The 71547-nt window shown below is 43.3% G+C and overlaps 2 protein-coding genes across 5 annotated transcripts; one reads left to right on the forward strand and one right to left on the reverse strand.

The window, feature by feature from the left end:
• The first annotated feature begins 4832 nt into the window (after positions 1-4832).
• Positions 4833-32052, forward strand: RAB1A (RAB1A, member RAS oncogene family). Its single transcript, XM_004280622.3, has 6 exons — positions 4833-5072; positions 19113-19185; positions 23626-23721; positions 28418-28513; positions 29872-30003; positions 30260-32052. Exons 1-6 carry the CDS (start codon positions 5050-5052, stop codon positions 30455-30457), a joined length of 618 nt encoding a protein of 205 aa, XP_004280670.1. The 5' UTR covers positions 4833-5049; the 3' UTR covers positions 30458-32052.
• Positions 19212-56715, reverse strand: CEP68 (centrosomal protein 68). 4 transcript variants are annotated; one of them, XM_049696408.1, is made up of 7 exons: positions 56282-56422; positions 51901-51992; positions 44160-45689; positions 42577-42699; positions 40058-40154; positions 36334-36506; positions 19212-19235 (listed from the first exon to the last, which is right to left on the reverse strand). In XM_049696408.1, the coding sequence occupies exons 3-7, from the start codon at positions 45687-45689 to the stop codon at positions 19227-19229; spliced, it is 1932 nt and encodes a 643-aa protein (XP_049552365.1). In that variant the 5' UTR covers positions 51901-51992; positions 56282-56422; the 3' UTR covers positions 19212-19226. The 4 variants fall into 4 exon arrangements, 3 of the variants coding, with proteins under 3 accessions (XP_049552365.1, XP_033263090.1, XP_049552364.1); XM_033407199.2 differs by lacking the exon at positions 19212-19235 and adding an exon at positions 30756-35388 and having other exon boundaries at positions 56282-56420; XR_007471079.1 differs by lacking the exon at positions 19212-19235 and adding an exon at positions 38848-39056 and having other exon boundaries at positions 36377-36506; positions 56282-56715.
• Positions 56716-71547: the final 14832 nt, after the last annotated feature.

Here is a 71547-nt window from a genome sequence, read left to right on the forward strand (position 1 = left end):
AGTAAATATTCTCCAAGGTTCTCTCCCGTACCAGTGTTCCCTGATACCCACCACATTTTAGTGAAACAGGATGGTTCAGCCAATGCCATCCAGCTTCAAGTCTTGTGCAAGGTTGAGAAGACTCAATGGGGGGGATGTAGGGAAGCAAGAGTCTACATCCTCTCCACCTTCCTGTTTCGGAGGGAGAAAGCAGAGGTGAAGTGGTAACCTCGCCTTGAAACTCTCTCTCAGCCCTAAGGCAAGAGGAGATGTTCTGTATGTTGGGAGAGGTGAGGAAAAGTAGAGGAGGAGTGGAAAACCCCTTAAACTGAATTGGGGATGACCTGAATGTGTGTTGTGGGTATACTTTTAGGGTAAAGTTGGGTATGGGGAGGGGGTATCTGGAGGAAGGGGCAGGTGATGACAGAAATTCAAGTCCTGGAAACCTTTTCCAACTTTACTAAGATTTTTCACCATTGCTGCCTACTTTCTGTATCAGATGTGGTACTTTAGAGTCACTGAAATAAAGGGATGGTTCTCACACAATTGTTGGACATCTTAAAGCCAGAGTTCTGTCTTGACAAAAACTCTCTCTTTGGCCAAAATCTGGTCAACTTCCTTTGAGCCCTCTTCTCAACTAGGTCTCAACCTTGGCCTATAAATATTATGGACTTTCAGCACAAATGATTTTGTCTACACCACCCACCCCACCCACTCACCCCTACACACCAAGAGATTTGAACAAACACCAGGATAGTTTCTAACAGCTCGAGGCCACATTCTTAGGATGACCCCAGCCCGCCTTAAAATGCCTGCCTGAGAAAGCGCAATACTGCCTGGAGAATTTACTGTTTATTCCAGCCAAAACTTGGTGACAGCCAGACAGGCCACAGGACCCCCTCTTAGAGCAGTTACTTTAGAAAGCTTGCAATGATAAATCCTTTTCTGCTTCCTATATCTTTGTAATGCAAACATTCAAAGAGATAACTCTTACTCCCAGCTCAGTGGACAACTTGCTCTAACTTGCTCCACGGCCTCTTGTGATAAAGATGCAAAAAGTCTGTCTTCTGCAAAATTCAACATCCATTCATCATAAAAACTCTCATCAAAGTGGGTAAAGGGAACATATCTTAACATAATAAAGACCATTTACAACAAGCCCACAGCCAACTTAATGCTCAACAGTAAAAAGCTAAAAGCCTTCCCACTAAATTCAGGAACAAGACAAGGATGCACACTCTTGCTGCTTCTATTTAACATAGTATTGGAAATCCTAGTCACAGCAATCAGACAAGAAAAAGAAATAAAAGGTATCCAAATTGGAAGGGAAGAAGTAAAACTGTCACTATTTGCAGATGACATGATACTTTATATAGAGAACCCTGAAGTCTCCACCCCAAAACAATTAGAACTAATCAATGAATTCAGCAAGGTTGCAAGATTAATATACAGAAATGCATTGTGTTTCTATATACTAATACTGAAATATCAGAAAGAGAAAGTTAAAAAAAAATCCCATTTAAAACTTCATCAAAAAAATCCCCACAGGGCTTCCCTGGTGGCATAGTGGTTGAGAATCTGCCTGCTAATGCAGGGGACACGGGTTGGAGCCCTGGTCTGGGAAGATCCCACATGCCGCGGAGCAACTAGGCCTGTGAGCCACAACTACTGAGCCTGCACATCTGGAGCTTGTGCTCTGCAACAAGAGAGGCCACGACAGTGAGAGGCCTGCGTACCGCAAAAAAAAAAAAAAAAAAAAAAGAGCATTTCCATCAAACCCAAAAGTTCCCTTGTGTCTGTTTGTGGACAATTCCCTCCCCCCATTCTTAGGTCCTAGCAGTCACTGATCTGATTTCTGTCTCTATACACATTATATTATTTAAATTTATTTTTGCATTTTCCCCTCTAAGCCTTATTTGTATACACATCTTTCTCTCTATAGGTTGTTATCTTGCAGCTAGAGAGCTGTAATCATTCCCCTTTGTATTCCTCATCGTTCCAAGCACAAGTTCCAAGCACATTTATTACATGCCAGGTCATAAATATTTAATAAAAGAAAAAGGGAAGAAAAGGAAAAGAAGGAACGAAGAAAGAAAGAAAGAAAAGAATGAGCCAGAGAACAAAGAGCCAAATGGCCTTAGGAGAGTTCTGATTTAACAATAGGGCAGTCAACAGGGCTCGTGCTAGTTTAATGAATTATAGAGTTATTAATCGGAACTATAAAAGTAGCTAATCAAACACCTAATATGAAATATATTAAAGTTTGAATCAGCAAAACTGTCACTTTTTTGGGGAAGGAAGTTAATGTAAATGACATATAAGGTGTAGTACGGGGTGGGAAACACCCACCCACCACTGCCTCTGATCTCCTTGCATACTACAACATCACAACTATGATATGAGGCATTCTGTCTTTGGTATACAGCAGGTACACTTAAAACTTTCAGGAAGGGGGCTTCCCTGGTGGCGCAGTGGTTGAGAATCCGCCTGCCATTACAGGGGACACGGAGCAACTAAGTCTGTGCGCCACAACTACTGAGCCTGCACTCTAGAGCCCAGGAGCCGCAACTACTGAAGCCCGCGCGCCTAGAGCCCGTGCTCCACAGTGAGAAAAGCCGCCACAATGAGAAGCCCGCGCACTGCAACGAAGAGTAGCCCCCGCTCGCGCAACTAGAGAAAGCGCGTGCGCAGCAACGAAGACGCAACACAGCCAAAAAAAAACTTTCAGGAAGGTAATTACCATTTACTAAGTGCTCCCAAAGTCATTGTACTACATGCTTTTTCATGTTTCATTTAAATCTAACAACTACTCTCGCTTAGGTTAAAGTTACTAGTTATTTCTTGGGAAAGGAAATAAGTAATTAAAGGAAGTATAGGGTTATACCTCCAAGGGAAGTAACAGGTTAGAATTTTTATCTTTGGCTCAAGATGAATTCTTTTTTTTTTTTAAATAAATAAATAAATTTATTTATGGCTGCGTTGGGTCTTCATTGCTGCATGCGGGCTTTCTCTAGTTGTGGCTAGCAGGGGCTACTCTTCGTTGAGGTGCGCGGGCTTCCCATTGCAGTGGCTTCTCTTGCTGCTGAGCACGGGCTCTAGGTGCACGGGCTTCAGTAGTTGTGGCATGCGGGGTCTAGAGAGCAGGCTCAGTAGTTGTGGCGCACAGGCTTAGGTGCTGCGTGGCAGGATCAAACCCGTGTCCCCTGCATTGGCAGGCGGATTCTTAACCACTGCACCACCAGGGAAGTCCCTCAAGATGAATTCTTTAGAGATTTTCTGAGTTTTTCTTCTGTGAAATCACAATAAGCAGGAAGGGACGAGAGTCTAGGGTAATAAACACTTTTTGACGTCTATCATTGATCCATTCAGGGTACTTCTGACGTGTTGACCAACGTTCGTTTCAGAAGCCAACATGATGAGAAGGAATTCTAGTGTACTGTTTGATGAGGTGGTCAACTAAAGCGCATGCGTTAAATTTGTGAGTTAAAGGGGTGTAGTTAGTAAATGGGTAGAAGTAAGAACTGCCTTCTTTCCATATTTTGATGTCATGGGAATTTAAAGTGATCATGCAACCACACTTTTGAGATAATTTTCTCGGTTCTTAGAACAAGTTGGAAGATAAACTTTGGCCAATGTATTACACTATGCCCTGTGTAATTAAGTAACCCGAGATAATGTGTTAAAGTTTAGTGGAGATTTAAATTCCTGAGCTGATTAAAGAGAGCTGTTAAGACAATAAGCTTTTTAAAAAATGTAGTGTTAATATTACTCCTGAAGTTTCCAGATATTGTATAGTGATGATCTGCGTTATTGCTTATTACTTGTCAATCTTGTAGAATGGCTCAGAATTAAATAACAACTAAAAATAAGTATAACTCAACCCGAAGGCTGGAACCAGGGCAGGAAGATCACGATTTTTGTCTGGCTCCAGGTTGTGCTCCATCCACGCAACGTGGAGGCACTGAAAGATGTGGGGTTAGGGATGGAAATGTTTCAGGAAGATACGTCTAGATATGGGTGCAAATGGCATGGGGCAGAGAAGAGACTGAGGCAGATAGTCCACTTGGAGGCTGCTGCAATATCCAGGCTGACGTGATCAGAGAGGGGCTGGAAAGGGAATGGTAAGAGATCAAAAAAGAAAATGGTAGTGCTTGCGGCCAACACTGGTCGATGACCAGACCCAGTGGGGTTGGGTGAGTGAGGAAGAGAACTGAAAGAACGGCTTCGTGTTTTCCAAAGACCCAAAGTTTTCCGCAGAGGCCCCTGGACTCTTCTTCCATCCTTAGAGCGGAGGTCCTGGGACCAGCCGGGAAGCTCAAGCCTCAAGCTGGTCAGGCCAGCAAAAGGCGCACAGGAGGCAAACCTTCCCCCCGCCTAGGCACTCAGGCGGTCCCTCGGGTTCCAACCCCTCTCTCCCCGCCGCTCAGGGCCCCCTGATCCCCACCCCCTTCTTCCGCCAGCGGCCGGCACAGCCCTCAGTCCCTCCCCTCCCCCGTGGGGCGCTGACTCGCCTGGCTGCCACGTCTCACTGATGACATCACCAGGGCCGCTCGGCCTTAGCCAATCCGCTAGGGGGAGTCCTAGCGAAGTCCTAGCCAGCGAGTCCGAGGGGAGGGGAGCAGGGAGGGGCGGAGCGGGGGGTGTTGGGAGAGGGGGGGAATAGGGCGGGCGACAACCTCTCAAGTACGCGTGCGCCAGAAACGCGGGGCTTGGCGGGAAGCTGAGTCCGGGTCGCGGCGCCGTACCGTCGTTCCCCAGCGCCCGCAGCGACGCTCGCAACTCTCTTTCCCGGCATGCCACGCGGTGCGGCCGCCCTTTGGGCTGTGTAAAGGCCCCTTGGTCTAAGGCTTTCCTATTTCCTGGTTCGCCGGCGGCCATTTTGGGTGGAAGCGATAGCTGAGTGGTGGCTGCTGCTGATTGTGTTCTAAGGGGACGGAGTGGAGGGAAGACGATTGCTCTCTCGGAACAGCGTATCTCATTCCTCTCCCTTCGACTACCCGTGGCGCGGAGAGTCAGGGCGGCGGCTGCAGCAGCAAGGGCGGCGGTGGCGGCGGCGGCAGCTGCAGTGACATGTCCAGCATGAATCCCGAATAGTGAGTGCAGGAGAGCGCCGGTCGGCTGGGTCCGTGGGCCAGCCTGGGAAAGCTTAGAGGGGGCGAGGAGGGCGGAGGCGGGGGCCTCGGCCGGGGTGAGGTGGGGGTGATGGGGCAGGAGAGATTGGCGGCGGGGAGTCGGGCCCCATTGTCTGACGGAGGAGGGGCGGTCGGGGGGAGGGATCGGGTCGGAGGGGTGAGCCGTCCGGGCCTGGACCCGGTCTGGTTGGAGTCCTGGCCTGAGTGCCAGGCCGGTGCGGAGGAGCAGTCTGGTAAGGGGGTTGGGGTGTCGGGGAGTCAGTGGTGGGGTCGTGGGAAGGGGTAGCTTCTCTTGGAGGCAGTGACTTTTGAAGGAGGGCCTGTTTTTAAGGGGAGGGAGAGGATGGGGTGGGAGAACTCTCCTAGAGGACACTGTTAGACCCTGCGCCCGCGGTCTGCGGAGCTGTCAGAGCCGTCGGGGTGGAAACCAGCGTTACTTGCAAATCTTGAGCTTGTTGGCTCTCTCTCCCACCCTCCGCGCCAGGTTGTAGGTAATATGGATGCTTTTCAGGATTGCGTGGGATTTAGGGGAATGGGTAGATGGTGAGAAGAGATTTAAAATTTTTAGTTCTCTTTTAGTTTTTTCCTGGAGCTCTTTACGAACTCAGCGGTCCCATTGCCTTCCCAAAAACCTGGGCATTTGTGAGAATTTTTTATTTTTTTGAGGACACTACAGTCATTTTGCCATGTGTAGGTCAAGGGAAAAACAAAACACCAGCACTAAAACCTAGGGACATCTTTGTGATATTACCAACTAAAAGGAAGACTTTGCTTTCAAGTTGAAAGAGAAACGAATGGGCCCTATGATAGATCTGTAGGGTTTGGATTACCTACTTGAATGCTTGCAGATAGGGAATGAGGTTCCATGACGTGTCATGAAAAGTTAATGCATTTCTTTTTCTTGCTTACTCAGTAAGTCACCACAGCAGATGTGACACACCTGGCACCTTTCCTGGGAACTGGTGTTGACTTTCCTTGGGAAGACTTTCTTGGGTTCTCCTTAATGGCCCTTAAAAACATCCTTCTACAGTTTGCATATTGAAATTAAGGAATAATTGAAGGAGATTTAATTGGTATTCTTCTATAGTGTCAGAAGGCTTTGAGGAATTTTTTAAAGCAAAGATCAGTATTTGACCTAAATGTTGAATTTATTTGCTGCTTTGGTCAGTTACTGCCGAACATTTCCCCTAAAAGGTCCGCCCATGGGTTTAGCTGACTGTCATGTGTGTGTCACATGGCTCTTGCAAAATGCATTCTGACTTCAAGTTTTGTAATACTGTGGTTTGATGCTGAAATGTCCCTTTTTTTTTGTTCTAAATAGAAGTCATAGTATTTTATTAAAATTTTATATACCTTAAGAAGTTGAAGAAAGTGTTCTAATAGTGTCGTATTTGCTGTGTTGGCAGTTTTTTATCAAGGGCTCCAAGGACAAAGTTGGTTATGCATAGTTGGGCAGAGTTGAACTTGAGGTCCCTAATTTAGTAGTTCCTGGCAACAGTAAAGCACATGGATTTTCCATTTTATGGAGGTTTGTCTTCTGTTCAGGAGTTTCTTAAATTTGCTACATACATTTAGTACTGTAAATAGATCTTGAAGATTAGTTGGACAGAACCATGACAAATGATTTAGACTCTGAATTTGTTTCTCCTTTTGTAAAATAGAGTCATCTTTATTCCTCTCCGGGTAGCTGTGAGGCTCAAGTATATATAGAACAATTTGGTAAACTGTAAGAGCACTGTAGATGGTGTACATCATTATGTGAGGCATTCCAGTAGTGCTGGGATTTAGGAATATAATCCTTACTTGCAAGGAACTTATAATGGAATATAAAAAATAGATTTTATATATGTTGAATACCAGTACGTATGGCAAGTTCCAGATGTGTGGCATGGATTGGAGCCACAAGATTTTAAAAGAAGGTATGGGATTGTGGTTGGCTAGTAGGGTTTAGAAAGACTTTATAGAAAACAAACCAGTAAGGGAGTTACTAGCATTAGATTTGGAGAAGCAGTGGGAGTGAGAAGGATTGTTCAAGAGAGAAGAAGAAAGAAGAATGGTTAATAAATGGCAAGGGTAGTAATTCTTAAGTAAATAGAGTGCCAAACCATTCTTTCTTTTGAGGACTCTAGATTAATGACCTCAACAGAATCAGTCCCAGAAATCATTTGTATATTTTTATGGCCTTGAGTGTGCCTGTACCTGGGTTACTGTATTTATATTCTAGACTGTCTCTTAAGTAAAATAACCTAGAAGTTTGGAAAAATGTTTGGAAAAGCACTAGTGAAAAGTACTAAGGTGAGAGGAGGTGGTATTTTATTACAGAAGGTCACAAAGGCAACCAGCAAGCAGATTTTTAGAAATCTGAGTTCAGCGGTTTCTTCTTTTTATCTTTAATAAAGTTTGTTGCCATCATAAAAGTAGAGAAAAATTGGAAAATAGAGAAAAGAAGGAAATTCTTACAGTTTAATCACCCAAACAAGTCCATTTGCTTTAAAACCTTGTTCTAAACTTTAAAGTCGCATGTTTTTTTCTTAAGTTAAAACTTTTAATGGATGAATGCCTTTCATGATTCCACAGTGTTATCCTAATAGCTAACATTTATGGCCACTTATTATATGCCAGGTACAATATTGTACATTATAATACATGTATATTATAGCATACACTTTATATACTAATTTGAAATAATAGTATACTAGGTAATGTTTACAGGTGCACCCCCAAATGTTCCTTGTTTTGGTTTATCATCTACTATTTATCTTAATCCTTTTAGAAACTTTCAAAATCTGCTTTATGGGTGCTGCTGAATTTGGTACTGAAGATGTGTTCTTGACAAAAGAAAAAGTTTGGTTCTCAGAATGAACAGGATTTTAGATTTATATAGGTTGACATACGATTACCTGTTGGTAGCTTTATTACGGAATGCTTTTACTTTATGATCTTTAAGTTGTAAGCTTTTGGTTTGGGAGTGAGGAGAATAAGAAATATGTCAATCAATGATTAAATTTTAAGCTTTTTCTTTTACTACTTTTTATGTTATTTGGCTGATTTGGGAGCAATGATGGCCCTGGGTTATCTTTATGGTAGAAATTAAGGGTAATGACTGACTCACTTGAATTACAAATGCTACAAACAAAAACAAAATGCAACTGAAGTGGAATGTGAGCGGTGGAAAAAGTAGATGGAAAGGATCAGAGCTTTCTTTTTTTTTCTGGAGATTTGAGGAAAGATTTTGATTTTCCTGAGCTAGGTGGTAAAGCAGGCAGTGATTATTTCAGCACACTGCTTAAGAAGTACTTAACATTATTCTCATATCAGAAGCATTTTTCGTAATCCATTAGCTTCTAGCAGATTTTTTTTTTTTAGTGTCAAGAAAATAAGTTTGGCTGTTTCATCAAGGAGTGTGTTAAGAATAAAGTAGGTGTACCTATCATGAATATACCAGTTAACTGCGGTAGGAAGAACTATATGTAGTAGTCTCTTTGGATCGGCTAGATCCATCGGTTAATGCAGAAAAAATTTGTTTAAAAAAAAAACTTACCTTGTTATTAACTTTTTAAAATATCATGGCTTAAGTTTTAGTCAGTCTCTTAAACTTTGTTTTCTGTTATGGTAGACTCAAGGAACATCTGACTTTTTTTTTTTTGTCAGCACTCTGCTTTGAATAAATCTGTCTTTTAACTTAAGGGTTTAAAGGTAAAAACAAGTTAATCAGTTCTGTTATCTGTCTGACAGAGTGTAATTTCATTAATAAGTATATCATTACTGCCTTTTACATAATTTTTAGTTAGAATTTTTTTATTAGAAAAGAAGCAGAAATCAACTAAAAATAGATTTTCTTTTTGTAGGTTGCCTTGATGACTTTTTCGTAGTGTTGGTAATGATTTGAGAAATTCAAAGAAGTTTAAAGAAGAGGTATTCTCACTATTCAGAATATGATTATTTAATGTCCGTAGAGAATCAATGTATGTAATTCTTTGGGTAATGTAAGTTACCAGTAGCTATATAGACTTTCCATCTTAAGAGTTTTGTGTGAATGGATGATCTTGAAGGATCATTGAAAGAAACTGAAATTTTGCATTTAAAATTTTCTTCTTCCTTTTCATCATAATTAGGTTAAAGTATAAGATGTTGACAGTTTCTTACATATTCAAGGTTTTTTTTTTTTTGTTTTTTTTGTTTTGTCTTAAAGATGAAAGAGCTTCAGAATCAAGTGTTCTCTTGCCGACTGTTTAGTTGACTTTTAAAGAGAATTTTGCTTTCTGAGCAATTTCTTTAATATTTCAGTTTTTATTCTAGAAGCAATCTTAGTGATTTATCTGAGTGATTATGATTAACAAATGCTAAGCATCTTGCTGGATTCATATCCTATCAGCAGTCCTTTGGCCGTGTGTGTTTTCTCTCCTTAGCAACTTTTGATTGTACATATATGATGGTTTTACTATTTGTAGTTGTAATAGTTAAGTTTCATTTTTGATAGTTAAGAATAGCTTCCTTTTGCTAATGTTACCTACTCTTGTCTCTTTCCTAATATATAAAAACAGGGTTAAATAAAATGCTTTTTAAGATTTTGAGATTTTTAAAGATTTGCTAAAAAATACTTTGAGTGTTTTAAGATGAAGAGAAACCAAAAATGTCCCCCCTACTTTTGTTTTTTAATCTTACAGGGAGAGGGGAACAGTCAGACTATTCCACTGTTTTCTTGTAGAAGGTGGGGCTGAGAAGAGATTGCTTCTTTGATATCTGGAATAGAATTTAGGGAAAAAAACCAAAGTCTTGGCTTTTCTTTGGAACCACCCTGTGATGTTTCAGATTATAAAAGGATAATGGTGTAATGATATTTTGGGGAAAAAAATAATCCTGAGGCCTTAGGAAACAAGAGAACAAGTGTTTGTTGGTTTGTTTACTGACTTAAACATGTGAAGAAATAGGGTACAAAGGAGAGGTAGGAAATGAAATATTCCTTGGTACTTTTGTGACTGATGGCTCAGTTGGTCAGAACACCCCACTTTATTAAATCCAAGATTGTTGATAGGTTCCAGTTGTTTACTCTGTTCCATGTTTATAGATTCCCAATTCTGACAGGTAGTGTTACCTTTGCTTACAAAGGTGACCACTCTTTGGAAACATTGTTTTTAATAATAATAGCTACTATTTAACAAGTGCTTACTCTTTGTGCCAGCTACTTGGCTAGGGTCTTTACCCAGGATATTTTATGCAGTCTGCATCTCAAACTAGTGATCTTTACAAAGGAAATTGAGTGAATTATATAATTGAAGTTTTCTAGGAACAGTGATGGATTTAACTTGTCTGAATGTATTTTCTTTGAATAACAATAGTACTTAAGTGGAATTGTTCTTTGTCCTTGCTACTCTGCCCATAGATATTTTCCAGTAACTTGATTTAGGGCATTTATTCCTTTTTTTTTTTTTTTTTTTTTGCGGTACGCGGGCCTCTCACTGTTGTGGCCTCTCCCGTTGCGGAGCACAGGCTCTGGATGCGCAGGCTCAGCGGCCATGGCTCACGGGCCCAGCTGCTCCGCGGCATGTGGGATCTTCCCGGACCGGGCCACGAACCCGTGTTCCCTGCATCGGCAGGCGGACTCTCAACCACTGCGCCACCATGGAAGCCCTGAGCCTGTTTCTTTATAACGTGATTAGTACCACCTCAGTTCTGAGTCTCAAGAGTAGACTGTACAGTGCTATGCAGGAGTTGACACGTGTATTCCAGTAAGGGATGTTAGAATATATGTAAGAATATATGTAATATATATATATGCAGGTGGTTTCAATTTTAATGTTTTTCTAACACATTTAATCATTACACATTGATCTCTGACCTTGTCTATTTGAAAAATGTTTTCAATACAGATACTTAAAATCTTCCAGTGAATGTACACACGCACACACACATGCACACACAATCTGATTTCCCTGGAAAAAAAAGCTTGGTAAAGAAAATAGCCAACCCTTTCTTTCTCTTTTATCAGTTAGACTGTGCTAGGAGTTGAGGGGTTTTTATGTTTTAATTATAAAACACAGACTTTGCTCCCAGGTGCTTACCAGTTAAGATGACTCAGGCTCAAACAAGCATAATCAATTTAACAGTATTAGCAGAAATTAAATCTTGTGATATTTTTAAAGAATAAGATGGCATAATAGTGCAAAAGATTTGAAGAAGGGGCCTAGGATTTCTATTATTAACACAAAGTTTTAGTTATATTGCTTTAGCTGGAGAGGAACAGAGCACTGAGGAGGACTTTCCAGAAGCCCTGACACTAGTCTTGGGATAAGGTCAACAAATAACAATTTGAGTTCCCACCACTACTCAGAAATTTTATGTATGTCCATTATTTCCCCTAATAGTATGAAGAAATAGTGTCCTAATTTTATAGCAATCAGAGCCAGAGAAGAGTTAAATGGCTTGCCCAGGGGCATTCAGAGGAAGCAGCAGAATTGGAATTTTAACTCAAGGGCCTGTGATTTTACAGTCCAAGTATGCTGTTTCCAGTTTAGTGTGTGTGGTTAACTTCTAGGAATTTAAAATTAAGCCAGTTAATTAGGCGACTAGCATTTTTGTGGTCAATTATGTCTAAAATTCGTGATTGGAGAGGCCTTTTTAAAAATGTTAAGAAGGGCTTGTGAGGTATGTATTGTGAATGGCCCTTTGACTTTCTTCACATCTTGTGTTGGGTTGATATTTAAAGCTTCTCTAGGCTTGAAGTTAATTATCTTATCCATTCTCAGTTTTTCTACCCTCATGACTATTCTTGAATACTTATACTTGGGGCCTTAAAGTCATGGATGTCTTTCTGTGAGAAAAGCAAGTAAAGCAGAGAATGCCTGTCTCTTCCTGGAGAGGCAGGCACATTTGCTGCAGACCGTGTTACTGTTTCATGTGTTGCTAGACTTTGGGAGTTGTGATCATAGTACTTATAACTGTTAGCTGGTAATTTTTACACTTTTACTTTAGATTATACTGGTAAACTCCTGTGATACTTTGTCACCCATCATCTGTACTGAAACTTTGGATAAATAGCTTCAAAGTTTTTGTCTGTAGCTCTTGAGATTTTTCATTAGGTTGCATCCTGATTTGGAGGGAGGAAGGAAAAATAATAATAATTGCCACTTATTGTGCCCCTGTACCAGACACTGTGCTAAATGCTTTAGAGGCAATATTTATAATCTTGATAAGAGCCTAATTGGGTGGTAGAGAGTGCTAACTGAACCTTTTTACAGATGAGGAAATAGAGCCTCATGGTGATAGATTAAGTACCTTACCTCAAGATCTTGTAGCTAGTATGTGATGAAGCCTGAATTCAAATACAGTTCTTTCCAGGTCTCAAACCCATGCAGGCTTTGAAAGGTAAGGAGGTATGGACACTTACAGCCCCTCCTTGGTGCGTTTTTCACTAAATATTTGCTGTTGTCTACATGGTAAGACCGTTTACTCTCTTGTCCTCTTGTATGGCTTACTACTTCTTCAGAACAACCAAAGTTTCCCTCATTTTCAGAATTCCAGCTTTGGATTTTTGGAACACTGTTTTAAACAGAGATAAAGTGGAACATGGAAAATTAATCTATTGTCTCTAAATATTTTTTTTAATGTAGTTTTATGGGTCAGTTATGGGGAGAGTTTTTTAAAAATTGCTTGGCTATTTTCTTAAATATGGAGGAAAGACTGTTGCCCTCTCAGATTCTTGGTAATTGTTTATTTGACTAACAGGCTGCTTTTGTCCATAGCTGAAGGTTTATTTAGTTTTTTTTATTAATTTAATCACAAAAGTAGTATGTACTCTGTAAAATTCAAACGATATAGAAGCATATGAAGTAACTAAAAGTTCTTACCTCTTTTATCCAGCCTGATGGGCAATTTTGTTGTTGTTGCCGCCACACCACATGGCATGTGGGATCTTAGTTCCCTGCCCAGAACCCACGGCCCCTGCAGTGAAAGTGCAGAATCTTAACCACTGGACCACCAGGGAAGTCCCCTGATGGTCAATTTTGAATTGTGTTCTGTGGAGCATACTTAAAGTGAGTGAAGAAGAAAAGTAGATGTCAAGCACAATTATTGCAGCTCAAGTTTTATTAATCATTTCATACCCCAAAGACTAATAGATTAGTGTATAGTTTAAAAGTGAATTCAAGTTTATTTGGCCACTATATCATAATATCATAACCATGATTTTGTTTTAAATTTGTTATGTGAGCTTAGTTTTAGGGTGTTTTCAAGTATGATTTTATAAAAAGATAAAAACTAAATGATTCCTATCATGCAGGTGAACTTGTTCTAGGTGAAAGAGAACAAATTTAGGTTTCATTGAACTTTTTAATATAGCAGGCCTTTTCTAAGGTATACTTATAGCTGACACTGTGAAATTTGTATTTTGGGGGTACTGTTTGGATAAAAACAATTATATAGTTCTCCACTGTTTACTTTTGTCTTCCTTGGTGTGTTTCCAAAGGGTAGTTGAAACTTGTGTTAATGTCAGTCAACTATCTCTTATATTCATTGACAGGTGAATTATGTCTGGTAATCCAAATTTTGTTTCATAAAAGAAGAAAAAAATGTTTATTCTTATTTAATCCAAAAAGTTGACTTCATATCTTTGTGGCTATATTGGGAATGTGCCAGTGCTGTCTGCTTACAACCTTGACCTACTCTACCTACTTAGATGTCATTTGTGTTTGGACAGGTATGCTGAAAGAACTTGTACGGTTGTTCAGTCATTGAATAAATCATTGATTAAAAGTTTTTCCTCCCCTCAAATGACTTTTTTTTTTCTGGTTAGAAAAGTAATACAGTCTGACTGCAGACTGTTTTTAAAAAATATAAAGAAAAGATTGAGTGTAATCGTACAATTTAGAAGTGTCCATTTTTTCCCCAAATCTTTTGTGTGTACAAATTTTTTTTAACAAAAATGGGTTATACTAGACAAACATAGTCTATAATCTTTTTACATAACGGTATCATGTAGTAGTCTCTTTTGAGATTATAGAATTCCGAGTAGTATTTTAGATTCAGCAACAAGCAGATTCATCTCCTACTTCATATTTTATAGATGTAGTTTGGTAACTTCATTAAAAAGGAAAACATTTTACCTAAATAGAATTTTGAGTCAAAATGGGTTTTGGTAACTTTTTAAAAATATTGTTTCATTCTCTCTCAATAGTGATGTTTTTTAAGGTATAGAAAATGTTAATGCTTTCATGCAAAAATGGCATGAGTATCACGATTATGTTCAGATCATAAATAATGGAAATAGAGGATCTAGAGTATTGCTGAAGTAGACCAGGAGTAGACTTAAGGAGAAACTGATAGCAAAAATAATTTTTCACTTGCTACCATATTTGACATTCCACCATCCAATTATTAAAAGGTTGAATCTGTCCCTTTCCATCGAGCCTTAATCTATGTCAGTCTTAACTGTCTTACTTTCTCACTGAATTATTTCCACTTTAATATTCTCAAAACATACTTGTGCCTCAAAAGCAAAGTTTTTATTTTACAGAATCCAGCATGATTTATGATTGTTGATTTAACTCGAGAAAACACAAAATATGTCTCTCATGTTTAAAAAATATCAGGGGCTGGCTTTTCAACGAGATTGTACCTATTTCACTAATGTCCTCAGAGTTTGTTTTTCTAAAACCTTTTTATTTTGAAATAAATATAGATTTACAGAAGAGTTGCAAAAGTAGTACAGAGAATTCCTGTATACCCTTCACCCAGCTTCCCCTAATATTAACATCTTATATACCATGGTACATTTATCAAAATTAAGATATTAACACTGGTAAACTATGAACTGAACTATAGACTTTTATTCCAATTTCTCCAGTTTTTCCACTAATGTCATTTTTCTGTTCCAGAACCTAATCCAAGATACCATATTGTATTTAATTGTTATGTCATGTTAGCCTCCTTCAGTCTGTGAGTTTCTCAGTCTTATTTTTCATGACCATGACAGTTTTGAAGAGTTTAGGTACTTTGTAAATTTCCCTCAGTATGTATTTGTCTGATGTTTTCTCATGATTAGACTGGGGTTATGGATTTGGAGAGAAATACCATAGAGGTGAAGCACTCTACTCATTACATCATATCAGAAGGTACATAATATCAATATGACTTATTGCTGGTGATGTTCACGTTGATCACTTAGTAAAGGTGGCATCTGTCAGGTTTCTCCAGTGTAAAATTACTATTTTTCCCTTTCTACACACTGTTAGAAACCAGTCGTTAAGAACCCACACTCAGGGGAAGGGAACTAAGCTCCACTTCCTGGAGGGAGGAGTGTTCAAAGAATTTGTGGGCATATGTTAAAACCACTGCAGTAATAAATATTTGGGGGGGACAAATTTTGAGGCCGTGCAAATATCCTAAGTCTCCTTGAAGTTTCACCCACTAATTTTAGCATTCATCAGTGGATCTTGCCTGTAGCAGTTAATCTACCAGTGATTTTCTATTTCTCTCATACCTTCTACATGCATTAGTTGGAATCCTCATGTAAGGAAGTGTCGTCTCTCCTCTCCTATTTATTTAGTTAATGATTTATACACTTATGGACTCATGGATATTTATTTTATTCTTTGGGTTATAATCCAGTACATGATTGTTTACTTTGTGGCTCAGATTGTTGCCTTGGCCATTGAGGTTGGTGTCTGTCCTTTTAACATGCCATGTCCCTGTAAATTTTTTTCTCTAGCATTTTGCCCAAAATGTTACTCAAGTATGGCTATAGATATTCTTTAGGTGTTTCTCACAATGAAAGAGACCTGATTAAAAATGCAAAATTAAAATGTTCTCTGATCTCTTAGCACAGTGCTTTGTAAAAGGCACAGTGTTATATTTTGGATGAATAAGTCAGTTTACCTTCACACAGATAGGTATGTTAAACATAAGAGTGGGGAAAACAGACTCCAGACTACTTACGGGGAGAAAATATGAAGTGTCGTTGTCATAGTAAATTAGACATGAAAAGGACCTGAGGAAATTCTGATTGGGAACAGTGGATAGGATTTACTAGAACTATCTGATTTAGGTGAGTGGTGATTACAGTTGTACATAAAGATTTCTCAACTGATATAATTCAGTTTTTTCACTTAAGTCAAAATGGTATTGCAGACTGAAAACTTAATCCAAATTCTTGAAAATAAAAGAAAAATACATTTAAAGTCTTACTATTTGCTAAATTATTCTTGACTCTTTGTACCAAAATTCTGATATTGAGCTTTCTAACTTTAGATTTGTATATTTCCTATCAACATTTTTACTGTGTTCTGTTTTATAAATATAGTTACAGAAATGTCTTTAAGTGATCTCAAATATGAATTCTCTTGTACATCCTGTGTATTAATAGTTTAGAAATAAGGTACTATAGGAGTAGGTAATTTAAAACGTTCCAGTGCCGGTAACATGCTGTTGATCACAGTCTCCTGGTGTGTGAACTCAATAAGGCAAGAAGTTTGTTAGTTGATTTTGTTTGCCATTCTCCTCCACGTCTCTTGTGGTGTTAGTGAAGCTGATGGTTTGGGAGAGAACAAAATAGCCTTCTTTGACAAGATTCATTTTGGAACAGAGTGCTCAACTCTTCATGTTATTTACAATGGCTCTGAGCCTTAAATTATCAGGAACTCATAAATAACGTTTCAAAATAATGCCGCTTGTAAAATTTAAAAAGAATGATAATTGAAAAGTAATTTTAAAAAAATTGACTACTGATTTCCTTGAAATCATAATGTAACTTGTAGCACAGTTAGGAAGCTTTCATGTTTTTTACAGCCTTATGGTTATTCTGAAAGAGAGAAATTGATCTTTAAGGTAATGAATGATACCACAGGCAGCATATGTGGGCCCAGTGCTGTCTTTTACTGTAAAGGGGTCCAGTACCACTGATTCAGAGGATGTTTACTGAGTGTTTACTGGATGCCTGACACTGTCCTGAGGGAAACTGGTAAATTCAGGGCATTTGTTGTATCAAAATTTTTGTTAAAAACTAAGTAATTGTAGTAGTATCGGTGGTGTGATTTTTTTTCTTGCTGACTGAAATGTAAATTCATTGCTAATGTTCAGTGTTCAGCATTCTTAAGAATTCATTTGGTCTAATTAAAGAGAAAGCTATCAGTAGTACTGAAGTGAGTCAGCACAGCAACTGTATTGACTAAAAGTTGTTTGGTATTAGGTACCAATAATTTATTAAGAGTAAATTTTTATAATCATTATCCCCACTACCCCCTTTTTTCCTTAGGATCTCAACTGGAAAGGATGTTAGTTGTTAAGTTCATCCTATGTTTCAATCAGCTCTTCCTAATGACTTATTTAAAAGCTTACTTCCTTCTGTGACCTTTATTTTGCTGCTGACTAGGGCACTTTGGATTTTCAAAAAAATTCTTTCCTTTAGGTATAATTAGGAACAATAAGTGTACTATGGTAATTCGGTAAAACCAGAAAGCTATGTTTTAAGTAATACATATCACTGTATAAACCTAGGTAACAGTTGATTAATATTCACAGAGATAATCACTTCTAAACATCTTGCTTACATGTAAATCTGATAATTGTAATCTACACTTCATTTGCAAGTGATACTTGGAGTTCACTTTAAGTACATAGCATTTTTTTTAAACTAAATCACAAGGAAGAAAATTAAGAATCATGTATATCTTCTGAAAAAAAAATCTGTAAATTCTGGATTTGTTGTCATTTTGACATTGCTTTAAAAGAACATACAGAGGGCTTCCCTGGTGGCGCAGTGGTTGAAAGTCCCCCTGCTCATGCAGGGGACACGGGTTCGTGCCCCGGTCCGGGAATATCCCACATGACGCAGAGCAGCTGGGCCCGTGAGCCATGGCCGCTGAGCCTGCGCGTCTGGAGTCTGTGCTCCGCCACAGGAGAGGCCACAGCAGTGAGAGGCCCGCATACCCCCCCCCCCCCCAAAAAAGAAGAACATACAGAATTGGTCAGAGTTGGGAACAATCTATGAGAGATTCCTTTGGAGACCGTTGGCTGACCGTCTGTTGTCTTCAGGTTCATGAAAGAATCCCTGGGAATGTTTTGTTTTATTTTTTAACATCTTTATTGGAGTATAATTGCTTTACAATGGTGTGTTAGTTTCTGCTGTATAACAAAGTGAATCAGCTATACATATACATATATCCCCATATCTCCTCCCTCTCGCATCTCCCTCCCACCCTCCCTATCCCACCCCTCTAGGTGGTCACAAAGCACCGAGCTGATCTCCCTGTGCTATGCAGCTGCTTCCCACTAGCTATCTATTTTACATTTGGTAGTGTGTATATGTCCGTGCCTGGGAATGGTTTTTTGTTAGGTTTGGCAGTGGTAAAGGTGCATAAACGTAGCCTAGCTTTCAGTGTTTTCCAAAGAATGCTTTAATACAAGCTTAGAATGTTGGGAAAGTTGTGCATTTACACAGCCTTTGATTTTACTGCATCTCCAGTTTAAGATATTTATAATACAGACTTTCAGAAGTTAAATGATCCATTTTAAAGGGAGAGAATTCCAGGTGGATGCTAGGGAAGGATCATAAAAGCCCTTCGTTGGAGGATTCTTACGAAATAATGACTTTAGATTGGAATTTGAAGGAGAGATACGTTTCATTGGCAAGAACAATGAAAAGTTAACTCCCAGTATTCTAATATTGCAGAAGAGTGGGATTTTTCTAGCATAGGTCTTCGGCCCTCCAAGAATGCATATCACTTATGTTTCCTTTCATTCATTGCTTGGCAGTGGAAGTTCAGCTGATATTAGAGATCATGGGTGGCATTGCCTATCTTATTTTTACATAATTCTGTCATGTTCAGTGATTCATCAAAAGGGCTCCTGCTGTTTGTTGCAGTTTGGTCTTCTGTTAGGCCGTTCATGGGCTTTTCAGGAGCTGTAGTCTTCCTCAGTGAGCTGTTATTCTTGGCTATATTTTTGTTGCTGTAGAACTTAAAATACAATATGCTTTTTATTAATGTGATTTTCTTTTTCTCTTTGCAGTGATTATTTATTCAAGTTACTTCTGATTGGCGACTCTGGAGTTGGAAAGTCTTGCCTCCTTCTTAGGTTTGCAGTAAGTTGAAATCAAAATGCTTTTAAAGAAATTAATGCTGTTCATGTTTTCTAGGGAGACAAAAGTTTAAACAGTTTTATTCAGAATATTAACTCTTCCAGAATTTATGTATTATATATAAAGCCTCCAAGTGTACATCCCCAGTGATATCTAGACTCTTAAATAGAAGAAATGCTGTTGCTCTTCAAAGAAATTCAAGCAAAGTGTAGTTATAAAGTCAGAGTGTCTAATTACTCTTCTTGGAGATCAGTGTTTCATTCCAACATAAGTAGTGAGGTAAGGGGAAAATAATAGGTCTGTGTTGAAAGTGACTTGATGGAAAACAAATCTTCAAGTAAAACTTCAGTAGAATAAAAAGAAAAAGCAGGGCCTGGTACAAAATTTTTTTGAAAATGGCATAGTGTTCTGTATGCTGAAATTTACAAACTGATAAGTAACTTTCAACCTAATAAATAAAATCTACAGTCTTATTCATAGTCTTATCAGCTGCCTTTAAATTTAGCATGTTTTCCTTCTCACTGTCTAGATCATTGGTTCTTAAGAGTATGGACCAGTAGGGATTATCAAGACCATCTTGGGGTCCAGGAGATCAAAACTACTTTCCTAATAACACTAAACCATTAGTATATACTAAGTAAATAATTACTTAGTACTAAGGCAAAAGACATTTGCCTTTTTTCACTCTATTGATCTTTGCTCTGATGATGCAAAAGCAGTGGTGGGTAAAACTGCCGGTGCCTTATTAGCACCATGTTGAAGTAGTGCTAAGCCCCAAATTATACTCACAATCCTGGTGTTTACCTCTGTTCACTCACAGTGGGGAAAAACACCATTTTCATTTAAGAGTGTCTTTGATGAAACAGTAAAAATGATTAATTTTTTTCATATTTTTTTAAATTGAGGTATAGTTGATATACAATATTATATGTTTCAGGTGTACAACATAGTGATTCACAATTTTTAAAGGTTATATTCCATTTATAGTTACTATAAAATATTGGCTCTATTCCCTGTGTTGTACAGTATGTCCTTGTAGCTTTTTATTTTATATATAGTAGGTTGTACCTCTAAATCCCCTACCCCTATCTTGCTCCTCCCTCTTTCCCTCTCCCCAGTGGTAACCACCAGTTTGTTCTCTATGAACAAACTGTGAGTCTATTTCTTTTTTGTTATAGTCATTAGCTTATTTTTTTAGATTCCACATATAAGTGATATCATACAGTACTTGTCTTTGTCTGACTTATTTCAGTTACGATAATACCCTCCAAGTCCATCCATGTTGTTGCAAATGGCAAAATTTTGTTTTTTATGCCTGAGTAGTATTCCATTGTATGTATATGTATACACACTTTATTAATTCAATCTGTTGATGGACACTTACGTTGCTTCTAAAAATGATTAATTAATAAAATCTTGATCCTCGAGTATTCTTTTTTTAAATATTCTGTGTGAAGAAATGAGGAGGTTGCATAAAGTAGTTTTACTGAAGACTGGAGTATGTTGGTTGTCTCAAGGGAAAGAAAAGCACTTGTATAGTTGTTTCCATTTTGAGCTAAACTAGCTGCTTTTTTCATTGAACTTTTTTTTTTTTTTTTTTTTACTTGAAAGAACAACTAACAAACTATAATTATGTAGAATTGAGTATTGGGTACACATTTTATCAGATGAACAGACATTATCACTTCAAGGAAAATATCTAACAGCATTTGCTGCTGTAATAAATTCAAGCTTTTCAAAGGAAAATTAGAATTTTAGAAAACTTAAAATTCACCACTGCAAGCTTGACAGCATCTCAAATACTTAATATGACTTTTCTGATGATATAAGTGATATTAATGAATCCCATATATATATATATATATATATATGTATGTATGTATGTATGTATGTATAAAACTTCACTATATATAATAGTTAAAAAATGAGACCATGGAAGTACCAGAATAAAACCTAGGTGGCTCTTTAATCTTGTGTGAAAGTATTTTCTAACACAGGAAAAAAATCAGGAAAGAAAAGATTGTTAAATTTGATTGCATTAAGATTAATGCTGAGCACATAAAAATGTTGGAAAACAAATGGTACTAGGAAAAAAATATATATGAGGAAGGGGTGATACTCCCAATATATAAAGCACACTTACACATTAATAATAAAAGGATGTTTGCCCTGATGGAAATATGAGCAAATACATGAGCGGGCAGTTCACAAAAGGAGAAATACAAATTGCCAATAAATATGAAAAAAAATGTTCAATTTTATTTGTATTTAAAGGACTTTAAAGTTAGATATTACTTAACTTTTATTAAATTGGCAAATATTTAAAATTAATTAATTAAAATTAAGAATAATTCCTAGTATTAAATCAGCAATTCAAAAAAAAATCAGCAATTCTAGGTAGGTGGGAAGAAGCTGGCCTCTCTTGAGGAAAATGGCTATAGCCTGAGGTATTTTTGCTTCAAAGAAAATTCTTTCCAGGATGCCTATTGACCTAAGTCATAGGTTTTCATACTACCTACACAGTAGAATCACCTAGGATGCATTTTGAAAATACTGATTCTCACACCCCTGAAGTAGAGACAAGCTGCAAAAGGTGTGATAAATGTATAAGCTTTGGGAGTACAGGGGGAAGAATCTCTTAACTATTGGCTGAATAGTTGGGGAATGTTTGGACAGTCAGTATTGCCTGAGCTCAGAATTGAAAAATGAATTAAAATTCTCATGTGACCCAGGGACTGGGGAGTAGGGGGATAAAGCTTGGGAGTGGGGAGAAGGAGATACTGAGAATTTGGACAGTAGGAAGGGCATGTGCAGTGGTTCAGAGGCACGCAAGTGAGGGTCATTTAGGGGTTTATAAGAATTCTAACAGCATTTATAAGTATTTCTAACAAAGTAAGTGGCATGTACGAGTGCTGAATGAATGTTTATTGCATTCATTTTGTTCTCTATCCACTTTCTATAGTACCTGATGCTTATTAGACAAGTAAAAAATTTGAATTTAATGATGAGCATTTTGTCAAATTGCAGTCAATGCTTCAAGAGTATCCTTTTATCCAGTGATTCTATGTATGCATTAATGTGAATATATGTGGAGGATAAGTCAGCATAGCTACCTCTAGCCACTTGGAACTCTCTTTGATCACATTTTATTCTTTAGTGATCTTTGTTTCAGTCTCATGTACACATCAGGTTCAGCATTATCAAGACTTCCCCACACTGGCTTCATTTAATCCTTTTTCCCCTTCTCTTTGTTGGGAGTGCCACAAATGCAGATCCCAAATGTGTCATTTTCCCCTTATATACTTCAATATGTATTTCTAAGAACTGGACATTTTCCTATAAAATACATTTGTGGACTTAACAAAATAAATTTCCCTAGTTGTCTAAGAAGTGTGGTGTTATAGTTGGTTTGATTCACGATTCAAAACATGGTTCACACAGACTCATAGACATAAGACAGTTGTTGCCAAGGGGAGGGGAGGATGGGGTGGGATGGAGTGGGAGTTTGGGGTTAGCAAACGGAAACTATTATATATAGAATGGAAAAACAACAAGGTCCTACTGTATAGCACAGGGAACTATATTCAGTTTCCTGTGATAAACCATAATGGAGAAGAATAAAAAAAAAAGAATTTGTATATACGTATAATTGAATCACTTTGCTGAACAGCAGAAATTAACACATTGTAAATCAGCTATACTTCAATTTTAAAAAAAAGGTGTAATCTAAAAAGTTTAAAAGTTTATTGTTCACATAAAAACTTGTACACAAATGTTCACAGCAGCATTGTTCATAATAGCCAAAATGTAGAAACCACCCAAATGTCCACGAACTGATGAATGGATAAACAAAATGTGGTATATCCATACAGGGTACCATTTTTCAGCCATGAAAAGGAATGAAGCCATTAATTTTGGAATTAAATAGTGCTGATGGTTGCACGACCTTCTGAATATACTAAAAACCACTGAATTGTACATTTTAAAAGGGTGAATTTCATGTATGTGAGTTATATCTGTTTAAAAAAACTAAGAAATAAAATTGACTTCTAAAAAATTTCAGGAGAGTGACATGATCATAGCTTTGTGGTAAATAAGTGGATGGGGAGGAGCAAGAGTTCCACTGATTAGAAAATTAGAAAAATCTTTCATAATCATTGAAAATATAAAACCTTTCTCTGTGTGATGTATGTAAAGAATTTGCCAAGAGATGTTTGGAAAAATTAAAGAATAGCTATTGAAAAAAATGTTTTAAGAAGAAACCATTGTTAAATAGCACTTTGTCTTCAGAACATGAACAGAGTGCAGGAGAGGATGGAGTGGCTGTTCTCAACATGTTATGCCTTATAAACTTTATCAGCTTTGTAGATAAAAATTAACTTTATATTTTCTTATTTACTCTATTGAACATTCATTTTAATTGTTAGCTTTCTTTCCCTTCAGGATGATACATATACAGAAAGCTATATCAGCACAATTGGTGTGGATTTCAAAATAAGAACTATAGAGTTAGATGGGAAAACAATCAAACTTCAAATAGTAAGTAATTTTGGACTAGAAATTTTTGTGGAAATTATTTTGGTAAATTTAGAGTGTATTTGTTACTAATATGTTAACAAAATTAAAGTATCTTAAGAATCATTCATCTAATGACAGTGGTAGAATAAGAATTGTTTAGATTAAAAATGATATAAGATTACCTTCCTCATTGAATTTTCTATTCATAAAGCAGAGAAATACATGTTTTTAAGTCAAACTTGGTCCTAGTTCTTTTTCTTGTGCTTTTTTTTTTCTTGTGCTTTTATCAGTGTGGTGTAATGGGTCTAAGTTGAGGTTTACCTTGTCTTATAGCAGAAGTATATTGAGCAATTTTCGTATGTCTTTTATTGTGCTGAATACTATGGAACATTCGAAGAAACCTAGGAGAGGTTCTTCATATGTGGTTTAGTTGAAGAGTATTTATTAGATAGTATGTACCAACTTTGCAGAAAAGTAGAATTTTATTGGAAGGGAACTTAGCTTTTCTTACATATTTTACAGCTCAGAAGATGGATGCTAAGAGATTCAGTGACTTGCCTACAGTTACTAGCAGAACCAAGTAACCCATAGCTCTCTGTTTTCAATATTTTGTGTCCCTGTGCCGTCCTCACTCCCTTATCCATCCTTATATCCTCAACCCTGAATTAGAAGTAGGCAGTTGTAGTAGAAGCTTAATATGGGTCTGGCTACTACCAGTGTGGACATACCTATGGTCATAAAAAAAAAAATCTCTGGGTATCTTTTAGAGTTGGCTATTAGTATGAGGTAACATAGAAAACAAGTGACTGTTCTTTATATAGAATTGATAACACCCTGAACTGGAAGGAGTTCTGAATTTGGAGTCAGAAAACTTGGATTTGTTGTCTTCATTCTGCTATTTATTAGAGTCATGGGTTTAACTTACTTCAGTCTTTTTCCTGAGACTCAGTTTCTTACCTCTAAAATGAGTGTGATAATGCTTGATTTACTAATAAGGTAGTTGTGAGAACCAAATCTATAGCTCTGTGTATGTGTGTATGATAATGTATGTGAAAGCCCTTTGTAAACTTTTAGGCAATATACAATTGTTACTGATGATATGACACACCCAGACGAGTGGATATTTGATAGGTTATTTTTTTTCTTTGTTCTCTTATGTGACTCTGATAAGGAAAAGAAAGGTACATTACAAAAGAATTGTGGATTTTGATACAAGTGACCAACACCCTTGATGTCCCAAATTAGGACTTGCAAGGATGTAGTTATCAGAGATACCTTGAAATACTTTCAACCAGTGAACAGAGTATCTTCCATATTGATTTTTCCCATTATATGTAGAGTGCCAGCTTGGCACCATAAAGAATATTTCAGAAAGAAGCACCCAAGCCTGTAACTACTGATGTGAAATGATTGTGTTATGTGTGATCATTGGTCTTCATAACATTTGGGTATGTATTTGTGAAACACTTATATATTGCTACTTCCTCTGGCTGGAAGGGATCTTATAGGTCATCACTCAGTCGTCTTTCATCTTCAGTAGGAATTTCCTTTCCCTATCTGGTGCCTTTTTTGAACATTTCTGAGAAGCTCACCATTTTTCAAAGCAGCTAGTTCCATTTATAAATAACCTCTTAGTTATTAATTCTTTATTTTGAGCCAAAGCCAGTTAGTTTCCTTTAACTTCTGTCTCTTACTACTCAGCCTTTTGTAGCTGCCTGATAGAGATTAATTTCTTTTCTATTGGCAGCCTGCCATTTAGATTGATCTTACCACACCTTCTACCTCTGAAGTCAGTCATTCCTTTCTGGAAGCATGTTTTCAGAACCTTTTACAATTTGGGTTTGGGTTGCTCTTACACTTTATACGTGTCATTTATTAAAATATGATTCCTAAAATCAAATACAAAGATATAATCCAGCCTGTGTGACTACATGGGGTAAATTCTCTATTGATTCGGACTCTGAATTTCTTTTTTTCCTCTCACACTTCAGGGACTCATGCCATTTTCTCATCATTGGCCCATTCAAGGACATAAAAAGAAAACCTGCGTTTACTACATTTGCTGCCTCAATAACCATTTTACCTACTAGTTTGGATCTTAAAGTTTTTGATTGTTTTTTTTGGTTTGATTTTAAGTCTTATATTTTGTGACTAGGGCATTAAAAATCTAAATGCAGGATTTTACTTTTAACCCTGTTACATTTCATCTTGCCTGGTTTGAATTACCCTTCCAAGTTTTCTGGATCTTTCAAAATGATTGCGTTTATCTATATTTTAATTATCTTTTCTGCTTTTCCTGTTCAAGTGTGCCATCTGAGTCTTTATCAGAGTTGGTGATTACAGAACATTCAGCAGTGCGGGGCATGTACAGAGTGTAGTCCCATACCATGAAAGGCCTCTTTCTGTGATGGTTTATTCAATTTCGAAGCTTTATGGAAATGCATACATTACACAGACATTCAGGTAGATTCAAGGTTGCAGGGATGAATGAAACACAGCCCCATAGGAGGAGATCCCATTTCAGTGGGAGAGACAAACATGGGAAAATCAGTTACCCTGTGATTATGAGGGGTAATGAGGATTATGTACATAAAGGGTGACCAATTACAGAGGAAGGTACTGTTAGGATATAGAGTCAGCAGAGTTTTCAAGTGGCAAGGAGACCTCAGAAGTTTTGCTCTTTGGATGCCATTGCTTAGTCAGCTACAATTCTTTGTTAACATTTATTCAGAAACATTTTCTTCCTGTTGTTGTGCTATCTTTGTGAAAGGGGTTGGTGGGCAGAGAAGAGAAGGGAACTAACATTTTATTGAGCAGCATCTATAATCAGGCGTTGTGCTAGGCATTTTACAAGCATTAGTTCATTTAAACTTCGCAATTCTACAAAGTGAGCGGTATCTGCGATTTATAGACGACGAAACTGTTAGGTGACTCTCCCTAGAGTTAAATATCCAGGAAGCTAAAGATGTTTTGAAGTCACGTTGGCTTGGCTCCAGAGGTCATGCTTCTCCAAGGATATCCTGAAAGACTTGAGGCTCCTTACTGATACAGTAGATCTAGATAGTCTCCTGACTCTCATAGGCTAGTACTTTGGACGAAAAAGGTAATGAAGCTATGGTGGCTTTTGTTTGTTTTAAGTTAACAGTTGTTAACATACTACCTTATTTGCTTCATTATTACTTCTCCCCGCCCTCCCCCCTCAGTATGTTAAATTATAGATATGATACTTTACTCCAGAAATACTAATTATGCATCTCTATTTTACTATGTAGCCACCATTATTACATCTAACAAAACTGACACTAATGCCTTAATGTTATCTAATATCCAGTTTGTATTTAAATTCCCCCAAAATTAAAGCTTATTTTTAACAGCTCTATGTTGGCTGGGTCTTAGAAAAAGAAGTGATTTCACTGAGTGCTCCTGAACTTTTTTTTTTTTTTTTGCCATCTAGGACTAGTGGGGATCAATGTCAAGTTCACAGATATATTCCAAAACTTTACAATTCCTTCCCACTAAAGGCTGTTGCATCTTAATCGCCACTTGTCTTAGGCTTTAAGTCCACTTTTTGTTTTTGTTTCCTTAATGGTAACCATTAAGTAACTCATTCTGTTATTTCCCCATCAATCAAGATGTTATCTTTTACCGGTATTTTTTAGTGGGGCAGGTAGCTTTTCTAAACAATTTTTTTTAAGAAAAGGACATTGTCTAGGAGCAATTTAAACAAAATTCTCATTGCCCTGGTTAAAATTGTGGCTTTAAAAATCTGTTTCTTGATTTTTTTTTTTTTTTTTTTGGTTGCATTGGGTCTTCATTGCTGCGCGCGGGCTCTCTCTAGTTGTTGCGAGCGGAGGCTACTCTTCGTTGAGGTGCGGTGGCTTCTCTTACTGCGGAGCACAGGCTCTAGGCGCACGGGCTCAGTAGTTGTGGCACACGGGCTTAGTTGCTCTGTGGCATATGGGATCTTCCTGGACCAGGACTCGAATCTGTGTCCCCTGCATTGGCAGGTGGATTCTTAACCACTGTGCCACCAGGTTTTTAACCCAGAACTTTAATGTAGCAATGTTATTTGTTGCCAGTGTTGGAGCCTGAATGAAGTGTGGTAAAGTGCTCTTAAAATGAATTTTATAAAAGTATTTGGAATCATGTTACCTACATTGTTTTCCCTGGGATTAAAATAATTGTTCCAGAGATGGCTAAAGTGCTGTCTTGACGGGTGGTTATCTGCATTAGGTCCTGTCAGCGCTTTCCATGATGATAAATTGTGCTAGCAAGTAATTCTGTCTTATGTGTGAGAGTTGTACTGTGTTACAGGGGTGTTAGTAGACCAGTAGCTTTCCTAAAACCAAGTCAGCCTGTCTTTGCATTCATAGTAGCCTGGCACAATGCTAAAGGCTGTAGAGAATATAAAAAGTTTATAAAGGCTGTAGAGAATATAAAAAGTTTATATATCAGACAGTTTCTGATCTCAAAGAGCTTATAATTATAGTATTGGTAGCATTACTGCAAGCTAAATTAGATACTACCTTCTTTTCTGAACCTTCGGGTATTTGGCAGTTACCCTGCAATTTAGTAGTGTGAGCACAGAGAGCTAATGTTTCTATATCAAATCCTGGTAATCCACAACTATGTAAACTAAACTGTTCTCCCTCCTCCTTCCTTTTCCCCAACTCTGTTTTAATGGAATTGTTTGGATTTCTTGATTGTTTTATAACAGTGGGACACAGCAGGCCAAGAAAGATTTAGAACAATCACCTCCAGTTATTACAGAGGAGCCCATGGCATCATAGTTGTGTATGATGTTACAGATCAGGTAAGCTCCAGGAAAAATTGTGTTACACTGACAAAGTAGTAAGCTACTATTTGATAAATAGCAGACTATTTTACTTTACATATAAGCCATTAGTATCATTTATATGGCAGAAAACTTTGTCCACCCCTAAGGAAGTGAATGACATAAAAAACGTTTTAAACCAATGTTATCTTTTAAGGACAGGTACATTGTTATTTTTCTCCCCTACATCATTTGAACACCTAATGAATGGGTCAACCAAAATTTCCTAATATTTTCCTTTAGTAAATAGGAAATTTAGTAATTGGTTTTACATTTGCTTTCAAGGGACCCAAGTTATATTTATTATCAACTAAATAACTGATCATTTTGTCAAGAGTGTGTAGGGACTGGGATTGTTTGACTTATACTGTGTTTTTGGTGCCAAGTGTTAACAGGAATTTGCCTGGTAATTAGACCTGTCGGAATTGCCAAAAGTAAGATTAGAGGCTTCTGCCTGTGGAGTATGTGGTTCAGAAATAGGATGAGCTTTGAGGAAGATTTTAAGAGGAGAGTGAGTAGCTAAAGGTGAGCTGTTGAAAGAAGGTAGGGGGATGTGGAGGTAGTGTGAAGAATGTGGTCTGAGGGCCATAATTGTTCTTTTGATCAGAAAGTTAGAAAATGTCAGGGTCCTTTTATTTTGCCCATCAAAGAAAAGAATGAAAGATGAACTTTGAAAATTAGAATATATAATTCTTGTAGGAGATGTTAAATCTCACCTCAACTATGAAATCATAGCTAATTAGGAGACAGCTAGAATTAGACTAGATTCAGCACCATTAGGAGTATTGGGTGAGTGATATCAACATGAGGAAAAAAATGTTGCTAGTTTTAAAAATCTCAAGTAATGACTTGTAATATTTAAAAATGGAAAATTTCCTCCCTTAAATATGACTATGGAAAAGAAAACAAGCATCTTTACTTTGGACCCGTTTATTTAATTATTTTTGACATCTCTGGTAGTTCACATTTAGTAGGCTTATTCATAAACCAAAATTTTGTCACGTTTCAAAAACCAGGTTTTGTAGTGCATATAAATGGCATATTCCAAAACAATTCGATTTGCCTGAGCTGTAGTTTAATGCTGAGCTGTATTTCCCTCTCAGATAAGGCATTTTCATCCTCAAGCCTTAAAATTCTGTTTTCTTATTTATGTACGTATGTATCATTTTAGTATGTCAGTTCACTTCTTTCCCAGCATTTAGAGTTCTTTTTTTGTAGCTAGATTGTCTCACTAGCTTGTCTTAGGTCAGGAGAGATGTGTCTGTTTATCACTTGCTTCATTAGAACAGTTGTGTCCAGAACTATATTATCATTCTTTAAAATGTCTATCTTTTTAGGAGTCCTTCAATAATGTTAAACAGTGGCTGCAGGAAATAGACCGTTATGCCAGTGAAAACGTCAACAAGTTGTTGGTAGGGAACAAATGTGATCTGACCACAAAGAAAGTAGTAGACTACACAACAGCAAAGGTATGTTTAAAGTTTGATTTTCAAACTGAATTGGAAGGTGCTGAATTTGAATTATATATGGGTATGGAGTCACACAATGGCCGCAACCGCCTTAGCTTTTAAAAATACATGCGCCAGAATACTTTGACAGTAATAATTTGTGCAGTGTCTACTTGGATTCAGTAAACTTAGTCCTTCATCAATCCCCATTTCAGATGATGAAATGCACTAAGTGAAAAAGATTTTTCAATTAATTGTGCCTTATATATTCTCTTAGGAATTTGCTGATTCCCTTGGAATTCCATTTTTGGAAACCAGTGCTAAGAATGCAACGAATGTAGAACAGTCTTTCATGACAATGGCAGCTGAGATTAAAAAGCGGATGGGTCCTGGAGCAACAGCTGGTGGTGCAGAGAAGTCCAATGTTAAAATTCAGAGCACTCCGGTCAAGCAGTCAGGTGGAGGTTGCTGCTAAAATTCGCCTCCATCCTTTTCTCACAGCAATGAATTTGCAATCTGAACCCAAGTGAAAAAAACAAAATTGCCTGAATTGTACTGTATGTAGCTGCACTACAACAGATTCTTACCGTCTCCACAAAGGTCAGAGATTGTAAATGGTCAATACTGACTTTTTTTTTATTCCCTTGACTCAAGACAGCTAACTTCATTTTCAGAACTGTTTTAAACCTTTGTGTGCTGGTTTATAAAATAATGTGTGTAATCTTTGTTGCTTTCCTGATACCAGACTGTTTCCCGTGGTTGGTTAGAATATATTTTGTTTTGATGTTTATATTGGCATGTTTAGATGTCAGGTTTAGTCTTCTGAAGATGAAGTTCAGCCATTTTGTATCAAACAGCACAACCAGTGTCTGTCACTTTCCATGCATAAAGTTTAGTGAGATGTTATATGTAAGATCTGATTTGCTAGTTCTTCCTCGTAGAGTTATAAACGGAAAGATTACACTATCTGATTAATAGTTTCTTCATACTCTGCATATAATTTGTGGCTGCAGAATATTGTAATTTGTTGCACACTATGTAACAAAACAACTGAAGATATGTTTAATAAATATTGTACTTATTGGAAGTAATATCAAATGTATGGTGATAAGTATTGTTTTAATTCTTATGGCTAAAGGGAAATAGAGCCTTGCATTATACTCAAAACAGCCATTTGTGTGTGCAACCAGGGCATTGTAGACCTATCTTAGAGCAGCATCCAATATGCTTTCCAGATAATATAACTAATAAATGACCTAGGGAGGCTTCCGTGCTGCATAGGGATTTAACCAAGTTTAGTGGTTCAGGGAGATGTATGCTATCTAGCCTGTTATCTCTGATCCTTCTCTAAAACCATTTGAAATGGCTTCATTGATCAACATTTTAATTCTGTGGTAGAGGTGGAAAGCAGCACACCTTTCCTAAGTGGCAGATGATTAGACTAACGTGTGCTAATATTGTTTCTTCCATGCTTGGAGTCAGATGTCAGCTCTCTTATCCTCCACAGCTGTGTAGGTTGGAGGAGAGTTAAAGCATTGAAGTAGAACGCAGGAAATTTACTCTTGCCCTAATTTTAGAAATTATATCCCTTAAAATTAGCTGAGAACAGGAATGCTGGGTGGGAATGATAAATGAGAGAAATATGTTTATTTCAGTCGAATTTTGCACACGTGAAAATTTTGTTAACCAGGACCTTAAAGATCCTAGGGTTGGTTTTTATTGTGGGCAACAAAAATCTTCTGCTAGTAACACTGGCATTTTAAGGTGATAGAAGTCAAAGAAAGATTGTTTCCTTGGGGTTGAACTAGCAGCCAAAACATTCTTTACTTAGGGGCTTGGGATGTGGCTGTTGGCAACGCATTTCATGGTGGGGTCTTTAATTCAATGGTAAAATTTAAGCTAAAACAAGCCAAAAATTATAGGTTTCTTTATTTTCACTAAACAGGCAATTGAAATACACGGTACAAAAATAAGTGGTAAGATTATTGTAAAATGAAATGGACAGAATAAATATTCAATTTAATTTTCCATCTATGAGAATTTCACAATAAAATCACAGTTTACTTTGTATTATAGATGTGCTTGTTGGATCTATTCATCCTCACATAAGGCAACTGAAAAATTCCTCAAGTTACCAGTAGTTATTTGGGTGAAGATTTTTTTTTTAATGCTTCAAAAGGTTTGTTTTTTTGCCTTATCAATACAGTATACAGGGGGAAAGAATTCAGAAACTGTGTTTTAAAGTAGATGATACAAATGTCAGACGTGTGATGCAGTTCAGTTTTATACAGCAAGTTGTTCAAACTGTCAGCTTATTCTTGGTGAGTTAGCAAAAAACATTACATGAATTTGAGATGTAAGCGTATTTACATACTTATTTAGTTTGGAAAATTCTAGTGTTCTTTTTCCTCCATGGCAGTCCAGACTGGGGCTTACTGTAAGATATTTCAGCATGCTTCACTACTTGGCTATTTTAAATTTGCCAATAAATGCAGTTTGGGGGGGGGAATTCCCATTCCTACCCCCATTTTCAGGTACAAATATTTCAAGCTACTATGGGCTTTTAATAATCCGTTCAACTCAGTAAAGGGAATTATTGCTTGCCATATTTTAAATAATATAAGTGGCTGCCATGAATTAGCTTACATAAGTGAAGAGTATTCTAAACCTAAGCAGTCAGTCTCTGGGAATCCTTACAGAATGATGATAGCCATTCTGGTATGAGCAGTAACTTCCTGTTCTTTGACCTTGGACCAAAATTTCCTTTGGCATGTATGCCGCCATTGCAGCATATTTTTCATCGGCCCTTCTTTATGTTCCCATTTAAGCTTCAAAACAGCCCTGTATTGACACTGTCTCCTATTTGCAGATGAGCTTAGCCATGGAGCTTCAACAAGAACCCAGGTTTTGAAACTGCCAATCCAGCTCCTAGTACTGCCACTTCCCTGTGGACTTAAGTTCTACTAATTTAAGGGGACTACTAGGAAATTATAATACAGGTAAACTTGGGATTTTGGAACTACATGATATGTCACTGTAAGGCACTGCTGTCCTTAAGGTAATATGTACCACAATGCACTGGCTAGCCAGGCCACTTGAATCTAACCTGGCTGTATTTGCTCATGGAATGCTGCTGGCAGCGTCTTCCTAGTCAGAAACAATTTCAGCTTGAGTTGTAAGGGAGGTCTTAAACAAACTTCTTATAGCACTGCCGAAGACATCATTAACAGTTGTGTTGATACTCTTCCGTGGCATTCACAACTAGGTCCAGAGTAGGCACCCTTCAGTCACACCTTACTTCAAAGGAGGTGAACAAAAATATCTTAGATCATCTCTAGGTAAAAGCAGTACTTTGTTGGGAAACACGGTACTCCGAAATAAAATATTCTGTGAAAATTCCTGTCAGCTGAAGCTGATTATAATTATTAGGTTGAATGGTAGAATGGCATGTTCAGCATTCAACTGCTATAAAATACCATCAGCCAGTTAGTTTCTCTAGGGTTGGCATCTTCAATTTTTTTGCTGACTAGTAAGACTTATTTTCATGCCGATCAAATGTTAGTAAATAAATGGTTTAACTCCCAAGGGCTGTCTTGTAACACACTCATTGGAAAGGCATGTACCAATTTATAGCCACAGAGAGAAGGTGAAATATATCAATTTAAGAACAGAGGCCATTAGATAGGCCTTTTTAACCAATTCTAGGCTTTTAAAACACTTTACATATATAATGATCTGCTAGGAAGCTGTTTTGTCTTTTTAAAATCTCACTATGTGTGGAACCAAGATTAAAATAGAGATGGCAGAATCATAATACACAGTTTAGTTCTGATCATGCCCTTAAGCATTATGACAAATCATACCAGAGTAACAGAGGCACTTGAAATACTGCATTTTATATAGCTACTATTAAATTATATAGTTTTACTTCATAGTTAATCTTTAAATATTAGAACTTATAGCTCATTTTCCAGCATAAAGTCTGAGAAATTTTGAAGCAGAAAAGTCACGTTCATAGGATTTTAGTTCACACCTAGGTGGACGAGATGGTGTTAAGATTATGTGGCTCAGCCCCCAAAACTAAAGTCCACAACTTCTCTTAAAGAGGCTAATTTTGTATTAAATGTTTTATTCTGAGGGGACATCAGAAGTCTGCTCTATGAGAATAACTTCTAATGTTACCTTCTGGGTTCAGGTGACTTGTTCATTGCTTTATAAACTTAAAAGATCTTCCTTTCTTAAGCACCCTCCTCAAATGAGAATCTGCAGTTTGAAAAAAAGATCTGTAAGTGTTTATCTCACATATTTAAGTGTGAAGAACCTTTCCTCAAGTCTTAGCCCACGGTAACACTAAAAGTAAACGGGGAAAGTGCTTTCCTCCTATGTTCATTCACAGCCCAATAAAACTTTTTTTTAAGTGCTTTTTTATTTTTGCAGAATCTGTGGTTACCAGCAGTAGCTGATCATTTTGCTTTAAAAAGCCATAGAATTGGCTTTAAATGGCTGATCCATAGATTTTTTTTTTTTTCTCTACAAGATACTTACTTACATGTCAACTCCCAAAGCAACGAAGAATTACCTTTTTCCCCTCACTATCGACAGCCTTAGCTTCTGTAGTTAACCAGGCTGTGTGATCCTATCCATGCCCTTCTCTGACCCTGGACTACTCTTACAAGGGAGAGCAGGAATGGAGGAAGGCTCCTCCTGGAGGTACCCTTAAAGCGGATAATTAGTCCATAGTCCTGCTGAAGCTCAATGGCAGTTCCCCAAGTCCCTAACACATTCTCCTTTAAGATGTTAGTTAGGCAGGCAGATGGAGCCCTGAGCACTTAGGATGATAAAAGATATCCTAACAGCAGCCCAAAATAACTGACAGAGGTTCTATTTGTTCAGAACCTTCTATTAATTGGGAGAGTTAAAAGTCTCTTCAAAGAGGAGGGATTTATAAGCCTATGCTTCATTTTATGAAAAGACCCAAGTTCCTGGCCCACCAGTCTCTTGGATCCTCTTGTATGCCTGAGAATACCAAGTATCGGGTACCTGCTTTCTCATACCTTCTTTAAATGATCTCAGCAGGTGGACTAGTTTAGGAGCACTCTCTCCTCTTTTTAAATGGACAGAGGAAAGACCTGTAAGCCTTATTTGCATTATTTTATCAACAACTGCAAAGCTACATGCTCTTTGTAGAGAAGCACCAAAGGAAAACCTTAATTTGGAAGGATTCATTTTAAATAAAAATAGTTAACTCAACAGCCCTTACTTCAGGGAAGAGAAAGGCATTTTAAAGCTAGTACATGAAAGTTTCCCCCTTGATTTCAGTACTGAATGGCTCTCAACAAGGACTTCTGAAAGTTTCCCAATAGCCAGATTTGGGCTAACAGATTACATCTCTTCCTGAGAAGATGCCTGAAAGAGAAAGAGAAGCATCTGTTACAGGCAGAATGCTGCAGAGGAAGAAATGACAGGGCAGTCACCTGCATTCATTTTAGAACTAAAATGACTACTGCTCAGATTTATTTGAGGCAAATAAAGGGACTCCCCTGCTCTTGATATACCTGGATTTATCCTTTACCTTCTTTTTGTCTACAGTGAATTCTCACCCAGAAAATCTATGAGTTAAATGCCAGATTTTGGCTGTAGGACAGGAAGTTTCAGAGAAAGTATGCTCCAGTTGTGGAATCATCATGTTGGGCAGCGGCAACCCCACGGCCAGCAGCGATCCCTCTGTTCTCTTGGCCTTGGCCTCCCTTCCCTATGACTCCTGCTTGACTTTTCCAGAGATACGAAGTTGTACTGTTAGGTCTCCAAGGCATGGAACTCCCATCTTATCCCCCTAGCCTTTCAGAAGGGAGCCTCTTCAGGAAAAGGAGGTATGGAGAGTGGTCAGCAATTCTGGATCCCTGTGGGTACTTGGTGCTGTTAAGAGTTGCTTAGAGATGGGGCACTAAATGAGTTGGGTGAGAAGAGTCTGCAGAACAGAGGCAGCTTGTACTGGACAAGTGTACATGTGCAGACATAAAAAAGTAGGTACAGGTACATTTTGCAGTTGTTCTCGTGGGGGGTGGGGGCAGTGTCGGGTCTGCATAGACACCGGAAGCTAGAGCACCCTAGTCCTCAGCAGGTGCAGGGCTGAAACTGAGTAATGGGAAGCACCACAGTGAGCTTTCATCATCACTGGAAGACACCCCCCCAGCATCTCCCTTTTTCAGTTTCAGGGGCTTCTCCCAGCCTCTTATCTGTTTCATCAGCTCTTAGCTCGACAAGCTTCTAAGAAACAGCCAACTGTTACAGCAGAGCTCTGTACCCTAATTGGGCACAAGGACAGATGTTCTCTTGGGTTGCTCTACTTACCAGGCTAATCCCCTTCACACTGGCGTTCCTGTGTGCCATTGGTGTGTTCTCGGGGATGAGGGTGCAGCCAGCCAGTGTGTCCAGAGAGGCTAAGATAGTGTCATACAGGTGATCTGCATGGTTCTCCAGCTCGCTGGGCTGCCTGGAGATCCTCCCGAGGATGTCCTTTAACACTAACAAATGAGGTTTAAAGCAGTCAGGCCAAAGAGACAATGCAAGTGTGTTTTCAAAAGAACATATAAGGGTGTAGCACTTTATACAAGACAGGAACATGGCAATAGTTTCACAATGTCCACTTTTTTTTTTGACAGTGACTCTCCAGGGACTGTATTGCACTGGAGGATCTATGCTGTTAACTTCTGATTAAAGCTGAGAGAATTATTTCACTGGCTCCACTCTGGAGTTAACGTAATCCACAAAAAGGCACAGAGACATAGGTGTCTGGTGACAGGAATTATCTGACTTTTAGAGATAAGACCCAGGGCACACACCCAGATCCTGTGGGGCAGAAGTCTGAAATGAACCAAAACATGCCAAGATTAGGACTCTGGGTCCTGCTACCAGGTCCTATCAGCTTGTTGGCTGTGGGACTGTCCTTTAGCACATATATGGGTGATCTGGTAATGTAATATGGGAATGCTTGTGAACCCTTTTTTGTGGGTCCTAAATGAACAGACTTCAAAAGAAAATTACCTGAAAGCAGGCTAAGACAAGATGGTTAGTGAGGCCAAGATTCCATCCCCTACAGGTCAAGTGTTCATTTGAGGAAGGGATGGGCTAGGTTCAGAGTGCATCACCCACAGCAGGCTTGTTTCTTTCTCTTAAAAACTTTACTTCCTTTGTTAAACACAAAGGCTGCTTTTGCTTCCTGCGCCTTTATCAGCTGTGTTCACACTCTCCCTAGTTTCCTGCCACAGCTGCAACATCTGCTAACAGAGGAAGGGAAAGGGGAAGCTGCATATCTCCAAAGGATACTGACAGAGGGGTGGAAGAAGGAACAGGGGCTGGCTGTGTTGAGATCAGCCCCTGGGGAAGCCACGTCAGTGCAGCATCATCGGGGCAAAGTGCCGACCTGACAACTTTTATGAGAGCCAGCAAGGCAGGCTGAGGAATGCAGCGAGGGCACGCGGCACAGCTCACCTGGAAAGGCAAATGGGCTGGGTTCTCCCCTCCCACACTCACCAGACCTTTGCCCAGTCCTCCTGTGAGTGGTCAGTGGAATTCAGGGGACCTTTATTTTTTGAACTTTTATTTTACAATGTTAGAACATTTGGTTGGCTCCAAATAAAAGGAAAGCTGGGAACAGTGACAAAATTATCTTTCTCAATTGAGACTTTGATGTTTTAATTGAATACATGCAGACAGGGGCCTGGTTCAGCTTGATGCCAATGGGTTCTAGTTATTTGATCCAGTATAACGAGAAATTAGGGTGTGAGACAGGACCATCAACTCATGCATCAAAGTAACTGGGTCAAAATGTTGTGAAAACCTGCCAGATAGCCATTGGGGAGGCCTTTGGCTGGAGGCCGAGATGGGCAGGTTTTGAAGGAATTAATTTGACGACCTGTCCCTAAAGTTATACTTGTGGCTGAGGAAGAGAGCAGGCTCTGAAGAAGCTTGAGGGGGGCGGGGGCGGGGGGCGGGATGGGAGGTGTCCGTGCTCAGGCTCCACTGGCTCTGACAGCATGCTCTGGAAAGAAGAGTTGTGCACCTAGCTGGAGAGACCCTGTGAATGTCTAGGGAAAGTTGTGATTTTCACAAAACAGCCAAGTTTCTGACTATTCTAAGCAGAGGGTCGGGAGGGGCAGGGTGTCACTCTGAAACCGTAGAATACCCAAAAGCGTCTTTTTTTTCTTTGGCTGTGCTCTGCAGCTTGTGGGATCTTAGTTCCCCAATCAGGGATCAAACCCAGGCCCACAGCAACGAAAGGGCCGAGTTTTAACCACTGGACCACCAGGGAATTCCCTAAAAGCCTCTTATTTGGGCAGTAAAATACCTCTAGACTCCTTTGGAGAGGAGGGCAAAGTGGGTTGTTATTACAGATTCAGCACTGAGAAGTATTACTGAATCACTTTTTAAATGAAGGTCCAAGAACCTGAAGCTTGTAAGAAGCCCACTGTTACATGTGGCCTCCAGGAAGTGTCCTGGTATTGAGCTCTTCTGTGCTGCTGAGTCTGGAGGTGCAGGACCCTGAGCCGGGGGGTCAGCACACAGGGGCTGGAGCCAGGCTGCCACTCCTTGTGTGGCCCAAGGCAGATGCACAGCTCTGTGAAATAAGAGTAATAATAGTATCCATCTCACAGGGCTGTGATGGAATGAAAAAACTGGTATGTCAACTGCTTCAGCACACAGTATTCAAGAAAATACTGGTGTAATTACAAGTGGCAAAGGAGCCTGGCATACTGAATTTCTGCCCCAATTATAACCAAAAAACCCTAAAAACCCTAGTGCAAGAGAACATCAGAAGAGCCAAGACAAAGGCCTCCCGCAGGCAGGGGATCACCAAGGGCTCACATAATTCACACTGGATAAGCCATGCCCTGCTGAAAACCCTTCAGTGGCTGCTCGTCCCATCCAAACCCCTCTGCCCATTCACAGTTTTCAATCTCGGTTTTTTCTTCCCAGGGGACTTTTGGCAATGTCTGGAGACGTTCAGGGTTGTCACAACTGGGGAGGTGCTGCTGGCGTCTAATGGGTAGAGGCCAGGGACGCTGCTGAACACCCTGCAACGACATGACGGCCCCCTCACAGCAAAGCATCGCATGGCCCAGAGCGTCAGCGGTGCTCAGGCTGAGAAACTCCGGTCTCCACCACCTCCCTACCGCCCACCGCCCACCACTTCTGGTCAGGAAAGCGCCACCTCTTCCCATCTCAAGCCAGTGGGTCCTGCCCACTTCTGCTTATGCTGTTTGCTTCCAGTGTAAACCCCATTTCACTCCAAAACTGAGGCAAGACATAGACAGGCTCTTTCAACACTTGGTTCAGTCTTACAGGAAAATAGCGGCTGCTCTTGGCGGGGGGGCGGGGGGGGGTGGTCCATCAGTTCACTGCTTTAACCTAGCGTTCTCCTAGCTCATCCTATCATACCTGCCCCCGGCAAGGTCAAGGCCAATCGTAAACCCCTGCCCCCTGCACGCTGAGATGTACTCTCGAAGTCTGTGATTTTCACACCTTTCTAACCTGGGACCCCATCCTGCAAAAGGGGCTCGAGCTTAGTTTGTGCACTGCTGTCCACTTATCCCCTCTCATCAGTTCACTTCTTCCTTCAGTCTCTTCCTGTAGAATAGACTGACTGCTCTCAGATCCTGGAACAAACCCCTCCCCAAACAGATAATCTGAGAGGGGTCCAGCCTGCACTGCGAAAGGATGGGAACCCTAGGGGCTCCCCGCTGTGAGCACCCTAGCCGAAAGCCAAGGACAGGACTAAAGCCAGCATTCCCATCCAGGACACCACTAAGGAAAGATAAAAGCAGAAACTAGAGAGCACGGTTCTTGCAGGCTCAGTGCCTAACTTCTTAGCACCTGCAGGGCCGTGACTGCCTCATCAAGTGTTTGCGGGGCCGTGATGATTCGACGGGCTGGCAGATGGCTGTGGGAGTCGAAGGCAACGGGTACGGATGGGAGGGACTCTGGCACTAGGCTCCTTCCCAGTGACAGTGTGGGTCCTGGACTTACACTGAGAGGTATTAAGCCCTGGCTTAATTCAAAACCTCAAGCGTCTCACCTGGGGTATTATCCAACAGGCACTGAAGTAGAATCTCCCCTTTCTGTAAGACGCTCTCCGTCAGGGACTGGTGTTCATCTATATCTTTCTTAAATTGCTTAAAGCATATCAAAAGAAAAAAGTTTCATTACTACCATTTCGTAGAAGTTATTAAAAATGATCCCTTGTTCAGTAGCTGGATTCCCCTTTTAACCCACCCAGTCTTCAGAATCCAAGTAAACAGTTTAACTTCACCTTCTCTGAGCCCAAGGCAAACACAGAGTCAATCCTTTTTTCTGTTTACAGTTTGACAAAAGAAAAGCTTTCTTTTCCCTGGCAGAGCCTGGCTCATGAACAGCCTGGAGTCAGGGTTTCCTGCTTGTGCCACACCTCACAGGGTTCTCTTTAAACTCATAGGCCTGTGAGAGTCTCAAAACATGGACCTGGTAAGTAAGAGCCACAAGGGCAACGCCTTTCACATGACCACAGGGAGCTGCTGCCTCGCCCCACGTCCTTCCCTCAATGTCCTGCTTTCTGTGGACCTCAGGACATGGGAAGGCGTCAGGGAAGCTGACAGCCTCCTAAGCAGCTGATTTCTTTTCCCCTCGCAGTATCAAGCCTTGTAGCCGTTTCTGGTTTTTCCTTTAGCTGCTAAGACGTAAAGTCAAATCCGTGACCACCTTCAGTACAGGGTGCAGAAACTGGCAGTTTAATTTTGAAGTTACAATTTTACTTTTGGATTTACTGTATTCCTGTCTTCAGTTTTCCTTTGCCCTATTACCTAGACTTATTATTTTATTCTTTAGCACTCTCTGCAGTTTATATGCTGCCAGGAACCCACCGTGTTATTAAGACAAAGTAAGTACGACAGAGTCACGAGTGAAAATACATGAACACAAGCGTGCGTGCTTATATTAGGTCAAGGTAGCTCATACGTGTGCCTGAGCCAAGCCCCATTCTGTGTAGGGAGGGGTTGACAGTGTGGTCCCACTCTGTGACACAGCTGTGTGGATGACACAAGTGGGCTAGGCTTCGCTGACCTGCAGGGCTAACTCCCAGCTCAGATCTCAGCTCTACCCACAGAGCAAGATAGTTGCTTACGACCACCCTGGAAGTGGAGGTGCAGGAGGACAGAATGCGGGATAAAACGGAGGGCATGGAGCTGTTCTACGTGACACCTGCTCTGACGGGAGCGGGGCTGGGGCACTCCAGAAAGGCCACCCAGGTAGATCCAACTAGGGCAATTTCCAGGCACTGTCCTCTCCTCACAGTGGTGCTGCCCCTGGGCCTCCCGGGGGTGGGCCCTGCCCAGCTCTGCACATACTCTGCGGGGGTCCCACACAGAGGACCCTTACACTCGGCCTTCCTCTCCTTCCTCAAGCGTACTCCGGGAAAGGAACTCTGGCAGCCTCTCTCCATACAGTAGGAAACAGCATTCCCACTAGGGTAGGGCAGCTGGCCCACCCAGGCAAGCCCCCTCCCCTAAACCTTAGTAGGCTCCAAGTTGCAAAACAAAGGCCCTCCCTCCTGCCTGGGTGTGGTGGGAGCTCTGAGTGGGGTGGTATGGCCCTGGCTCAGGCACAAGCAAATCACACGCTCTCCTACTCAAAGAACTGTCCCAGAAAACCCTTCCTAGACTAGCATCAGGTTCAGCCCACAAATACCACCTCTGCTCCTTCAGAAGAGGTGAGAAAGGCTTGGCCAACCAGACATGCCAGAAGTCAGTGGGTACTTCAGTCACAGTTAATGTTTATACTTAGGGTAACTGATTATCATCCAATTCAGAACACTTGTGAGAATGAAGGGGGACCTACTGATAATTACGCCAGAACAGCACAAACTGTCACCCAAAATACACCTGTTCTAAAGTCAAGTTAACCGGAACCCACAAAGAGATTTTTAAAATAACAAAATCTAAAAAGAGGCAAACTCCACCCCCAAAAAATACCTTGAGGAGCAAACTGGATCCTATTTTTGTTTAAATACCATCAAAATGCCTTGTGTATATTCTGGAGTCAGTACAATTGCAGCTCAGATCCTTAAATCCAGTCAGTGTTGTCCAAAAGAGCTTTCTGTGATGCTGGAAAGGCTCTGAATGCTCTGTTCAATCAATATGGTAGCCACCAGACAGATGTGATGACTGAACACTGGGAACGTGGCCAGATAACTGAAAAATCTGATCTTTAATTTTACTTAATTTCAATAGCCACGTGTGACTCATGACTTCCGAAGAGTGCAGATCTATGCCTATCAATCCCTGAGATATTTGGGAAATCACATCACAAATAACCCTGAAGTATTTTTGATTGAGGGTAAATAAAATGCACTTTCTTCAAATTCTATTTGGTCTGGGAAATAACTCATACATGTTACAGTTTTTCAGCTCTAAGAATTTGAAAAGAACCTCTGATTAGATTTCAGGTGAAAGTCAATGGACCACAACACACACAGTGTCAGTTATTTGAACTTCTACTTTCTAATCAAGTAATTTAGCCACCACTCTCGTGAGTGAACAGTCAGATGCCAGGACCACACGTTACCCGGTAAAGCTGCAGAGAAGACTTGAGGCCTGTAAGGCTGGACCTGGATGCAGTCAGGTGGTCAGCAGCGTCTGCTACATTATACAGCCAGCGGATCAGCTCTTCCAGCTGACAGCAAAATGTCTGTGTAGACAAATTAACACGTGGTGTTACCCATGGAACCACTGTTTACATTTTCAAAGGCTAAAAATACCTGGGGGAAATCCCAGGATACAGACTGCACCTTTCGAGAGCAATCCCCACTGAGGTGCTGTCTCCTCTCTCCTCCATGCCTGTCCCCACCCCGTGACTCCAGACCTCCGCCAGGGCAGTAAGAAGAGCGCGCCTGGTTCTGTTGCCCCCTCAGTCTGAGAAAGTCCAGCCCCGCAGGTAGGGACAGAGGAGCTCAGGTGAGGGCAGGGACGGGGACAGCCCAGAAGGGGCCTGCCTGGCACAGAGACCAGTTCCTGGTTCAGCACTACCGCCAACTCTAGAACTGCTCCTGGGGAAGACGTGGACGTAAAATACGTGACTGTGATTGTGACTTACCTGATCCTATGCCTGAAAACGACTGAATTAAAACTGCTTGTCCCTGTTCTGCTCCCACCCGCCCAGGGAGCTGGGGCCCTAGACTCCTGCCACCCACTCATCAGGGGTGGCCGTGACCCAAGCACTTCACCCCACGGTCTCTCTCAGTCTTTCATCACAAAGGAGGGCACACGCTAACACCTGTCCTACCTGCTCCACCGTACAAATGAAGTCATCCACGGGACATCAGGGGGCAGGTTAAAGCCCTCCTTGAGAGCTAGAAAATTTCTGTGATGTCGCTCCTGGGGACACAGCCCTCGGGCTGGCTGCCCTGCTGCCGTGTGGACACAGCACCTGGGCGCTCAGCCGGAAGGCAGGCCGTGGGCTCTCCGAATGTGTGTACAGCCACACTCCAAACATCCTTGTGTCAGGGACTACGCAAAGCCCTCGGCATGAATTACTTAATTTAATCCACACGACAGTCCCACAGAGGCAAAGCTCCCCATTCTACAAACGAGCAAAACTAAGGAGACTGAGCCAAAGTTCACATCTGCCTGACGCTGACAACCCGATTCCTCGGAGTATTAGCTCCATCTCCTGGTGGCCTTAGGTGGTCCGCAAGAGAAGGTTCAGTGACCGAGAAGCCCAGGAAACGGCGAATCTGATACCTCCAACCCTGCAGTTACACTGCTTTATCAAACTGAAGCTCTGAGAAGTCCTTCGGCCAAGAAGCACTTTCACTGAGCCCATATTTCCTGAAGGCATCTGAGCACCGGTCCCTCCTGTGCAGAGTACCTGTTAATCCTCAAGGTCAAATGCCTCGGGGAGCAGCCTGGGTAGTGGTTAGCAGCTCAGGCTCCAGCCCTTGTTAACTGTGAACGGGTAGGTTACCTCATCTCTCACTGCCTTTTTCTCCAACTGTGACATGAGAACGCCAGTAGAAAGTCATGAGGGTTAGACAGGAGAAGGTGCAATACAGTGCCTGGTGCCTAAGTACTCAGTGTCACTAGGTTTTATTATGAGGCTAGTGGACTGGGGGAAGAAGAAAGAAGACTCCTCTGAAATGCTGAGTTTACCTTCACACACTGCACGAGCGACTCTTTCCCCTGCTCTCCTCCTTTCCTGGGAGGCTGCCCTTCGGCATCTGGATCCGAGGATGCCCGCTGGTCCAACATCGCCGGCAAGGAGGCGCGTGTTCTCAGTGGTCCAGAGGAGACCCCCAGGGCCTGGCTGCTCAGCAGACTGCCCTCTCCTCCTGAGCCCCTTGCGCGGACAAAGGAGCGTAGCAAACAGTGGTTGTAGTCCTCAGGGCTTCGGGACCCTCTGAGGGCAGCCCCAGAGGGAAGCTGGCTTTGGCTGGAGTCTGACGGGAGGGAAGCTGGCCCATCACTGTCTGACACATCCAGGGATCTCTGCCCTTCGGCAGCATCAGTGGGCAGGGGCACCAAGGTGGGAATGCAACCCAGATACGAAACCAAGCTAGAAACCTGCGTCAGCCGAGAGGGCAGGGCCAGATACTCGTCCTCACTTTCCGCCTCCTCCTGTGGTTTCCACCCAGACTCCGTGCAGGTGAAGCGCTCGATACCCTGGCTGGCCCCCTTCTCCCTTTCCAGCCTGGGCGAGGGCCACCCTCTGTCCCATGTTCTCAGGTGGGGAGAGCCCAGCTCAAGGTGCTTGCCCACAGGTGGCCAGTGCTTCATGCCCCTCAGGGCTGGCTCTCTGCTCTCCCAAGGAGCGTCCCTACTGCCTGGGGCTCTGGGGGTAGAGGCAATGGGGCTACAAGATGCCAATCCCACACTGCCCTGCTTCTGGGGTACTCCAGAGGGCCACCGCTTAAGGATCGGCTCTCTGGGCCCTGAGAACAGCAGGGCAGCAGCCTCTGCTGGTGGGCAACTGTGCGAGACATTAGTGGGTGACTTCAGGGTGCTTGCTGGGGAGACGGAGAAGCTATCCAGGTCTATGCCTGAGTCCTGCAGGACGGGCTCAGCCAGCACGCGGCTGTCCAGGTGTTTTGGGAGCTGAGGCCCGGGCCTGAGGGGGTAAGTATAGTCCAGCAGGTCTTCATACTCTTTATTCGGGCTCCAGAGCGGGGAGTGGCGGTCAGGGGAGGGAGGCAGGGAATCCGGCAGCACGCAGGCCCAGTACTCGGCCTGGAAGGAGAGGCGCCTCCTGCCCAGCCCGGGAGCATCGCCCCCTGAGGACACTGGCTGGGGCGACCACTGGAGCCGAGGCCCCGGCCCCACCGCCGAGGGGGCCGACGGCGGGACAGCCAGCTCCAGGGAGGAGGAGACCTTGGCAAGGGAGCAACTCTGAGGCTCCACCTTTTCCTGGTGACCCTGGAGGCTGCTGCCCGGGGATGAGGCACAGACGCTGCAGCTGGAAGACTGAGGCGCAGTGGCACCTGGGCTCACCGCGGACCTGCACCTTGACGGGAACGGGAACCCTGAGACGTGAGACTGTGGGCTGTGGTCTAGCGCCTGCGGCGACTCCACTGGGGACGGGTCATCTTCAGTGTCAGCATCATGTCCTGAGCAAAGGGCGGCGGTTCTGGGAATGGTGTGAGTCTGAGGTAGCTCCTCTGAGGCAGAAGGCCTAGTCTCCTCCATCTGCAGTGACAGGAGGGAAGGAAAAGGTGAAAATAAGCACGCCAAATTTCCTTCCTCAATGACAAGCTGGCACTTTTCTCTGGGGACCCAGATGATACTGAGGAAAGGTCTTGAAAGGAAGAGCCTGCTACCTGGTGCGAGAATCAGCAGAGTGTGCTGCTGGTGACTGGAGACGCAGCCTGCTCCGGGGAGCAGACTGCCTGCCCCGAACTGATCCTACACCCCCATCCTTTCCAAAGTTCTTCCTCCGCAGATGCCTAGTTCGTGAGTGAGCAGAACTCAAATAGCTCTGTCGTGCTGAAGCCGGAACACACTGCCTAACCTTTGAGAAGCGTGTCCTGGGCAGGCAGAACCTCAACCATTCTGTCGCTGACTCACATCCAAACCTGGCAGTCAGGCAGCCCACCTGGCTCAGCTCACACGCAGCAGTGACGCGTGGCAAAATGAGTCATTCACCTCAGCCTCTTCACTTCAAGTTTTTAACATGCTCAATGAAGAGGCTGCCCCCAAGGCGGGCAGGACAGCACAGAGGTTAAGGGCATGGGCTTTGGAACCAGACAGACCTGAGGCCAGCCCCTAGCTGCCAGCTTCCAGATGTACGACTTTGAGCCTCACTTCTCTCACCTGTAAAATGGGGGTAGTGACAGGACCGCTTCCTCAGGACATGTGGATTAAATGAGCTCAAGGGTGAAAAGCACAGGGTGAGAGCTCAACAAACAGCAGAGTTATAACAGCACCAGACTCACACTCAGGAAACAGCCCATTTCTGTGTTGGCTCACGTGCTGCCGGCCTCACTGAATCTGACTCAGGTGCCCGAGCCCGGCACCACCCCTAGCCCCCAGGCAGGTGGGCCTAGCCTGTTTTCTCCCAGTCAGCTCAGCACCTCCTCACAAGATGGGGCTCTGGGGGCAGCATGTGGCACTCAATGCCACAGTGCCGTGGAAGAGATCAAAGCCGTTCCCATGAAAGGCCTTGGCAAGCAGAACGCAACAGGACGTAGAGATGGGAGGGGCAGGTCTATCAGATAATCTTCCAAACTATACTGAGGGCCTGAAAGATCTGGTGACTTGCCTGAGGTCACAGACACTGGCAGGACTCCCTGCTCCACGTGACTCCCATTAGGCGAGGCTGCCCTGTAATCAGGGAGGCCCCCAAAATTCTCCTTGCCCAGAGATGGTGCTGCCCACCACAGGGGCTCTAAGGTACCGCCAGGTTCCCTGGGTCCCGAGGAGATAGTCTCAGAGCCCTCAGGAGCCCACAGCCCCGGACCCTCCTTTCGCACGTCTCCTCAGGGGCCCCGTAAAGCCTACACATCACCGAGTCAGAAACAGGACGTGGCTCCCCCTGTCGGGGCTCCCCGGCCTCGCCCTCTGGACAGCAGGTCTGGGCCATAGCTTCCCTGGTCCTCAAAAGGTCACCAGTCACACTCCTGAGGAACAGGAGCTGCTGTGGACAGAGCCCCCTGCTGGCCCCAAGGCCCAACTCTCCATGTGAACCTGTAAAACAGAAATCATCACACCCAAGCTCCCCGACTTCCCCACCTCGTACGGGGGCTGGGAAAGCGTGTCAGATGCTGAGACTGTGCTGGAAGGTACTCTCACAGGACAGCTTTAGGTGACGCTACAGCCCCACTTGCCTCAGCCCCTACCTGGCTTCTCACGGAGCACCAATCTCCAGTCCCCAGGCTGGCAGGGGGAAGCAGGGAACTGAGAGCCGGCTTAGACCCACCCGCTGCCGGCTCCCTGCTGGCCCCGCTGGCCTGCGGCTGGCAGGCTCCTGAGGGGCCAGGGCCAGTCCCACCGTGGCAGACAGGGGCAGGAAGCCCCTGGGCACCCCTGACAGGGGAGGCAGGCCCCCCTCGGCTTGCAGGTGGGGCGGCTGCTCCCCACACGCAGGCCCTGCGGGGTCCAGCTCCTGATCCGGGCAGCTCCACCCCCCAGGGCACGGGCCTTCGCGGCCGCAGCTGCCTCTGCCTATTCTTCTCCCAGGGCCATCGAGATGTTCCTAGATCAGGGCTCTGCTGAAGCTTCAGCTCCCTACAAAATGGGAAGGGGAGAGAAGAAGAGAAGCTTTCTGCATCTACGGCTAAGAAACCTTGTTTTTTACCTTTTAATGATTAAGACAAACACTTTTTTGGCCAAAAGAGCAAATGATGGCTCCCTCCTCAAAGGAAAACAGAGAGGTCTGGCTTTTCCTCAGCTCCAGACCCTTCCACAGGGGACAGGGGAGCGCGTCACTGTGTCCTCTGCTGTTGTGTGGCTGGCAGCAGTCCCAGCAGCAGGTGCCAGGAGGCTCAGTGCAGGCCCCAATTAGAGTCAAGGTCTGTCCTGCCTCAAGTCGCCTTTCCGCCCCTGTCGCTTTGGCCTAGCCCCGCTGGGTAAGGGGCCCGGCCTGGGCCCTCCCTGTGCCAGCCTGCAGCAGTTGTCATCGCAACACACCCGGCGGCCGAGAGGCAGCCTCGCACCCACACCCGGCCTGGGGGGCTCCAAGATGGCCCGTGACCGGAGGGAGAGGCAGCTCTCCTCCTGCTGACTGGGTTACAGGTAACCGGCGACTAAGGGAACCGTGGAAATCCAGCTGGTAACAACAGCAACGGTCACGCCGTGTGCATGCACGTGACAGAGAGAAGCACACCGGGCAGGCGGCGGGCAGGTGGGCAGGGGACCAGGGTGAGCACTCGGGGCAAGAGAAGGAACAATCTGGGAGCTGGATCTGAAAACAGAACCGTTCCAACAGGAGCTTCAGGGATCACAGAGGGAGACCGCCCCCCCCCAGCCTGAGTGTGCAGGCAGGGGCTCTACCAGGAGCCCTGGCTGGATGGGGTGGGACAAAAAGCGGGCAGGAAGAGAACTCCAGGAGGGTCTGGACACGGAGGCGAGGGAAGCACAAGCACCCAGGATTTGGGCGGCCACCTGGAATGCACTGGGTCAACCTCAAAGCTAAAACCTGGCCAGAAACAGCCCCGTTCCTCAGAGACGAGAAGGCGGGTGACGGCAAGAGGAGGCGCTGGTGGCAGCAGGGAAGCCTGAGAGGGCGGAGGGCTGGGGCTGCGGGCTCATCCTGCTGGGCCCTCACACTGGGAACCACCACTGGTGCGGACCGTGTGCCTGGAAAACAAGTGTCCTGCCCTGCCTGCCTGGCGAGGCTCCAGACGATCAGAGGCGAGCCTAGAGCACATGTCACACGCACTCTCATCGCCTTCTCACCGCCAGCAGCACGTGCGCAGGGACTAATCAGAAGAATGACAGTCTTGAACCGGTCACACATGGTTCAAATATAAAATACACTGCACATGTAAGTCTCCCTCCAGCCCTGTCCCCATTCCTAAAACGAGCCAGGGCACATGGGGCATGACGACAGCGCCTGTGCACAGTGCATGCTGAGTGTCAGCTAGTGTTTTGGGGGGAGGGGCGGAATCAGTGCAGAAAGTCACCTTGCGAGGAACGAAGGAGTCCAACAGAGGAAGAAAAAGCAGGTTATTTTTTCATATAAATCAAGCAAAATGCTTACCACTACATACTCCCACAAAAACAGGTAAATATGCTAATTAAAGTCATGTGTGTTTCTCACCTCTTGACTGTATATGCAGACAAACACAAAAATCTATTTCATCCATCCCCCTCTTTTTACATTAAAGTAGCAAACTGTACAGGACACACTGTTCAGAACCTTGCTTTTCTTTCTTTTTTTTAAATGAAATATCTTGGAGATCCTTCCTTAGCAATAAACAGACAGCGCTCTCTCTTTTTTAACCACTGCCCAGCACTGTACTCCGCACTGTGCAGCACTGTAAGGATGCACGCCAGCGTATTCCACTGGTCCCCTACTGGTGGATATTTACGTTAGATCCAACCTTTTGCTACTACAAACAACGCTGTGATCAACAACCACGTATACACACCACTGCTCATGTGCTAGCACACCCACAGCGCCAACAGTCAGAAGGAGAAGTGCTGAGGCGAAGGGGACCCGCATGTGTACTTCTGGCATATGTTCTACCTCTACCAGGTGGCATCAATTTATACTCCCACCGGTGGCCTGAGAGAGTGCCAGTTTCCCGCAGAAGGCAGGTCCTCCTATCCTCATTTCACAGAGGGGAAAACCTCTCAGAGAGAGTCAAATCCAGGCCTGTGTGACTCCAGAACCCAACCTCTTTATGAACTGGGGAACAAGTTACAAAACAGACAGACACACAAAGTAGGAGAGGGGAGAGACTGGTACAGGAACAAAGAGATGAGTGACCAAGTCCTGCTGAGGACGATTTTCTTGGAGCCACATCCTCACCTAGTGGCTATTTAAGGAACTGCACATGAAGACGATTCAGGCAATCTGTGTTTTCACAATTATAGGAATAAGCTGAGCCCACAAGCTGGAAATATTAGGGTGACGGCTGAACCTAGCCTGCAGCCTCCAATTTCTACTTCTTGCTCCACCTCTAGAAATTCTCTCAATGGCCAGAGTTGGGCCATGATGGGTAGCTAATACCCCTTTTACTCTCCTAGTCCCCTCCCCCTCCACTAAAGCGTGTGGTCATGACAGGACTGGAATAAGATGATGCTGGGGCAAAAGAGGGGTGCAAACAAATGATCTCTGTCCTTGTTTTAATGATGTATTTTTGATTTGTCTTGTCTGGATCTCGTTATTCAAAAAAGAAGGTATCCATTCATTCTGGGGGTGAGTGGTGAGCTAGAATTATAAGCTATGCAGGAGATATACCTCTAGATAACTTTCAAGTATACATACAAACTTGAACTAGGTTAACAGTGTCGCCAGAGGCCCTTCAGCAACCAGGAAAGAAGGTCTGAAATTCAGTGATTTTCATGGAAATGGTACTTCTGAAGAGACAGATTATAGGTGGTTATTTTCTCAGTCTGGATATGCAGTCCCTTCATAATCTTACTTATTAATCTGCCTAACAAATCATGCTGTTATTTTCCCTGCGCCACAGGGTTTTATGTGAGAACTAAGACAGATTCATGTGAAAGAAAAAAAGTCCAGGAGTGTCCATTCCAAATTCTATGTAAAGTACTACAGAATACAAAGAAAAGAGAAATCAACTCGGAGCGAGATAATCAGGGGAAACTCCTTGAAGTGATGACTGCTGAATACATCAATCATGCCGAAGAAAACATCAGCCTAGCAAATGTATAAGCTCTGGATTTCTAGGGCTCAACTCTGTCTACATCTGCCAGGTGGGCGTCTGTAATACTGCATGAAAGCCCAGTCCTCATTTCCATAGATGCTAGATTTTACACATCATCATTCCTTCTAACCCTCTGAGGGTGAGGATGGAGATGGGGATTCTGCTTGAACCCTTCCAGTGAGACAGCTTACTCCTTTCCTAAACACCCAATGGACTGCTCAGATGAAAACAACTTGCTATGCCGTCAGTAGCTTCAAACAACCTACTACTCTACGTGGGTCCTCCCTGCTCTCTGATCACACAGTTTACAGTGTTTCTGGAGGCTAGCAGCTTCTTGGTGGGCAGAGGCCTCAGTCAGCCTCCTTCCTAACCGGGAAGCAACAGGAGATTGGACAGAGTGACTGGAGAGCTCTGAGCACAGACGATGAACAATGAATTCAAGCCTCCCATCTGAAAAGGGTCTGCACACACCAGTTCACCCCTGTGCTTGGCCAGACCAAGCGACAAGACACATAAGCTTCAGGATGTTCTAGGGACCACCTGGAGTTTGGTATTAAAATTCTCCATTAGTTTCTATGACCTGCAGAGACCGTATGACCTACCAGATACAATGAGGAGTTATGTAGGCTTGGCTTACTCTTGCCCTACAGAAGTATGGGGTCACACTAACTGGGTAAGCCTGGACTCCTGATGCTTCCTGCTATCTGCTGCACCACCCTCATGCAGGCCTGTCACAGCTACCAGGACTTCCTCCCACTTGCTCCTGTCCAGGATGGAGAACAGAGGACAGGGAGGTGTGCATGTGTATGGGGGGGGGGGTGATGCCCCTCCCTTAACTAAACCAGTCAAATGTACAAATGATCGACTTAGGGAGCAATCCTCCTCTGATCAGAAAGACTTTCCCCACGATTCTGTAAATCACAAGCTCCCCTTCCAAACAATCTGATTACTACCAACTCTGCCCAGGAAGCTGGGTTCTGATCAGGGCCTGTCTCTGTAGCCAAGTGCACAGACGGCACCTGTACAGGCCACGAAGGCCAGGTGCTGCCTGACAGAGCCAGTCCTACCTGTTCAGGGTCCAAAGTCTTGAAGCTCCGTGCTGTTTTTGCAGGAGGCCACAGGTGTAAGTGGTCACAGCGTGCACACACAGTGGCAGAATCTGGCCAGAGAAGCAGACAAAGAGGCTCTCAGTGCCACTCTTTCTCTAGGAACATAAAGCTACCCACAAGGAAAGGGGGCCAGTGGGGAGGACCCAGCACTGTCAGGTTGCTGGAAGGCTTCTGGGGGAACTAGATGGACAGCAGAAAGGAGCTCAAAGGCAGAAGCCAGTCCAGGCATGGGAGGCAGCATGAAAGCGGGTAAAGACCTACGCGGGGGAGGCCAACAAAAGGGGCAGTCACAAGAGGGCCAGGCCCGCCTCAAAGGCGGGGGGGGGGGGGGGGGGTGCCGGGAACGCTGTGGCAGGAGGTTTGAGACTGGGAGGCCGACGGCGGAGAGCTACCGCCGTTCCACCTGCTCCTTCCTTGGATGTACAAGCCCTGCAGCACCTCAGTCCTCCACACTGGCCCTGTCTTTCCCTGTGGGGCAGGTCACCCCAAGTGTTCTGTCCCCCTCCTTTGCAGGTGAAAGCAAGCAAAATGAAAAGGGAGAACAGGCTCAAAGCTATGAAGGGGTAGACGTGTCTCCCACAGCTTGGCAATAGGTCGACGCCGTCTTCAGGATCCTTGGCCCCAGCAGCCCTTTTCCTCCCCCGCAACTGGGGCAGCTTCCTTACCTTTTGCTTGGAGACAAAGAGTCCTCCAGGGCCCTAGGAGGCACACTGGGTCCCTCTAATAAAGTGGTGGGAAGGCTGCCACCAGGCTGCTCTCCCCTACTTTCACACTCTCACTCAATAGCTGGCTGACTGACTGGGGCCGCAGAGAACCTCACAGAAAGGCCAGTCTTCTAACTTGTCATGAGGTCTTTAGATGACCTATGAAGAGGTGCAACTGCCACATCTATGAGGATCTTAACTGAGCTTCCAGCCACCCCTCCCCTCAACCCCAAGCTCTCTGGCCTCCTCAGCAGTCACTAGATTGTTGCCATCCAACAAACTCGAAGTATGAGGATGATGGGGACTGAACATGTCAATCAACTGGACACTCTGTTCCCACCAAAGAGCAAGGCCGAAAAACTGCTGCCCTGTAACAAAAATCATTCCTACTGTCTGAAGAAGCTGGCCCTGGACCACATGGCTGCAATTCCACAGGCCACTGCTTTTACTGTACTGACAGTTTTCTGTGAGTCTGTTGGGCTACATTGTATGAAGATTGATAAGAATCTTACTGATTTTCTGGAGATACTATTCAGAACACTTCTCTTTGGAGAAGAATTCTCAGGTCTCAGGAATAGAAACAGCTGTTTCACTGAGTAGCCAGTTTGTTTTTACTTTATATAGGTACTGGCAAAACTGGTTCCAAAAAATATTCTCCTCTTTGCTCTTGCTGCTTGGAAGCTCAGAACCAAATCAGTAGTCCCACCCAAGTAAAATGTATAGCGCAGAGAGGAACTCACCTTTTGTACTTTTTGACTTCTCTTAATTTTCTTTTACCCTATCTGCCTCAATCACTTTTCATTAAAAATCTTGTTACACTGAAACTATTTTGGAAAGATTCCTCAAATCATTTTTGGAACAAAATAGAGGAACTGTTAAAAACAGAAGGAAAAAAAACAACAACTCCTAAATCCAAGACTTCATCTCAATACCAGAAAGAAACAAAGCCTGTTTACCAGTACATCTAAAAAGCAAACGTAGATACTTATGTTAGTACCTTTCTACTCAAAGTCCACGGAAAAGCAGCATATGCAGCACCTCAGAGCCTGTTGGGAACGCAGATTCTCAGGCGTTACCCCAGAGCTTTGGGATCAGAATCTGCATTTTAGCAAGCTCTCGAGGTGGTTGGTAAGCACAGTAATGTTTCAGAACCACCAGGCTAGTAAGCCTGTTTCAGCGCCCTGAACCATTCATCAAGCGCCTACTTACGCGAGGCACACAGAAGAAGGAAATTTATGGTCCTTGTCCTCAAGGTCTTTCCAACAGGACACTAGAAAAAGCTCGCACCTTGTGGCAGGTTTTTAATGGTTAATTATAGTATGTCACAACTGGAAGGGCATCTTCAGAAAGAACAGTATTCCCTAGAAAGGATTCAAGATTCATGTGACTACACTAAAAGCAGAATCAGAGACCAGAATTCTCCTGAGACAGTTATAAGTGAGAAGAGGTACGGTCTCTGTTTTGGGGACTCCAAATAATTTTAGAGAAACTGACACGCCAAGGGGACCTACAGCTGGAAGGAAATGGACAACTTAGCCTGTTTCCTGTGACCAGAAAGTGGTACAGGAAAACCTGGAAGTGAGGCAACATCCTCCTAGGGGATGTATATGCCACCTCAAGGTCTGGCAAATAGATTTAGAGCTACCAGAAGACTTCTTCCACTTTTCACAATTTTTGTGAACAACTTTAAAGACAGGAGACAGTTTTTAAGAGAGAACAGATTTAAGTTAAAAGGAGAGAAGCCACTTCAAGTCCGCCTCCAACTGAACCAACATTTTTGTCAGCCATATCAGCCCCCATCTCCTCTGCTTTCACATGACCATTTTGAGAAACAGACCACGTGAAGAGTGCATCAAATACTACTGTACTACTTGGCCAAACTGTTATTCGGCACTCCATCAATCTCCAGTGGGTAGAGGTACTCTAAAGGCATAAACAAGTAATCTTCCATGGAATACTTTTACAGTGGGGGGAAAAGTCTGGAATGGCTTAAGGGATTTTTTAAAATCAAGGAACAGATAAGGACCAAGAGGCAGACAGAACCTGAAGGGTCAAATACTATACAGATACTTAGCACTAGTAAATCTGTTCAAGTACGTTTATTTTTATCCTAACAACTGCTAACAGCTACTGAACATTTTCTTTGTGCCAGGAACTATGCTAAGCACTTTATGTCAATGTTTTACTTAAACCTCAGAAATAATGGAGTAGGACCTATTGTCACTCCCACTTTATAGAGACTGAGGCATACGGAAGTTAAATAACTTGTCCAGGGTTAGGAACATGGCGGAGCTAAAGTCTGATTTGACTTGAGAGCCAGAGCTCAACTGTCTCCCTCGCCTGTAAGAATAATCGGGCCGAGTTAAAGGAATTAAAGTTTTTATTTTGTCAACTTTTGGTTACACTGCTGATTTTTTGTCTTCTTTTGGCTTCCTTCAATCACTGAGTGCCTTCTATGCTCCAAGCACTATGCTACGGGCTGGGGAAACCACAATACAGTGTGATGTATAAAATCAGAGGCTATGGAAGGCAGCTGTGCAAAGGAGGGAACGATTATTAGTTGTGGGGTAGGGCAAGGGCTTTAAAAAGCTTTCCAGAAGACAGAAAACCTGAATTATTTGCTCTTTTCTGTACCGGGTGGCCCAGAACTGATCGACCCAGGTAGTGGAGGGAACAAGGATGAGAAGGGGTGACCTCTACCTCTTTTAACCAAGCCCTGTATCGTTGACTCCTTGACCCAACCCATTTTGTCATGCATTTTAACAATACCCTTTACACCCTAGGTCCAGGAACATAAGGGTATTTATGAATGCCATCTATCTTTGTGCCCGCCTTCCCCCACCCACTCCAATGAATTCCCAGTGAGGTCCAAATTTGCTCTGGCACTAGCAGGTTTCCGCTCATTTTTATTACAAACAATACACCGAACCCAACCTAATAATTATAAAAGGCCTTGAAACAGGTTTTGGACTTGTGCCCCTGGGCTGAGAACCGTTCTAGCGATGACAGTTGGAAAGGGTGGCCCCTCCAGGCAAAAAAAGTGAGACAAATTGCTTTTTCCCCTCGGCAGCGGGGCTGCTGCATTCAAGGTGACCAGAAGGCATCGTTCGTCTCCATCTTAACAGTAGTAATGATCCTGAGCGGGTGAGAGAGGGTCTCTGCGGTAGACCAGGTACGGGAGCAGCGCGGGCCCCTAACTCCCGGGGAACCTGGGCCCGGCGAGCGCGCAGTGTAAACAAGATACGCCCAGGGCGAGGCCGCGAGGGAAAGTGAGTCCCCAGCAGCTGAGGCAGCCCCGCGGCGCAGCTGCTTCGACCGGAGGATGCGCGGACACGCGCGCTCCCGCGGCCCGGCCTCGCGGCGCTCAGGCTTTTCCAACGCCGGCCTCCCACCTCCGCGCCTAGACTCCCGGCCGCTAACCTCACCCGCCGTTTCGCCTGCAAAATGGAGTCTCAGGCACGAGGCGCCCCCGCCTCCGCGAAGCCTCTGCGCCCTTCCAGGCGGGGGACGCGAGGCCCAGAGGCCAGCCCGGCCCGCCTCCGCAGACCCCGAGAACGCAGGGCAGAGGGGGCCGGGCCAAACCCCCTGCGCCGCGGACCCCCAAACCCCGCGCCCGTACGCCGACAGCTACATACCGCGCCTCAAACCCTTCGGACTCCCGGACCGGGCCGGGGGCGAAAGCAGCCGCACGCAGCGGCCCCGAAACGGGATTCCCAGGTGGACACCGCCGCCCTCCCGCCGGAGTCCTGAACGCCTGGGGCGGGACCGAGTGATGACCACGCCCTTCGGGCCCGCCCTGCCTCCGCGCGGAGGGCGTCTTTGGAGCCGCGCGACCAATCCCAGCCGTCAGTCCGGAGGATTGACCAATGTACGACCCACTCCTGCAAGAAGAGCCCACCCCTGGCACCGTCTTGGCCTATGGGAGGTCTGACTTTATTCTATCTGCAGTCCTCCCTCGCCTTCCGCGCTCGCCGCTCGCTTTGCGTGTTTTGGAGCCAATGGGGTCGCAAGAGGGCGCGTAGTCCCGAGCAGCGAGGAGGGGAGGGTGACTTGGGGCGCTCTCCTTGCGAGCAGGCCGCAGCCGGAGGCATGCGTTCGTTGATTCATTTTGCGCAGAGCGCCGGGCAGTGTTCCTGGCGCGACGCTGCCAGGGAGGCGGTTCCACAGTCTTTGTGCGTCTGTTTACATTCGCATGTAAACAACCAGGCGTGAACCGAGGCCTGAACAGGTGCCACGGGGCACAAGCACCGGAGGAGGGCGAGGTCATCAGGTCGGGTGGTTAGAGACAGCCTTAGGGGGCAGGTGGGACTTAGGCAGGCTCGGAAAGGATGGGAGGGGTGTGGATAAATGAGCCAGGAGCTGCTTAGCGGCTCTCGGAGCAGCCTGGTCCGATGGGAAATCGGTAATGGAATTTGAGGGGAAGTGGGATCCAGCTCGTGGGAGGCTATGATGCACATCTCCTTCCTCCACCTCCTCCTCCCCTCCGCTCCCGCCAGCATGAAGCCTGGGAGGATACTGGCACAGCTCTTTAGCTTGTACCACTCAGTGGAGTCCCACCGGGCTGGGATGGGGAAAGGATCACAAGGTAACCCCTCTCAGACCGGTCCTGCCTTCTGATGCTTTTACCTAGCAGCACTTTCAGCAATCTGGGTTACGTTGAATGCCTAGCCAGTTCGTAAAACATGTCCGTAAATGTCTGAACCCCAGCTGTGGGCAACTTGAATTCCAGAGTACAAATTAGTTACCGTGGAGCTCTTGGGCGTCAGAGAGCTTAGGACAGCACTCCCCAATCTTTTTGGCACCAGGGACTGGTTTTGTGGAAGACAGTATTTCCGGGACGGGGGGGAGGGGGGTGGTTTCGGGATGATTCAAGCGCATTACATTTATTGTGCACTTTATTTCTATTATTATTACATTGAAATATATAATGAAATAATTAGACAACTCACCACAATGCGGAATCAGTGGGAGCCCTGAGCTTGTTTTCACTTGCGACTTATTGATAGGGTTTTGATATGAGTCTGCAAGCAATTGATTTATTATGGTCTGTGGTGCAGTCAAACCTCTCTGCTAATGATAATCTGTATTTGCAGCTGCTCCCCAGCGCTAGCATCACCACCTCAGCTCCACCTCAGATCATCAGACATTAGAGTCTCATAAGGAGCACGCAGCCTAGATCCCTCGCATGCGCAGTTCACAGTACGGTTCGCGCTCCTATGAGAATCTAATGCCGCTGCTGATATGACAGGAGGCACAGCTCAGGCAGTAATTCGAGCGATGGGGAGCGGATGTAAATACAGATCAAGCTTCGCTCGCTCGCCCGCTGCTCACCTCCTGCTCTGCGGTACCCGTCCGTGGCCTGGGGGTTGGGGACCCCTGGTTTAGGAAATAAAAGACTTGTTGGGTTTTCCAGAACCTGTCATGACAGCTGGAGGTTTTGTCTAATCCAAGGGTCACAAACTTTGACAGCAAGAGCAGAAACTAGCCCACAGATATTTTTATTTGGGCAGTCTGTTGATTTTATTTGCTTTTGTTTTCTTATTAAGAATTTAAATCCCACAAGCACTACTTCTGTATTAAGTAACAGCCACCCACTTCACACATTTATTACCTGCCTGACACTGAAAGATGTTTACGTTTGTGACCCCTGATCTTCTCTGAGTACACAGAAGACCTCTGGCGGTGTCACCTAATCCCACTGGTTGAGACTTGGGTCTTTCCCAGACAAGACAACCAGCTGGACAGAGAATGGGGCCAAGTCCAAATGGGTAACCAGGTCAAGCATAGAACCAGGGCACCAAATCCAAGTAAAGGGAACTTGAAAACAAAATCAAGCCCAAATGAATAAGCTCTCAAAAAGCCAAGGAAGTTATGGGTGGTGGAATTTGAGATAAGCAGACTATGAACATAAAAGTAATTCTGGGGGCTTCCCTGGTGGCGCAGTGGTTGAGAATCTGCCTGCCAATGCAGGGGACACGGGTTCGTGCCCCGGTCCGGGAAGATCCCACACGCCGCGGAGCAACTAGGCCCGTGAGCCACAACTACTGAGCCTGCGCGTCTGGAGCCTGTGCTCCGCAACAAGAGAGGCCGCGATAGTGAGAGGCCCGCGATGAAGAGTGGCCCCCACTCGCCGCAACTAGAGAAAGCCCTCGCACAGAAATGAAGACCCAACACAGCCATAAATAAGTAAATAAATAAAGCTGAGCTGATTTAAAAAAAAAAAGTAATTCTGAAGTTAGCAAAAAAGCCGCCCGGTATACCTGCTGTATGTCAGATCCCAGGTCAGATCCCATCCTGATCTCCTCAACCAGATGTGCACTCTCCCTCCTTTGAACTCTGCAGCATCTGTGTTCACCTTTCCCATAGCCTTTATAGTTTTCTACCCTGTATGGTTTCCTTATCCGTAAGATGGCATAGGATGGATGGCTCCTGAGGTTCCTTTCAGCTATGATGTTCTGTACTTTTGTGTTGTGAGCATCTTTTGCTTTTGCCTGACAAGTGATCTTTCCTTTGAGGAATTGTCTGAAATCCCCTGGACCAGATTATTCTTTAGGGGCGTCTCATTTCTCTCATTTCTCCTTCCAAGGCAGGAAAGGTGGAGAGTGAGCAGGCTTGGCCAATTATAGTCTCCTTCCTCTTCTCCACAGAGACCCAACCTGAGATGGTCTGAACCCTTGCCTGGGATTTTAAAGAATGAGGCTGGCAGAGAGTTTATTTCCTCAGGTGCCTCTAAGCTTAAGCAAAGTAAACCTAGAGCTGTGTATGGTTATATTCCTTATTATCAGAAAACCTGGGGGACCAGGTCTGGAAATGGTAGAAATCCAGGAAGGTCAGGCAGCAAGATACTCAGCCCAAGTCAAGCTGCTTGAGCTGCTCTGGTTAGGGTGTATGCGTGTACTTTTAATGCCACCATGAATTATTTTTCAACTCTTCTGTGATGTTAGGTATTCACTCCAGATTCAAGTTTTGGGCAGGACCATTGACTTGTCTAACTGTAGGTCATGTTCCTGTATTCTAACTGCCAACAAGCAAGGAGAGTTCTGGTTTCTACTGTGGCTTGTACTGGATCAGTTGGCTTCTAGTGTGGGAGGAGGGGCCCAATTTCCTTCCAAGACTCGGAGTAAGGGGGTTCCCTCCAAATTAGAAGGATATTCAGGTGCTGGCAGCCAAAAGGACCTCCACTATAGTCCATCTCTTAGGCTGCACAATGCAACCATCTCTCCTACAACAACAATAAAAATGCACTCATGCCCTCCTCAAAGGAGAACAGTTCAAAGTCTCATCAGTCATTTTATCTGGCCCCAAGTCCAAGTCTGCAGGTGACGGTCCATTTGAGACAGGCTGGGACCTGGGACTTGGGACCTTTACTGCAATGCTGGCAGCTAGACATCTCCTTGAGCAACAGAATACAAAGAAACTATAAGGGACTAAAAATAACTGTGTGCATGAGTAGTTGGGGCAAATTATGAACAACAAAATACAAAAAAGGCCCAAACCCAGCTGCCTCTTCTGAGGTGCCAGGAGCAAAAGCAGGGTGCCACGCATGATCCCTGCACACAGCACCACCAAGGGGGTGGCCAGGCCACCTAAGCCACACCTCCGGCTCCCACCGACCCACTCCAATCCTCACTCCATTTAAGGAACCAGGTCGCCCCACCTCAGGGAGTGAGCAAGGGAATCTTTTACTTGTTTTTGCTCCCTTGTGCTACCGCAGGCGTCCCAGTAAAGCCTTGCCTGAACTCCTCATCTGTTCTCTCATCAATTTCTATTGATTGAAGAGTCCAAGAACCCAGGTTGGTAACACATCCTTCTTCTAAGTTTTCATCATCATCCTATCTCAGTGTTGTAATATGTAGACTAAATTTTGGAATTAACTATCACTAATAAACTTTAAATACAATAATGAAGAGAAGGAAGATGAAAGAAAAAGACAGTCACTAAAAACTTTACATTTATAAATGCAGCAAGAAAGGAAATACAAGTAGAGGCCACAATCCTCATTTTTGAAACTAGTCATGAGGCTCTATTTGCATTTATGATTCCCCATCTTCAATACCTATTCCAGGTCTCCAGTTACCTTCAAGCTGCCCAGGATTCTTTCCTGGTGGGGTTAACTAAACTTTCATTCTTGAGGAATCCTACTTGGTGAGCCTGCCTATATGTAGTACAGTACCTTTCCATTAACTTGTATCCCTGGTGTGGGGGTGATGATGTGTCCCAGGAGACCTACTGGGTTCCAGTCATACCCCTCCTGCCTCTATCCCCTTGATAGTCAGGACCAGGTACCAGCCAACACTGTAACCTCCAGTGGCATGAGGAGACCACATCAGTTTCCAGTTAATAGGAACCATTGCTGTAAGGCTCTGGTGAAAGTATTGCACTTGAATATTTAAATCAGCTGATTTGAGTAAAAGGGAAGCATGAATTTGGGAGGAGAATCATTAGGTATAATCTGAGAGGTGCCACACCCACTTTCACCAGTGAACCAGTTGGTTCACTGACATTTGCATTCTGCTGAGGAAGAAAACTCTATTCGTCCTTGGTTCGGAACATACACTTCACCTAGCAGGACAGTACTACAAACTCTCAGAGTACTGTCTCCTGGCTGGCACTTGAACTGATCTTTTTTTGAAATTACATTCTTATGTTATTAAAGTAATATATGCATGTATTCTTTTTAGAAATCATGTAATACTAGAAGATTAATAAGACAAAGGAGTCCACTGCCCATTCCGCCCCCTTAGTCTCCTTTATTAGAGGCTTTCATTTTCAAAATTTTAGCTTTCTCTATTATCTTCATATTTATAAATAACATACTCATTGTGTTATTATTGATTTATGAATTTGATACCCGATCTGTTGACTTTTTGTTATATGAGAATTTAGCCCTTTCCCATTTTCTCTCATCCACCTTTTGCTATATCACAATCTTTATAATTTAAGATAGACACCATTTGAATAGACACCACTTATATCATTATGACTTTGTAAATATTGTTTACTGCTGAGCCAAGTTCTATACCATAGTTATATTTTATCTTAAAACTTTTATTTTCCCTGGAGTTAATGATTTTTTCCCTGCAGAGATTTCATTGTATCTCTACTTATTTTTTCCATCAAATGTGTCATATTTCTACCATTGTTTTAAAATGCTCACACTCATCACATATTCTTCCATGGCCATTTTCCCCTAGAGATTTTCTTCCTAAGAAATCTTCCTCTCTTCCTTGCTTGCTTGTTTACTTCCAACCTCTTGCTCCAACCTTGACCTATTATTTTACCTTAGGCCTCCTATACTGTAATCTCCCCTCACTAGAAAAACTTGTTATTTCTGGTTCATGAAGATCCAAGACTTTCTGAAATAAACAGAAAACAGCAAACACCATCCATATAAATCAACTATAAGAAGAAAATAACAACCCTTTTCAGCTAATGAAAATACAACCAAAAAATAGGGGGAAACTGCAACACAGCACTCAACATGAATTAAATATCATTTGGTAAGCAACTGCAGCTACAAAGAACATAAAAAATCATACACTGAAAAGCTCAAGATAGAAATGGACACAAAACAGAAAGCTGAGAAATGAGGATTGACTGATTCAGAAAAGAAAAAGAAGAACAAAATAATAATCTTGGGCTTCCCTGGTGGTGCAGTGGTTGAGAGTCCGCCTGCCGATGCAGGGGACATGGGTTTGTACCCCGGTCCAGGAAGATCCCACATGCCACGGAGTGGCTGGGCCCATGAGCCATGGCCGCTGAGCCTGCGCGTCCAGAGCCTGTGCTCTGCAACGGGAGAGGCCACAACAGTGAGAGGCTCGCGTACCGCAAAAAATAAATAAATAAATAAATAAATAAATAAATAATAATCTTGAGATATGAAAACTAAATTATATGGTGTCTAAGGACAAATGGGTTAGACTAAGAATTCAGTAAGGAACATTGAGAAAAAAAATTAACACAGGAGAACCAAAAATAAATTTGGAAAAGAAGTAAACAATCAGAGAAAAAGTGAGAAACACAGAAGATAGACAAAGAAGAGCCAACATATGTATCATCAGGGTCCCCAAAAAAGAAAAACAAACAAACAAAAACACCCATGAAACTATAATACAAGACAATTTTCTGGAAATAAAATAAGACATGAATTCCTCCAAGGGACCAAAGGGACCTGGGGAAAAAATGGACTCAATATCATTAGCCTCAGGGAAATGCAAACCAAAATCACAATGAAATATCATTTCACATCCACTAGGTTGGCTATAATAAAAAAGGCAGGCAATAACAAGTGTTGGTGAGGATGTGAAAAAATGGAACTCTCATACCTTGCTAGTAGAAATGTAAAATGGTGCAGCCACTTGGGAAAACAGTCTGGCAGCTCCTCAAAAGGTTAAACATAGATTTACCATATGATCCAGCTGTTCCATTCTTAGGTATGTTCCCAAGAGAGCTTACAATATGTTCACATAAACACTTGTACATGAATGTTCATCGCAGCATTATCCATAATAGTCAAAAAGTGGAAACAACTCAAATGTCCATCAACTGATGAGTGGGTAAATAAAATGTGGTATATCCATAAGATGGAATGTTATCTGGCAAGAAAAAGAATGAAGTACTGATGTATGCTGCACAACATGGATGAACCCTGAAAACATAGTTGGAAGAAGCCAGTCACAAAAAAACCCACATATTATATGATTCCGTTCATATGACATGCTCAGAATAGGCAAATCTATAGAGGCAGAGAATAGATTAATAGTTGCCTAGGGCTAAGGAACTTGGGGAGAATTAGAAGTGACCACTAATGGGTAACAAGTTTCTTTGTGGAGTGGTGAAATATTCTAAAAGTGATTGTGGTGATGATTGCACAACTCTGTGAATAAACTAAAAACCATGGAATTGTACATTGTAAATGGGTGAGCTGTATGGTAGGTGAATTACATCTCAGTAAAGCTTTAAAAAAAAATGGATACAGGAGTCAGCTTCAAAGAGTTTGTCATTGGCCAAATCTGGAACAATTTGCACATCAAAAAGAATAATGTTAACCAATTATAATAATTTAAAAAATATGTCCATTGTAATTCTTGAACAAACAAAACATAAGAAAAAGGGGAAGAAAAAGAAAAGTTCACCTTTACAAAGTGGTAAGTGTACAAGGAATAAGAAAATAGATAATCACCATTTGCAACCCCAAATGTAATAATTAACCAAGTCAAGGATTATTAATGAATGCTAAAACTATTGGGAAAAGTTGTTGGGGAACAGGATATTCACACAGACTCCAAGCATCACCCCACAGATTACTTACTAATTACAAGAGGAAAGTTATGCATTCATAAAGGATAAATCAAGCAGTCATCACCATACCCAAGTGACCAAAATCACTAACAATGGGACTACCAAATGTGTGCCTCCTAAGAAGTATTTTTTCCAAAAATATTTAACCTAACTTCCCACTACAGGAAATACAGTGGATACTCGGACAAGTTTAATACCACCATAAGGAAATAATTGTCTCCAGAATATGGGATGTTCTACAAAACAATTGGCCTAGACTCTCCAGAAATGTCAAAGGTATGAAAAAATAGAAACAGATGGTATCGGGATGAACTGTTCTAGATTAAAAGAGACTAAATAGATTAAACAACCAAAAAACAATATGGGAACCTCAACTGAAAACTGGAGCAAAATGAAGAAAGAGCTATAAAAGATTTTAGGGGGAAAGTTGGAGAGAGTTGAATTTGGGCTGATATTAGATTATATTATAGCACTATTATTAAATTTTGGGGGAGTGATATTATAGCACTATTATTAAGATTGTAGTTATATAGGAAAATGTCCTCCTTGTTAGGAGACACATGCTGAAGTAATTAGAGGTAAATGTCTTGATGTCTATAACTTATTTTTGGTTAACAAAAAAAGTATATGTGTGTACCTATATCTATATAAAAATAGCAACTGTTAACAATCAATGAATCTGTGGTTGGCAGCCTTTAAGATGGCATGCAATGAATCCTGTCCTTCCCCCATGAAATTCACACCCTGTGTAATCGCTTTCCTTGAGTATGAGCTAGAGTTAGTGGTTGGCTTCTGCATGTGGCAGAAATGATAGGATGTCACTTCTATGCTTGGGTCACAAAAAGACTGTGGCTTCTGTCTTGGACATTCTCTCTCCCTCACTGGCTCGGATTGAAGCTGGTTGCCATGCTGTGAACCACTCCATGGAGAAGTCCACGTGACAAGGAACTTAGGGAGGCCTCCAGCCAACAGCCAGTGAGGACCTGCGACCCTCAGTCCAACAGCCCATGAGGACCAGAATCCGACCAACAACCACATGAGTGAGCTTGAATACAGACCTTTCCCCAGACCAGCCTTCATGTGAGTCTGAAGACCTTGACTGCAGCCTCATGAGAGACCCTGAGCCAGAGACACCCAGCTAAGCAGTGCCTGGGGCCCTGACCCACAGAAACTGTGACATGATAAATATTTGTTCCTTTAAGTAGCTGTTTTGGAGTAATTTGTTTCACAGTGACAGAGAACTAATTCACTAAGTAAAGGATACATCTATTGTACTCTTTTAATATTTCTGTGCATTTGCAGTTTTTCTCACCACAGGGACACTCTGGCCTGCACACTGCTGTTGGCACCATGGCCCTGCATACTGAATCCAGCCACTGCTGACATTTGATGTTCCGGCAGTAAATTATTTCTCAACGGATTCACTAGCAGGATCGTCCTGTGCCCAAGCTCAAGCTTGCAGGTGTAGGGCCAGAAACAACCTGGCTTTCTCAGCTTCCACAGTGGGAACTGGGTTCCTGCCTTCTGCCAGGACTCATACAATGGGGGATTCCTCTCAGATGGGAAAGTTATTCAGATGCTGGGTAGACCAAAAAATAATAATGACGGGGAGGTGGAGGAGAAAAAGGGGAAAAGAAAGAAAAGGAGAAAGGAGGGAAAAAAGAAGATGGGTGGGGGGGAGGAGAGAGAGAGGAGAAGAGAAAACACCTCCTGTACTTTCTTCTGCTCCCCAACTGTCTGGAAAGCTTACCTGGAGGTCAGGGCTGGAGGTGAAGATGGGATAATTGATCATATACACATGTAAAAATTAATAAGCAGAAACCTCAATTAAATAATTTGGAGACCAGAATGGGGAGCTCTCACACCCTGCAACCATGGTGGAGCCCAACAGGAAGAAGAAAGACTCCTCTTCTTTCCTGGGAAGGAAAAGCCATGGACTCTGTTTACTATAGCTCTCCCCACTTCCTTTTCCCTTCTGTAAAAGTGTTCTCCTTCCCTTGCCGTGGGAAACTTGCACAGCAGGTTTGCAGACCCTGACTTGCAAATTTTGACTGATCCTGAATAAACCCATCTTTGCTGGAGAAAAATCTGGCAGTCTATTTGTTTTAGATCAACAGACGTGATATAGCAAAAGCTACAGACAGGAAAGAGACTTCCACAGGCGTGGAAGAGATTAGAAAGCTGGAAATGCAGAGGGCCACTGCTGTAATAATATCTATTCCTTCAACCATTTTTACCTCTTCCCCTTCCTCAAGCAGGTAGCAGGCTCTGTGTTTACTTTCCTCAGGGGAGGTTTGTGGCAAGATGAAAGAAGTTGCCTAGGAAACATTCCATTCCTGGCTTTGTTTTCAAAAGTCTAGCCCCCCTGAGGTGATTTAGTGCACAGTGGGGAGAGGAGACGGGAAATGGCTTTGCTGGAGCAGAGGCACTGGTGGGGCTTCTTGGGCTTCCCTGCTGGCGCAGTGGTTGAGAGTCCGCCTGCCGATGCAGGGTTCGTGTCCTGGTCCGGGAAGATCCCACATGCCGCGGAGCGGCTGGGCCCGTGAACCATGGCCGCTGAGCCTGCGCGTCCAGAGCCTGTGCTCCGCAACGGGAGAGGCCACAACAGTGAGAGGCCCGCGTACCGCAAAAAAAAAAAAAGATGTCCTCTGGCTGGGGGAAGGGTCCAGGCTCCTGCGACAGCTAGGACCTGTGCCCTGCTCCCTGACAACACCCCAGGGGCTGGGTGACCTCGGAGGGAACAGTGAGGGGTTTCCAACCTCACCAAATCTCCACATGCGCCAAGGGTGACATGTAAGCTAGTGGCTCCTCGAACTGAGGGAACCAGACAGGGGGCCTTGGCAGTGACGAGGGATGACCCATAATGGCTGGGTGTTCCAAGGGCCTCCCAAGGATGGCCTGAGACAGACTTTCCTGTTGTTTGGAGGTGAAATTAACTTGATTTAGATAATTTATTCCATAACGGAGTTTTTAAAAACTTGGAGGGGATTAATGCACTACATCAATAATACTGCCCTGACCATCTCTGTGCACTTAGTTTTTTCTATGTATGGGATGCTTTTTGAAAGGTAGATTCACAGAAGTAGAAGAATTACTGATTGAACGGGTATAGACGTTTTTAAGGCTCTTGATACATATGACCTAAATGTCCTCTGGAATCTTTGTGACTTTTCAGATTTAGATTTTAAAACTAGGACCTCTCCTCAGTGAGGTTGGGTGGGAAGGGACGGGAAACCTGTTGGGAGGCTCTTGCAGTATTTCACATGAGACATGAGGAAGGGCCAAAGTAATATTATGGCAGTGGGGAAAGAGGAAGGGACAAATCCCAGTGCCATTTAGGAGGTGATGTCAGTAAACCATCTCCGCCTATCGGTGAAGGAGAGAGAGTAATCAAGAGCAACTTACTAATTTCCAGTTTCAAAACTGGGTAGATGAAAATCCTATCAATCAGGAAGCAGTGAGCTTTGGTGGAAAGAGCTTGTGTCATGGATCTAATGGACCTAGCTCAAATCCCAGCCCTCCACCCCCCACTAATTAGCTGTGTGGCCTTGGGCAAGTTACTGAAACTCTCTAAGCCCACACGCCTAGATTTCCTCACTTGTGAAGTGGCCATAGTAACATATGTTAGTCTCCTGGGTTACTGTAAGGATTAAATATGAAAATGTTTTTAAAGCGCCTGGCCTATTGTGGCTTTGAAGAAATGAAAGAAAACCGATTATATGGATAGAAGAGGATATAATCACTTGGAGAATAAAGAATATATGTGGTTTGAGAGGAATTGTGTTTAAGATGTCTGCAGGAGGTTCCATGCAGTAGTTTATCTTGGTATACTATTTAAGAGACCCACGTGTATGAGAAGGACTAGAAAAGAGGGGTTGGTGATCCTGCTACCCTTGGGCAATGGTGCAGTTCTCCAGTATGACCACAAGGTGAAGGCCCTTTTGTGCAAAAAGCTCCTTAGACTGTTGACTGGTGGGGTGGGAGCGCCATATTCATCTGCCGAACATCCATGGGGACGTTCTCTGTACTGAACTCTGCCTTCCAGAAGCTTCCTGACTTGTATAGTGGGGGCTTCAGCTTGGTGGGAGGACAGTGAGTCTCTCTTTTTACCACTGTAGGGTTTTAGACCTTTACCTAATCAGGGAAATTTTCCTTCCAGGTTGGTCACTGATATATCTGACCAGGTGTAGAGTGAACTGCAAAACTGAGTTCCCTAAGCCTGAAGTACTTTTTTGTTTCTGACAATGCACTTAGAAAAAAGATAACATTTAACAGAACTCAAGAGATTTCCTGGGGCTTTCTACCAAAGCTCTTCCCTACCTTCCAGTCCTTAAAAAAAAAAAAAAAAAAAAAAACCCAGGACACTGACCCATTTGAAAAGTGCAAATCTGACCAAAGGCACAGATCTTCCCTGAAGAGAGTGTTGGGGGACAGTAAACCTCTCCTATCTAGAGAAAATAAAATGCCTTATTAATAGGAAGTACAGTGTTATCAGCATTATTCGTCTAACTGTATGTTGAAGAAGATGGATTTATGAGTTGTAATCCAAACAGCAACTTTAGTTTTAAATCCCATTATCCCTTTTGGGAGTGGGATGTAAGTAATTTCCCCCCTTCATCTGCATTAAACCCTGCAATCCCCAGTATTATCCTAGTTACTTTAAGTAAAAAGAGGTCATCACTCTACATCATAAACAGGCTCAGTTTAGCCTTTGAGATGTCAGTCCTAAATAATCAGAAATCCAAACATTGTTTTAAGCCTTCTCCCCTCTCCCTACAAGGGCGCGCTATGCAGTGTGTATCGGGGACGGAGGCGTCTGTCTCCTCCTGTCCCCAGCTCCAGGCAAACCCCCTCCACCCCAACTTTCTAACTCTGCTTTTGGACCCTCAGGATTACAGGAGGTGGGAGGGGGCCAGGTACATTTTTACTCAACTGGTACTGTAGTCGGATGGCTTCCTGCTCTTCAGGTCTGGAGGTGTTTAAAGCTGATTTTCTCATGGGGTTCTCTTTCAAGAATCCCAACACTGCTGGTTTCACCTGAGTTCTCTTGACCTGGGAATTCAGCAGTTTCTTTGCTCCCTCCACAGTCCCTAAGAATCCACTTCAGTCTTCTTTTGGCTGAGGTTGCAATGTTCCTCTAGACGGCCCCATTGGTGGTCTAAGACAACCCCAGTGGCTCTCTTTCTCTCTGCTACCATCAGGTCCACGAGACACACTCTCACTCTACGTGGCCTGAGAAACTGGGCATGCAGGTCCATCCAGGGCAGAGGCAACTCTTCATTCTCCTCCAAAAGCGGCTCGTCAGCCCACCTCTTGCCTCTAGATTTCCTGAGTGAGGGCGAGACACTCATCCGCTCTGCCTCAGTAGCCGCAGGGCACACGGATCCGGGTTTCTAAGGGCTCTGGTTGAAGCCCCTGTCGCTTAGCCTGGGCAAAGGCAGGCACTGCCCTGCCCCATCAGTCAGGGTCCAGTCAGGAGTCAGAAACCACATCTGTTATTTTAACCGAGAGAATTTAACGTGAAGAATTGCTAACGAGGTACTGAAGAACCGAAAAAGCAAAAGAGCGTGAAGATATCATGGAGGTGGCAACGACAGGAAGCCACTACCGTGCCTAAGGCTGGAAGCACAGAGAAGCCGTTGGAATTATTTACAAGGAGAAGCTTGTTGGAGGGGCCAGCAGAGCTGAAACTCAGACCTCTGAGGACGGGGTGCCAGCCAGCTGGTGCTGCATGTGCAAGGGGGTGTGATTAGCTGGATCAGAGGTGGAAAAACTGTACGTTGGAACCAACTGCTGCTACTGGAACGAACTGCTGCTGCCAAGGTGAAGAAGCATCGTTAGGGTGATGGCAACAGAAACAATAAGCAGACGGAGGGGAAGAGCCCTTCCTCCCGCTCCAGCCTTGCGAGCTCCTCTAACGTCCCCTATTGGCAGAACCTAAAAGGAGCAGCTGGCAAAGGAGAGTCCCCACCAGGAATCACAAAGCCTAGTGCAGAGGGTGGGTCTGAAGCTGAGAGACCCTAGCTTAAACACTGCCACATCCTTTCTTTGTTACTCTAAAGAAATGCTCCAGAAATTATTCTCATTTCCAACTACCAGTACTCTCTGATACACTTGATCTGGGTAATTTGTCTAATAGATCTCAGTCCTCTACTTTGAAAATCCTACAGATTATTCTAACTCACAACACACATTAGTATCCAAAATCTATTGTATCTTGGTGCCTCCACTGAAACTTCTAATTTAATGTCCATTACAATAATACTAGCTAACGTTTCATAGGCATCTACAAGGTACCAAGCAGCACTAAGGAATTTACATATTAATAAATCTCATTTAATCACCAACAGTTTTACTATTATCATTAAATACTATTATTGATCTTCATGTACTTTTTCAACCCCATGTTATAGATGAAGAAACTGAGGCGCACAGAGATTAAGTAACGTGCCTAAGACCATACAATAAGTGATGGAGCCAAGGTTCAAACCCAAGCAACCTGGTTCCACAACCTGCAGTCTTAGTCACTATGTTAATTGTGTTGTAGACTGAATGTATCTGTTCCCCCACCCCCAATTCATATGTTGAAGCCCCACCCCTCAGTGTGGCTGTACTTGGTGAAAGAAAGTGATAAGAGTTGAATGGGATAATAAGGATGATCTGATAGGATTAGTGTCCTTATAAGAAGAGACACTGGAGAGCTCTCTCTCTCTCTCTCTCTCTCTCTCTCCCTCTCTCTCTCTCTCCCTCTCCCTCCCTCCCTCCCTCCCTCCCTCCCTCCCTCCCTCCCTCCCTCCCTCTCTCTCTCTCTCTCTCTCTCTCTCTCTCTCTCTCTCTCTTTCTGGATGCACTAAGGAAGGACCAGATGAGCACACAACAAGAAGGCGACTGTCTACAAGCCAGAAAGAGAACACTTACCAGAAACCAAATTGACCAGTACCTTGATCTTGGACTTCCCAGCCTCCATAATCAGGAAAGTAAATTTCTGTTATTTAAGCCACCCAGTCTGTGCTATTTTGTTATAGCAGCCTGAGTAGACTAACATGGACTGATAGTTTTATTACGTAACTTGAGTTTATTGGTTTCCAAGGGAATAAATGTATTCAAAATAAGGCATCATTAGTAGTCCCCAGCTAATTTCATGTCCCTCATATTTTGATGGTCAGACTGTTTCCTTCCACTCCTGGAATAGCTGAGTCACTGCCAGGAGAAAGGGAGTGTGAGATGAGGTTATGTCCAGACTTCTATGACAGTCTGTTAGGAGCACCCAGCTTCCTCAGCACACGGAGTAGCACTCGGATGTGCTGCTGACTGTTGCGGTGATTATTACAGCCAGGTGGGCAACCATTCATGGGAGGACACCGTAAGTGGGAACAGCTTAACCTGGGCAGGAGAGGGGCTTAGCAGGGTGCAGGATCAGATTCCACGGCAGCCACAGAGCCCTTGGCCTACTTCTGCAGGTGAGTCCCATCTAGCCTTTCTCCTGCCTTGTGGTGACTGATCTTTCAAGCTATCACGTTAATCACAATGACATGTACCAGCCTCAGTGCCCCCCTCTCCACAGCACCCCAAAGAAACCATAAAGAAAATAATTATTATA

This window comes from Orcinus orca, chromosome 13 (assembly GCF_937001465.1).
Source record: "Orcinus orca chromosome 13, mOrcOrc1.1, whole genome shotgun sequence".
NCBI lineage: Eukaryota > Metazoa > Chordata > Mammalia > Artiodactyla > Delphinidae > Orcinus > Orcinus orca.

Coding starts and splice junctions, on each gene's coding strand:
- CEP68 (XM_033407199.2), bottom strand. CDS start 45,689: ATGGAGGAGACTAGGCCTTCTGCCTCAGAGGAGCTACCTCAGACTCAC. Junction 40,155..42,576: donor CTTCTCTGCAGCTTTACCGG/GTAACGTGTGGT, acceptor ATATGCTTTAAG/CAATTTAAGAAAGATATAGA. Junction 35,389..36,333: donor GTGTGAAGGGGATTAGCCTG/GTAAGTAGAGCA, acceptor TTTCTCTTTCAG/GCATCTTCTCAGGAAGAGAT.
- RAB1A (XM_004280622.3), top strand. CDS start 5,050: ATGTCCAGCATGAATCCCGAATA. Junction 5,073..19,112: donor TCCAGCATGAATCCCGAATA/GTGAGTGCAGGA, acceptor TTCTCTTTGCAG/TGATTATTTATTCAAGTTAC. Junction 30,004..30,259: donor TAGACTACACAACAGCAAAG/GTATGTTTAAAG, acceptor ATATTCTCTTAG/GAATTTGCTGATTCCCTTGG.